The sequence below is a fragment of the Salvelinus sp. IW2-2015 genome, linkage group LG27 (assembly GCF_002910315.2).
Source record: "Salvelinus sp. IW2-2015 linkage group LG27, ASM291031v2, whole genome shotgun sequence".
Taxonomy (NCBI): Eukaryota; Metazoa; Chordata; class Actinopteri; order Salmoniformes; family Salmonidae; genus Salvelinus; species Salvelinus sp. IW2-2015.
This window is the reverse complement of record NC_036867.1, coordinates 27,206,165-27,278,253: the sequence shown is the minus strand read 5'-3', so window position 1 is coordinate 27,278,253 and position 72,089 is coordinate 27,206,165. Positions and strand designations below refer to the sequence as shown.

Sequence of the window (72,089 nt, the reverse complement as noted above, 5' to 3'; positions counted from 1 at the left end):
ATAGAACCGATTTAAGTTTCCCTACATTAAAGTCTCCGGCCACTAGGAGCGCCGCCTCTGGGTGAGTGGTTTCCTGTTTGCTTATACAGCTGACTGAGTGCGGTCTTAGTGCCAACATCTGTCTGTGGTGGTAAATAAACAGCCACGAAAAGTATAGCTGAAAGCTCTCTCGGCAAGTAGTGAGGCCTGCAATTTATCACAATATACTCTACTTCAGGCGAGCAAAATCTAGAGACTTCCTTAGATTTCGTGCACCAGCTGTTGTTTACAAATATGCACAGACCGGCCCCCCTCGTCTTACCAGAGTGTGCTGTTCTATCTTGCCGGTGCAGCGTATATCCCGCTAGCTGAATATCCATGTCGTAAAGCATAATCCATGTAAGTGTACATCACAGTCATGTTTATTATCTTTCAAACGAAATAAAACTGACTGAAGCAGAAAGAGACTTCCTTGGACATGTACAATAAGAAACTCTCCTGTTCGTTTTGCTACGGTGTGCCCTACTGAACACAACCTACGTGTCACAGGACTGTGGAGTCTTACCTGAGTGCAGGAAGTAGTTCCCTTACTGGCCACACTGGCGGTAGGCCTCACACTGGGCGATCTCATTCTCATGGTGAGGGAAGACCAGATCAACACCCCTAGAGTGAATATCCAGCTGACTTCCAAACACAGAGCTGGAGACCAGAGAGGTGAAAGTAAACCTTCAGAAACTGAACTCCCAACATAAAATGACATGGTGATAATAAGATGCATATTGTGACAGATTAACACAAGCCATGGTAGGTAGGCAAATATTTATTACTGTGACAGAGAATGAGTTGAAAACAAAAAGCAAAGACATGATGATGACCTAAAATAGCCTGGTTCCAGATCTGTTTGTGCCATCTTGCCAACTCCTGTGGTAATTTTCATTTGCAAGACAGCACAAACAGATCTGGGACTATGCTAGTCCTAAATTATGAATATTGGGTTATTCTTCAATAACAAAGGGTTAGTAAAATGAAGTTGGCACCTGGCAATGGTGGAGCATTCGATGTGGCAGCCGGGTCTTCTCTTGCCCCAGGGAGACTTCCAGGAGGGCTCCTGCGGTTTGGAAGCCTTCCACAGGGCAAAATCCCTGCTGTTTCGTTTCTCTGTGTCCCCTAGGAAACAGCATGTTAAAGCTTAGTTCCTACCCAAAACATGTATCGGTTAGTCAATCATTGCCTTGCTTATGGTCTTGAAAAAACATACTGTAGACTGTAGTCTTGCAAACACAAAGGAAGTAAGAGTCACTGTATGACAAAAACATGTCACAATGAAGTGATGTAAACACATACCAGGCTCACCAGCTGCATCGCCAGCCCCCATAAGCTTGCCGTAACGGTCCCCGATGGACCTGATATCGAAATACACGTCCCTTGCAGCAGAATGAACACACGGAATTCAGATTCTGCAACTATTTGCAAACTGATCTTGGCTTGAGAATGTATCGACTTTTACATATATACATACCTTGTTTTGTGACATAGGCGTGTTCATTTCTGATGATGCCCTCGATGAAAGCCACAATTTGCAGTATATTCTTAGTGACTCTCAAGTGCACAGCAGGAGGAACAACCTTGAAAAATATAAACAAACATGCATATCAAATATATGTGCAGTAAGTAATGTATGCAGGGTAAGTACTATATAGTTCACAGCTAACAAAAGCTAATTTCTTCCACCCAACAAACATTACATACTCACACACCTTCACGGCTAACATGTCATTTTTAAATTCCTCCTCGTACATTCTGGCCAGGACTGTTTTTCTGCAATGTCAAAAATATAATCAAATTATGAAAATTACACCAATATCATCAGCACAACAGCAATTATAGGTGCTGCATCAGAGGTATAATAAGCCTATCTCCAAAGCTCTTCTGATGATTTTATCATCGATGTCTGATGACCATGACATGGTTAACATTAATGCCAAAGACCCTGGATAGAGCCATCTGGATGATGTCAAATCTGACATAGGAGCTATGAGAGAAAAGCTCAGCGGTATCAGTATAGCAAAATCAACTTGACATTTCATTTTTGTATCATTGAAAAAATACTTTGAGAGTGGGTTCCCCAGGTGAGAATGGTCATAGACAGTGGGTCCACAGCTATACCGGCAATGACAGTACAAATAATTACTACCGTCAATACCAGTAAGGTCAGTAGTAGTAGCTATATGAAATCCCATGTTTTCCATACCAAGTAGCAATTCCTTCCTGAGCCAATACCAGTGGATCTTTCTGGTTGTGGGAGGCTGTTGTAGGTCTTCAACCCCGTGTAGTAAGTATTCTGTTGGTCGAGCCCATTTCTTCCCGCCCCTGTACATGATGCACTAGGTCTGAAGATCAGTTTGCTTGGTGACACTAACGTTGGCTGAGTGCCCTTGGAGAAAGCATACCCGCTTCTTAATTTCAATAGAAGCGGCCTAAATATTGTTATGCAGGGCCACATGGTAACTGAGTGCAAAATAATAGGATGTAGCTGGCGGTAGAGCCACTCGTCCACAGTCCCTTGTGTCCAATGTGACAGACAAGTAACTAGCTAGCTTGACAGCTCTCAATATAGCTAATGTTGATTAGCAGGCAACTCAACTGCCACCTCCAAATGTGTCGTTCAATCAGTCGTCCGTTGTGCCTGGACGATACCTCGACATGCTTCAATATTATGGAACGCCGATTGGGTCTTACAGCACGTGGTCAAAACGCAATCTTGTTAATGCTACGCGTGTAAAGTAAGCAGGCGCAGGCGCTAAATTAACCCCTAAACGCGTCAAATAAGCGCGTGCAAATGTGCTTGCAGGCGGTCCAATATGTGCTAAATAAACAAATGCAAGCGGTCGTGCACACATCAATTATGGAAGTATGTATTTGATTGTAGCGCAAGTGTGTCAATTGTAATTTGAAAGCTGCTGTACTTAAAATTACAAAGTCGCTTTCCGTTCACAACTAGCCTCGTACAATACATCCAGATCTCGTGAGCTCTTCTTCTATGATAAAATGGTGGTCCGCAAACCAACGTTAAAGGTGCATGCGCCACCTACTGTGTTGGGGTGTTTGGTCAATCACGGTTTATAACATTTCTAAATCCTCCTAACTCAGTACTTAGGAGAAAATAAAAAAGAGCTCTACTAACTTCTAATAGAATCTTACCCCATCCCCCAAATCCTTTCCCAACCCCGTCTAACATCAATGACCCTACACTTTCCCTCTCTTCAACATACTTACAACAGTATAACAACACGCTCCACCGTTTCACCGACCATACACCCCAGACACAAACCATTCACATGCTTGCCAACCACATGTTATCACAAGTTCAATGTACAATTTCTTAAGTGCAATGATGCAATGATTTGTTTTTTATTTAATCCATTTTATAATAAGGCTGTAAGGTAAGAAAAAGTGGAAAAAAGGAAGGGGTCTGAATACTTTCCAAATGCACCGTAAATACTTGTGCTCAGAGTCCCATCTCTTCTGCTACACATCTGTCAAAATGGCTCTGATCTTACATTTGGACTCACCTCTACCCAGTGGAACATTAACATCAATTATATCTTGTTTCAAAGCTCTTTTGGCTAGCTGCATAGGCGGAAATCCCAGGGGGGACGGGGGGGACACGACCCCCCCATCCTGGGAAAAATATGATTTGTCCCCCCCAATATATCACTGTAAACATAACTATGTAATTTCAATAATATTAATAATACGCAATGAAAGCACTTGTGCTGATTATAGACACTTAATAGCGCGTTTTTAAGTTTCACAAGATTGCGACCCCCCCGCCCTTTGCCCCACAATGATTTGATCCACTGCCAGTTCTTTAGCTTGCAAGGTAATAGAGGGTTCGTATCTACTGTCCGAAAGGCACTCAGTGTACGTAACTGACGTGAGGTAATCCAGTCAATCGCGCCATAGCAATGTATATATTTTTTTAATGTTGCAGGGTTCACACACTAGCTGAATTTGCAGAGCTAGCGCGCAAACTAAAGCAAACATTAACTATCAAGCTAGCTAGTACCTATTCCATTTATGTGGCGTCGTCAAAGATGGAATATTTGCTATCGTGAGTTTATTCCAAGATTAGCATGCAGCTGTAGTGCTTCAAAGTCCCGTGATAAGGTTAGCGATAAACTGAAGTCCAAACTGAACAGAACTACACTTCTCTATACCATTGTCTTAAATATATTAAATGGTCTCGTTGCAAAAGCAAAATTGTCGCTAGTGAATATATTTTTTTTTTCACCTTTAACCAGTAGCAAAGATTATAGCAAACACCACATAAGTAACGCGTAATTTTGCGAGTCGCTGCAATTCCGCATTGTAAAGCCTGCCTATGAAACAATAGAAAAATTCAGGCAATAATATGTGGATAGTGCCCCCTGTCAACGCCCCTATGGAAACAACAAATATCTTCGTGTGTGGGTGATCAAGGAATTTCAAAACAGTGGCATAGCAGCATGTTTGTGATGAAAGTGTGTGTGCAGCTAGACCGGTCAGCCAGCCAGCCAGCCAGCCAGGTAGAAAAATGTCAGAAAAAAGACGGACATCAGAGTATTTTTCAGGACACCAAAACGCAAAGTAAGAACTCTAGTAGCCTAATATCTCAAAGACCAGTTGATAAAATGTTCATAAGAAAGAAGTGAAATGCTAATGGAATGTTTCACAATGATGTCATTAGGCAGARCAGGCAACAGATGGCACACAGACAGCAGAGCTGTGGACAGATAGGCAGGGACAGACTGGCAGAGACAGGGAGTCTCAGGTAAGTTTGTTGAGTCTTTGTTTGGCAACATTATGAAAGGTTCTCCATTTTTTTTACTTGTAAAATTGGGACATAATTGGAAAATGCCATGGATACCCCAGCTCTCAACTTAAACTGGTGACTAAACTAAGATTTGTTTAAGGCAATGGTATTGCTGTTGTGATTGTGTAGTTTTGGGTACCGGTAGTTAGGAGTACAGCAAAMACCTTATTTCTTTTCTAGGAGACAGACTSWGTCAGTGAGGGTGGTGAAAGGGAAAGAGCCAAGGAGAGAGACTTCAGAGGACAGTGTCACAGCCACGGCAGGACCAGGTGTCACCCTTGTTGCCAGCAGCACCAGTATAGGGGACAGTGGCACAGCATCGTCCAGTTACCTCAGTGATGACACAGAACCATATCAGCCACACCCACAATTTATAGAACCGCAAACTCTTGCAAACAGAGTGTTGACGTTTCAAGAGAGAGGAACACTGCACTGATAAGGAACACTGCTATAACTATTATTATTAGTAGTATTATAATGATTTAAACAAGTTGGGACAACCCTTCAGTTAACTACTGTACCTAACAATTATCCAGTAGTAGTGATTATGGTCCCTCAATATACATTTAACATATTACAACATAGTCTATGTGTTACAGCACTACTTTTGGTGTCCCCCTCAGGAATTGCTCCTGAGAAAATGTCATGTAATTGTCCCCTCCAAGGTTGATATCAGATTTTCGCCCCTGGCTAGCTGGTCTACAATTTCATTCCTTTCCACACCCAAATGTGCTGGGACACAGCAGAATCTCACTACTACACCCATTCTCTCAATTCATCATAATAACATTAATACCTCCAATAGTAGGTCACTCCTATTAGATTTACCAGATGATTCAATACAGACAGAGAATCTGAGCATCCTATAATTCTAACAGGTTGTACGTCCTCCCCCCACTGGAAGGCAACTATTATTGCCAACAGTTCAACTGAGTATACTGACAGTTCATCTGTTAGTCTTCTACATATCTGCACATCAAATTCAGGAACGTAAATGCCTGCTCCTGTGCGCCTACTATCTGGGTCCTTGGATCCATCTGGGAAAAGAGGTCAAAAAGCATAGAAATTTCTACCAATGTAATTGTTAACCAGTTTCCTTATATCACTGACTTCTAACCATTCGTTCCTTTTCTCAACCAAGGTTAGATCAACAATAGGATCTGGGATTAACAACGGAGGAACATCCCCTATCACAAAGGGCTAACCTCCAACTCCCTCAATCCACTCTCATCAGCAAGCTTTCCAATTGTCCAACCAAAACCACTGCCTTGTCTACTAGTATACTTTAATGACAATTATTTACTCTGTCTGTCCAGCTTCTGAACCCAAGTCTTCGCCGCTGTTATCTCGTGAGCTCACAACAACACTAGTCACCACATCACTTCACTAATATCACAAACCTGGCTGACGGGGGAGGAACTTAGCTGAGACAACCCATAAAGCAAAGATAGTCCCAGACACACAGAGTTTTACCAAACATTAGGAACACCTTCCTAATATTGAGTTGCACTCAATATTTGTCCTCAGAACAGCCCCAATTCGTTAGGGCATGCTCTACAAGGTGTCGAAAGCATTCCACATACTCCAATACTTTACGCTTCCCACAGTTGTGTCAAAAATCCTTCTTTAACCTGTTTCCTCCCCTTCATCTCCACYGATTGAAGTGGATTTAACATCTGACATCAATAAGGAATCATAGCTTTCACCTGGATTCACCTGGTCAGTCTGTCATGGAAAGAGCAGGTGTTCTTAATATTTTATATGCTCAGTGTATAATTTGTATTTGTATTTATTAGGTATCCCCATGAGCTGCTGCAAAGGCAGCAGCTACTCTTCCTGGGATCCAAACACACCAAAGCACCCAGATTACATATAAAACAAAAGATATAACAGTGAACTGTTTGTACTGAATGAGCTAAAGATAAAACAGTACATAATATAACATCCCTACACCACCACATATCCACAACACACAATGTTCAATACCACCATACAACAATATCACAATGTGTGCGTATGCATGTGTCTGTACCTTTGTGTGTGTCTCTTCACAGTCCCCGTTGTTCCATAAGGTGTATTTTTACCTGCTATTTAAATCTGATTGTACTGCTTGCATCAGTTGCCTGATATGGAATARAGTTCCATGTAGTCATGGCTCTATGTAAACTCAGCACAAAAAGAAACGTCCCTTTCTCAGGACCCTGTCTTTCAAAGATAATTTGTTTAAACACTGTTTCCCATGCTTATTCAATAAACAATTATTGAACATGCACCCGTGGAACGGTTGTTAAGACACTAACAGCTTACAGACGGAAGGCAATTAAGGTCACAGTTATGAAAACTTAGGACACTAAAGAGGCCTTTCTACTGACTTTTTTAAAACACCAAAAGAAAGATACCAGGGTCCTTGCTCATCTGCGTGAACGTGCCTTAGGCATGCTGCAAGGAGGCATGAGGACTGCAGATGTGGCCAKGGCAAAACATTGCAATGTCCGTACTGTGAGACACCTAAGACAGCGCTACAGGGAGACAGGCCGGACAGCTGATTGTCCTCGCAGTGGCAGACCACGTGTAACAACACTTGCACAGGAACGGTACATCCGACCATCACACCTGCGGGACAGRTACAGGATGGCAACAACAACTGCCCGAGTTACACCAGGAACGCACAATCCCTCCATCAGTGCTCAGACTGTCCGCAATAGGCTGAGAGAGGCTGGGCTGAGGGCTTTAAGGCCTGTTGTAAGGCAGGTCCTCACCAGACATCACCGGCAACAACGTCGCCTATGGACACAAACCCACCGTCGCTGGACCAGACAGGACTGGCAAAAAGTGCTCTTCACTGACAAGTCACAGTTTTGTCTCACCAGGGGTGATGGTCGGATTCGCGTTTATCGTCGAAGGTATGAGCGTTACACCGGGGCCTGTCATCTGGAGCGGGATCGATTTGGAGTTGGAGGGTCCGTCATGGTCTGGGGCGGTGTGTCACAGCATCATCGGACTGAGCTTGTTGTCATTGCAGGCAATCTCAACGCTGTGCGTTACAGGGAAGACATCCTCCTCCCTCATGTGGTAGCCTTCCAGCAGGCTCATCCTGACATGAACCCCCAGCATGACAATGCCACCAGCCATACTGCTTGTTCTGTGCGTGATTTTCTGCGAGACAGGAATGTCAGTGTTCTGCCATGGCTAGCAAAGAGCCCGGATCTCAATCCCATTGAGTACATCTGGGACCTGTTGGATCGGAGGGTGAGGGCTAGGGCCATTCCCCCCAGAAATGTAAGGGAACTTGCAGGTGCCTTGGTGGAAGAGTGGGATAACATCTCACAGCAAAAAACAGGCAAATCTGGTGCAGTCCAAGAGGAGGAGATGCACTGCAGTACTTAATGCAGCTGGTGGCTACACCAGATACTGACTGTTACTTTTGATTTTGACCCCCCCTTTGTTCAGAGACACATTATTCAATTTATGTTAGTCACATGTCTGTGGAACTTGTTCAGTTTATGTCTCTGTTGATGAATCTTATGTTCATACAAATATTTACACATGTTAAGTTTGCTGAAAATAAACGCAGTTGACAGTGAGAGGACTTATTTTTTGTTGTTGCTGAGTTTAGTACTGTGCGCCTCCCATAGTCTGTTCTGGACTTGGGGACTGTGAAGGGACCTCTGGTGGCATGTTTTGTGGGGTATGCATGGATGTCCGAGCTGTGTGCTAGTATTTTAAACATACAGCTCGGTACATTCAGCTTGTCAACACCTCTTACAAAAACAAGTAATGATGAAGTCAATCTCTCTTCCACTTTGAGCCATGAGAGATTGACATGTATGTCATTAATGTTAGCTCTCCGTATACTTTTGCTGTTCTGAGCCAACTGCAATTTTCCCAAGTCCCTCTTTGTGGCACCTGACCACACTACAGAATGGTAGTCTTGGTGTCACAAAACCGGGGCCTGTAGTACCTGCCTTGTTGATAGTGTTGTTAAGAAGGCAGAGCAGTGCTTTATTATTCACAGACTTCTCCCCATCTTAGCTGCTGTTGTATCAATATGTTTTGACCATGACAGTTTGCAATCCAGGGTTACTCCAAGCAGTTTAGACGGGATTTAGTGAATGATTTGTCTCAAATACAATGGTTTTAGTTTTGGAAATATTTAGTCGTAACCCATTCCGAAACTACCTACAGCTTTGTTAAGTGTTGCAGTCATTTCAGTCGCTGTAGCAGCTAACGTGTATAGTGTTGAGTCATATATGAATAGTCATTTAAAATTCTATAATTACAGCAGGCTGTAAAAGATTGACCATAAACGTGTATATGACACCTTTACTAAYAAACAACCTGAAAAGGTTTCCTGTGTTGTTTCAACAGATTTTAATCCCCAAATAAGGTCACAATTGTGTTGCTGCACTGGTGCCCTCTTTTGTGTTTTATATTTAGCTATTTCTGATATTATTAGCATGTTATGTGGTTTTATGTAGCCATTTGTAATGTGCATAATGTGCAGCAAAGTTAATGTTGCTCTTTTCACCTGGTCTATTGTGGGTTACACAGTGGAGCTACACAATTAACATTCCATCGAATATTTATTTAAGATTAATGGCAAAATTAGATGGTTGTTAAAATATCACGTTGGCGTCGCTCAATATCTGCATTACATCCTGGTATTTTTTGTTTTGAATAAAGAAAACAAAATGCTTTTTAAATTTTTCATAAAGGTTAACCTTTTTATTACAAGTGCAGAAAAAATTACATTTTAAAAACCTGTCCTGATACTGTACATGAAGTCAGATGTGTTCTGGCTATATACATGTTAGAAACAGACCTACACTGCCAGAGGCATTCATGCATAAACACAGGGAGTATGGCATGGCGTGGCGGGTTGTGGATTGCATGTGGGTCAATCAAGTCTATGGGGTACATTCTGAATGGGGTCAGGACAGTAACAGCACATGTCCAGTTAATGCTACACTGAGGAAGAGCTGTATCTCCTCCTCCCCAAAGTATGCCCTTGCATATCACTGACAACGTTTAAATGCACACCAATATCCCATTATTATTCGGGATACTCAAGTATTCTGTTTTTGAGTTATATAAACATATCCTGTTTACAATAACCCGAAAAAGCTTGAATCCTAGTTATGAGAATCCTGGATAAGATGCCTGGGATCTGCTGATTTTAGACAGGATACTGTGGCATGTAAACATCTTACCCGTTTACTGTTGTTTTTCATGGTCTGCGTAGGCTTAGTTTCGGAAATCATGGGTGTTGTGTGATGTTTTCATCTGGTTGTCAAATCAAATCAAATCAAATCAAATTTTATTAGTCACATACACATGGTTAGCAGATGTTAATGCGAGTGTAGCGAAATGCTTGTGCTTCTAGTTCCGACAATGCAGTAATAACCAACAGTAATCTAACCTAACAATTCCACACTACTACCTTACACACACACACAAGTGTAAAGGGATAAAGAATATGTACATAAAGATATATGAATGAGTGGTGGTACAGAACGGCATGGCAGATGCAGTAGATGGTATAGAGTACGGTATATACGTATGAGATGAGTACTGTAGGGTGTGTAAACATAAAGTGGCATAGTTTAAAGTGGCTAGTGGTACATGTATTGCATGAAGATGGCAAGATGCAGTAGATGATATAGAGTACAGTATATACATATGAGATGGGTAATGTAGGGTATGTAAACATTGTATTAAGTGGCATTGCTTAAAGTGGCTAGTGGTACATTTTTACATAATTTCCATCAATTCCCATTTTTAAAGTGGCTGGAGTTGAGTCAGTATGTTGGGCAGCAGGCCGCTAATTAGTGGTGGCTGTTTAACAGTCTGATGGCCTTGAGATAGAAGCTGTTTTTCAGTCTTCTCGGTCCCTGCTTTGATGCACCTGTACTGACCTCGCCTTCTGGATGATAGCGGGGTGAACAGGCAGTGGCTTGGGTGGTTTTGTCCTTGATGATCTTTATGGCCTTCCTGTGACATCGGGTGGTGTAGGTGTCCTGGAGGGCAGGTAGTTTGCCCCTGGTGATGCGTTCTGCAGACCTCACTACCCTCTGGAGAGCCTTACGGTTGTGGGCGGAGCAGTTGCCGTACCAGGCGGTGATACAGCCCCGACAGGATGCTCTCGATTGTGCATCTGTAGAAGTTTGTGAGTGCTTTTGGTGACAAGCGAATTTCTTCAGCCTCCTGAGTTGAAAGCGCTGCTCGCCTTCTTCACAACGCTGTCCGTGTGGTGGACAATTCAGTTTGTCCGTGATGTGTACACCGAGGAACTTAAAACTTTCCACCTTCTCCACTACTGACCCGTCGATGTGGATAGGGGGGTGCTCCCTCTGCTGTTTCCTGAAGTCCACAATCATCTCCTTTGTTTTGTTGACGTTGAGTGTGAGGTTATTTTCCTGACACCACACTCCGAGGGCCCTCACCTCCTCCCTGTAGGCCGTCTCGTCGTTGTTGGTAATCAAGCCTACCACTGTAGTGTCATCGCAAACTTGATGATTGAGTTGGAGGCGTGCATGGCCACGCAGTCGTGGGTGAACAGGAGTACAGGAGAGGGCTCAAACGCACCCTGTGGGGCCCAGTGTTGAGGATCAGCGGGGTGGAGATGTTGTTACCTACCCTCACCACCTGGGGGCGGCCGTCAGGAAGTCCAGGACCCAGTTGCACAGGGCGGGGTCGAGACCCCGTGTCTCGAGCTTGATGACGAGTTTGGAGGGTACTATGGTGTTAAATGCTGAGCTGTAATCGATGAACAGCATTCTCACATGGGTATTCCTCTTGTCCAGATGGGTTAGGGCAGGTTTGGCAGTGTGGTTGTGATTGCGTCGTCTGTGACCTATTGGGTCCGGTAAGCAAATGGAGTGGGTCTAGGGTGTCCGGTAGGTGGAGTGATATGGTCCTTGACTAGTCTCTCAAAGCACTTCATGATGACGGAAGTGAGTGCTACGGGCGTAGTCGTTTAGCTCAGTACCTTAGCTTTCTTGGGAACAGGAACAATGGTGCCCTCTTGAAGCATGTGGAACAGCAGACTGGGTAAGGATTGATTGAAATGTCCGTAAACACACCAGCCAGCTGGCTCTGCGCATGCCTCTGAGGACGCGGCTGGAATGCCGTCTGGCCTGCAGCCTTGCGAGGGTTAACACGTTTAAATTTTTACTCACCTCGGCTGCAGTGCAAGGAGAGCCCGCAGGTTTTGGTAGGGGCGTGTCAGTGGCACTGTATTGTCCTCAAAGCGGCCAAAAAAGTGTTTAGCCTGTCTGGAGCAAGACATCCTGGTCCTCGACGGGCTGGTTTTCTTTTTGTAATCCGTGATGACTGTAGACCCTGCCACATACCTCTTGTGTCTGAGCTGTTGAATTGCGACTCGTTTTGTCTCTGTACTGAGACTTAGCCTGTTTGAATTGCTTGCGAGAAATAGCTACACTGTTTTATTCTTGTCATGCTTCCGGTCACCTTGCCCTGGTTAAAAGCAGTGGTTCGCGCTTTCAGTTTCACGCGAATGCTGCCGTCAATCCACGGTTTCTGGTTTGGGAATGTTTTTATCGTTGCTGTGGGTACGACATCGTCAATGCACTTCCTAATGAACTCGCTCACCGAATCAGCATATTCGTCAATATTGTTGTTGGACGCGATGCGGAACATATTCCAATCCGCGTGATCGAAGCAGTCTTGAAGTCAAACTAATCACTTCAGTAAGTTGGCTACCAGCACAGTTCTATCCACCATTATAATTGATTTTGCTGATACTCTGTACTGGACCTTGTAGCCTACTGGCTTAGGCTACTTTCACCCCTAATTGAGATACATTTCTGCTTATAATTTACGACATTTGGTTGGCCATTTATTTGTCTACTGTAGTTAGATACACGCTGGTTCTCTTCTGTCATAACTTGTTGCCCCAGAAGACTAAATAAAGTAGTGCTCACCAGAATCATGTCTTACATCGATAGAATGAATGTATTAGTATTCTAGTTAACACTCATGAAGTTGTCTTTCGTTTAGGAAMCAGACAAAATGCAATAACTCCAAAACAGTGGAAAAATTGTTCCTCTGCGAAATGTCCAAATGTCATCAGTTTGAGCAGTTTTAACGAAATGAGAAGCTGAGAAAACGATGAAACAGGTTTCTTATAATACTTCAGTTCAACTTGGGTGCATATTGTATGTGGTTTAAATACTGTCTGCTTGCATAACAGTGTCAAAGATACCATGTTGCATTCACATTTTCTCAAGAGATGCTGAAAGAAAGACATTTCTCCACTTCTGTTCCCGAGACAAAATGTACATTTGTTGTATCATTTTACTGCAAGAAATGCATAATTCTGCAGGAGTTAATATTATATTAGGCTACATTTGAGAGGTTATAGACCTACAGTCAGTGTCCAGATTTATGTTGCTATTCTATTTAACCCATATGAACTTAAATTATGAATGTTCTGTTTATTCATGAATACAGGGATACTCATGAGCAGGATATCAAAGGTGCATGTAAAAAGCTTTTCCCGAATAAGACCTTAAGCAGGACATGAGCTACTATCCGGAATACTGTGCACATGTGAATGTGGTCACTGTCATTGAGTCTCAACCCACATCTCGGACCAGTCCAACTTGATTGATAGGTTAGTGGAAGAGTAAACGGATGAAGTAAATGAGGGGTGACAGAAGAACCTGCAAGATACCCCCCTTGGTAGAGCAAACCATTAAAGTGCACATGATTTCTCAAAAACAAAGGAGAGAAAGGAGAGTAAGAAATGATTCACGAATCACTCAGCTACGCTAAATCAAACAACGTTCCAGAACGTTCTTTGGGAGGTCAGAGGTCGTCTCAAGAGGGGTCAGCTGTCCCTCCAGTTCTGCTCGACGATGGCCGAGACTCTCTTCTCGTACTCCCGTTTGTTTTCCTGGTACAGCTGTACTGTTGGGATTCGGTTTGTCCAGCAAAGACTGGAAAGACAAGGAAGAAGTTCCATGACGAAACAGCAACAATGAAACATGGAGGTAAGCTTAAATGTGGGTATGGATCATAGACGTTATGGATAGATTACACTAGTGTAGGGTTCTCCAACTCTAGTGGAGCTACTAGCTGTGCAGGCTTTTGTTCCAGCCCTGCAGTAACACMCCTGACCCAGCTACTTATGGTCGAGACTCCAGAGAGAAGACCACGATTAGTTGAATATTTCAAGCAGGTGAGTTACTGCAGGGCTTCACAACAAGTAGCTCTGTAGCACAAGATTGGAGAATCCTGCACTAGTGTCATTGTCCACAGTAGATGAGTTATGCATGCCACTTCCTTGAGCTATGCAAACACACTGAGTAGACATACTGTGTATATGTGGTCAGTTAACTTTGATAATGAGGTTGTCCATACAACATACCTGGATAGAGGTGAGAATTGATGATATATCATAGGTTGGACTCCAGCGATTCTGAAGAATATCGAGACATACAGTGGGGCAAAAAAGTATTTAATCAGCCACCAATTGTGCATGTTCTCCCACTTAAAAAGATGAGAGAGGCCTGTAATTTTCATCATAGGTACACTTCAACTATGACAGACAAAATGAGAAAAAAAATCCAGAAAATCACATTGTAGGATTTTTAATGAATTTATTTGCAAATTATGGTGGAAAATAAGTATATTGTGCCTACAAACAACAATTCCTGCTCTCACAACCTGACTTCTTCTTTAAGAGCTCCTCGTCCTCATCTACCTGTAAGTAATGGCACCGTGTTGAATCTGTTATCACGTATAAAAGACACCTTCCACACCTCTAAACATCACACTCCAACATCACAGGCCAAGACCAAAGAGCTGGTCCAATAGTACACCGCAACAAATTGTACCGACCCACCGCGGGATGAGCTGAATCTCAAATAGTAAGCAGCTTGGAAATCAAAAAGAAGGGGCAAGGCCACTCTCTCAATAATTAAATTAAATGCCTTAGTTAGATGGCATGTTCAAATAGAACAAAGATTGTTTTAAAGAACCGAACGCGTTCGGCTTGCATGGCCTCGTTCAGGAGTTAACAAAAAAAGGAGAATACAATGACCTGCTTTGAAAGCTTTGCCAATTATGCCTTCAATGAAAAAGGTACTGAGTCCAATTGACCACCTACTAAAGCAATATAAACAATAAAAGGAATGACTGTACATGTTATCATAAGCATACAACTCAAGCTAGAAGTATCAGGAAACACTTAAAGTATCTTAACCTTAAATGGATGGAGAAGGTGTCTAGATATAGGCACAATGAATTCCAAGTACACTAGACACAGCAAACAGGGAAGCAGTCTAACATATGCTGGGCAATTTGAGCCAATGTCCCACGAGCATGCCAGCAAATGGACCTATCACGACCTACAGGAAGGTGGAGACATCATACTTCATTTAAACCAGGGTCACGTTCTACCGTATTTCTAGCGTTGGTTTGGTTTGTGTTGCAATGTGTACAGCCAGGAGACAGACGTCAGCGATGTTATATGGGTATATCGACACAAACAGTCTATATTATTCCTCGTTTGCAATAACTGTAGGGTTCTCTCTGCGTGCCTTTGGCTCTCATGTAGGGCCAGCGTGTATTGATCGGTTCTTCACTCGTTACTTGACGTGGTACCAATGTTAAAGGACATCACTCAGGAAAGCTAATGTAAACTCGCTGTTTGTTGTATGTGGGATAGCAACCTTACTCCTCCTTCCTATATTGGTGGGTCATCATCCAGAAGGTCGTAAATAGTTAACGCCACCAGCTGCGGGCTGTCTCTAGTCGAGCATTCTCTGTTTTGCTTTCTCATATTCAGTTTGTTCCATATGTAGTGCCAGCAACTTCGTTCCTGATTCAACGCCACTAGCAGACAGATATACTATCCAAGCCGTAATCTGGCCTGACCTCCAAAACAGTTCGGACGTGCCCAGCGTCCACCTATGACCATCCAACACATTTAGCTACAATACATATACGAGAATATCTAATGTTTGTCTCTGTAAATTACTTCGAAGACTTACAGTACCTCTTCCTTCCTCATATATTTGGGCGATTACTCCTGGGCCCCTACTAATAAAATACTTATGCATTCACAACCGCTTTGCAGGTTTAGGGTCTGTCATCATACGTCTCCTCGTTCGTATCTGCATGGTACGGCAGGCCGGCAGCCGTTAGTAAGGCTCACCCATCCAAACCCACGATGATGGAGCAGGCAGTTACGGAAGCGCCCACGCCTCACGACGCAATTGGTCTTGTGTGGCCACTCTCCTCTTTGTTGTCATGGTTGTTTGAGATTGGAATCAATCGCATCAAAGGCACCATGCCGGCTAATTTGAGGCACTCGACGCCCCCTACATGGGGTAACCAGTGCAGCAGTTCGAACCTTCAACGCCCTCTAACTATAGGCCCAGTCAGGCAGAAGTCGCTCAGGACGAAAGGTAAGCTCGGAGCAGGAGTGCCTCCGTGACAGAGGGCACTCCTGAACTGTAGGGAGTCATGATGTAGTGCCTCATGAACTGTTAGGCACTCCATGGACTGTAAGGTGCGAGAAGCGGACTGGCATGACCGATGAGGGATACACCGGGCGATCTCGAGCGTGAACCTGCCGTGTGTACCACCGGAAGCGCAGCGACTTCGAGGCAGACCCGCTACATGACTGTGGCCTCGCCGCATTATGGAACATGTCTCCTCTGGGAGCTGGTGACATGAGGTATGGCGTCTTAGTGGCGGGCTAGCCTGAGCATGGCTCTGGGCGCGCATCTCAGGGGCACGTTAACCGTGACCTGGACTGCCGAGGCCTCTGGCGCTCTACGCGGGACATGACGGACCGTGTGGCTGACGCAGGTAGATCTGCGCAGGCCTTCCGACTCGGCTGAGCGCTCCTGCGATCGTACTTCTCCCTGTAACCGGTGGCTGTGGGCATAGCGGCCTCCTGGAGCAGCTCACTGAGTGTCTGGCCGCTCTGCGTCTTTCTCACTGCCTACCCTCGGGGGCGGCTCCTGGGCAGCTATGCCTAGGACTTGAAGCACTTGACGTCAACTGCCGTCATACGTGCCACGGGCCTCTCTACCTATGTACTCGACCACTTAGCTCTGCCGTTGGCGTCCTGGAGCTTCTACATGGCACCCTGCCGTTGGCATCTGTGTCCCCGTGTCGTCGTACATCGACCGCGTGCGGGTTCATTGAACTCCCTCCGCCGCTGAGCTGAGCGCCGTGAGGCGGAGCTCCCTCTGAAGCATGCAACCGAGTGACACGGCGTTTGTGCAATGGGGCTCTCGTGCTAGGAAGGCGGGACCTGTCTATCCGTACCACTGGTCGCAGTATTTCCGGCGCTTCTCCTCCGCCCAGCCAGGTACCCACGAGTCCCGCTGAAGCCGCGCACGAGTCTAGGTGACGTTTGCCCGCTAGGCCGTCGTTCGATCCTGTGCACTCGCGACTCCAGACTATGGGTCGGCTTGGTCGTTCCAGAGCGGACTGCGTGCATCCGCTTCCTCGGCAGGCGACTACCCTGGTTACTGCAACTTCCCTGGAACGGCACGCTTCTCGTCGTAGCCCCGCAGGCTCGGCTCTAGTGCGTGCACCCTGGCCCGCTGGTCTCGCTTCCACGAGGCGTTCACCACGCAGCAGCTCGGCGGCTATTGCCGGGCGTTTCAGGAGGACTTGTGGCGGCAGTTACCCTTTTCCTGCTCCCGCATAGCCTTGAAGTTGTCGCATTGCCATCGATCCGGGTAGGCCTGCCAATTTCCTGTGCGAGCCTCGCCGACCAGGCGGGCGCTGGGCACGCTACTGTGCGCATCAGCTGAGGCCGAGTTCGGCCTGTCAGTTGACGCCGCAACGCCTTCATTGCGACTAGGCCTCTTGCAGCGCGCGTGCGCAGTATGCGCTGAGATGGCATCACATGACGTGCGCTCGCTGAGCCATGCCACTCCGCCACGACATGGCATAGCGCCGTGCTGCTGGCAACAGGGCCTCAGCCGGATAAGCTGCGTTGGAAGCCCAACGAGCAGCCGTCTGAGCATCCGTCGGCCCCAGCGCCGTCTGAGCGCCATCCGTCTCGCGGGACCCAAGCGCTTCTGAAGCCCTCCGTCTCGACCCCGCCCCTTCTGAGACTGTCGGTATCTGCGCAGTGTCTTGAGCATCCGTCCTGCCCAGCGCCTTACGACACCACGGTCTGCGCAGCGCCTCTGAGCCCATCCGTCTGCCAGCGCCTTTGAGCCATACCGTTGCCCAGCGCACTTCTGAGCCATCGTCTCCAGCGCCTACTGCCATTCGTCTGCCAGCGCTTCTGAGCCATATCCGTTCTGTCCCAGCGCCTTCTGAGCCATCGTACTGCACGACCATTAGAGCGCCGTCTGTCCGACCATTAGAGCGTCCGTCAGTCGAGAAGCCGCTAGAGCCGATCGTCAGTCAGACTTTCCAGGCCGCCAGCTCATAGCTGCCAGGCCGCCACCGTCAGAGATCCGAGCCGCCATTCAGGAGCTGCCAGAGACCGCCAGTCCAGTCCAGGAGCTGCCAGACGCCGCCGTTCAGGAGCTGCCAGAGCGGCCCAGCCACAGGAGCTGCCAGAGCCAGCCAGCCAGTCCAGGCGCTGCCGAGCCGCCCAGCAGTCAGGAGTGCCAGAGCCGCCAGCACAGAGTCAGAGCTGCCAGAGCCGCCAGCCCAGTCAGGGAGCTTCCAGACCCCAGCCAGTCAGAGCTCGCCAGAGCCCAGCCCGTCAAGAGCTGCCAGAGCGCCAGCAGTAGTGCCCTACAGTCCTGACTGCCCTACAGTCTTGAGCTTGCCTACAGTCGATGAGCTTCCCTACCATCATGAGCTGCCTACAGTCAATGGCTGCCTCTGTTCCGGACCTACCTCTCTGTCCCTGAGTTACCTCTCTGTCCTGAGCTACCTCCTCCTGTCGACTGTCTCGCTCTCATGTCAGGAAGGCGCTTTACGGAAGGTTCCTGACCATCGGTCGGGCGGCGCAGGTCGCCATAAGACGCTACGGATGGGAACCAAACAATGGTGGAGTGGTGTCCGCGTCACCGCCGGCAAGCGCCACCCAGAGCCCACCCAGACCCTCCCCTTGAGTTTACGGTGCGCCGGAGTTCGCCACTGAGGGGGGGTTCTTTCACGTTCCTGACCTGTTTTCTGTTGTTTTGTATGTGTTGATGGTCAGGCGTGGAGTTTTGGGTGGCAGTCTATGTTTTCTGTTTCTATGTTGGTTTTGGTTGCCTGGTATGGCTCTCAATTAGAGGCCGGTTTGACGTTCCTCTGATTGAGATCATATTAAGGTAGGTTGTTCTCACTGTTTGTTTGTGGGTGATTGTCTTCTGTCAGTGTCTTATGTTACGCACACACGGACTGTTTTCGTTTTTTTTTCATTCGTTTTTATGTCTGTTGTTCCTGTTCATGCGTTCTTCACGTTGTATGTAGTTCGGGTCCAGGTCTGCTACATTCCGTTTATTTGTTTTGTATTATTCAAGTTCTTGTTCTTCATTTTGTTTATTAAATCATTATGTATTCACAACCCGCTGCAGTTTTCGAATCACTACTCCTCTTCGTATGAAGAGGAGGAGGAAGCCCGTTACAACCAGGTATTTAGTGGCCTGTGTTGTAAATCCAAAACTTTCCCTTTGGTTAACTGTTTTAAGACGGTCCCCTTTTCTATAGAGCCGGAATATGATCAATACCCATAGCTTGTAGGGAGCAGGGTTGCCATGGTGTAAGATGTAGTGCCTTGCCATGGTTGTCTTCATTGCTACCCGTTATGGCGTACTTGTGTTCCCAAGCGATCTTGAAGGCGTCTCTTTGTCCGTCCAATGTTAGAACACCTTCCTAGTGTACTATGGAATATGTTGCTTTCTTATTCTAGACACTTCTCCCAGTCATATTTAAGGTTAGAACTACCTTCTTAGTGTTCTATACTTCTAGCTTGGATTGTATGCTTATTGATAACCATAGCTACAGTATTTCACCTTTTATGTGTATATTATTGCTTACTAGGTAGTGACCAATTTGTAACCACTCCCTCTTCTCAATTAGGGCTAATTGAAAGAGCTTCAAAGAGACATTTTTATTCCTTTTTTTGTACTCCCTGACGAAGCCATGCAGCCAAAACTGTCGGTTTTAAACAACCTTTGTTTCTATTGAACATGCCATACTAATAAAGCGCATTTTAATTCATTATATGAAGAGTGCCTTGTCTCCTTTCTTTTGATGACCAATTTACCCCTTTTCCAAAGAGCACCATCTATCTACCAAATACTATAGTGTACCTTAGCTCAGCGCTTCCCTTCCTCCTCTCTTCTAAAGGTAGCAGGCTATGTTTGAAGATCAACTGTGGGAGCAATTTTTAGGAAAGAAAGACATACAAGACCACTGATTATCTCTCCCGTCATGGGCTCCACGCAAGATCTCACCCTGTGGGTCCAAATGATCACAAGAACGGTGAGCAAAAATCCCAGAACCACACGGGGGACCTAGGTGAATGACCTGCAGAGAGCTGGACTAAAGTAACAAAGCCCTACCTCAGCAAGGGCATTGAAGATGAAACGTGGCTGGTCTTTCAGCATGACAATGATCCCAAACACACCGCCCGGGCAACGGGTGGCTTCGAAAGAAGCATTTCAAGGTCCTGGAGTGGCCTAGCCAGTCTCCAGATCTCAACCCCATAGAAAATCTTTGGAGGGAGTTGAAAGTCCGTGTTGCCCAGCAACAGCCCCAAAACATCACTGCTCTAGAGGATCTGCATAGGAATGGCCAAAATACCAGCAACAGTGTGTGAAAACTTGTGAAGACTTACAGAAAACGTTTGACCTCTGTCATTGCCAACAAAGTATTACAAAGTTGAGAAACTTTTGTTATTGACCAAATACTATTTTCCACCATAATTTGCAAATAAATTCATAAAAAATCCTACAATGTGATTTTCTGGATTTATTTTCTCATTTTGTCTGTCATAGTTGAAGTGTACCTATGATGAAATACAGCCTCTCTCATCTTTTTGAGTGGCGAGAACTTGCACAATTGGTGGCTGTAAATACTTTTTGCCCCACTATATATGACATCAGCATACACTGGGGATTAGAGGAAACACGACGAAACAGGATCAAAGCACAATGTAACATTACATTCCAAAAGGAAAAGAAGAAATGCCAGACTATCTGATGAAACATCTTGAGATGATCGGACTGTGTGTGGTTTGATACTCTTCCTGAACTCAAAATCAAATCACATTTTTTTGGTCACCATACACATGTGTAGCAATTTTTAATGCGGTGTAGCGAAATTCTTGTGCATCTAGTTCCGACCGTCAGTCATATCTAACACACATCTAACCAATTTCACAACAACTACCTTACACACAATGTAGGGAATGAATAGTATATCTACATATTGGATGGCCGAACGGCATAGGCAAGATGCAGTAGATGGTATAGAGTACAGTATATACATATGAGATGAGTAATGTAGGGTATGTAAACATTATACAAAGTGGCATTGTTTAAAGTGACTAGTGATACATTTATTACATACATTTTTTATTATTAAAGTGGCTAGAGATTTGAGTCAGTATGAGTGAGTCATTTTTGGTGACCGCCTCTGAAGTGTGCCTCAGTATTAGCAATAATAGTTCAGAGCCCTCTACTGTTCTCTCTACCCATCCCTCAATCCCCATCCCATGGTGCTTTTCCCTCTTATGGCTTTTCCTACACCTTTTCTGTTTTTAAGAATGTAGGAACAGTAGTAATAATAATAACAAAACATAAAAAAATGGTTCTCTGGGCGAAAAAGTCAAAATATATAAGTCAACATGAGTGCATATCCATAATCACAGTAAACTATTATAATAGAACAAAAAAAAGTATAATAGAACAAAAAAAAGTATAATAATATAATAAAACTGACTGAATGTACCTCCATGAAGAATCCCCTCCCCAATAGGCCCTTCGCCCTCAATAGGACACCCTCAGCACCTCCACCATCCCCATCAACCTCCCCCACCCCTCAACCACAAAACACAAATGATAATAATAGAAATTAAAATGTAAAAAAATATATATACCAAGATTATATAGATATATATATTTACACACACACACAAACATTCACAGGACACTCAACTTATCTCTTTTCCTACATCAGATAGGCAGGTGACATTTCCACCTGGATGACAGCACCTAAATCAGCAAGACAGAGATGCTCTTCATCCGAGGGAATGCCTGCCCAGTCTCAGATGTTAGATAATCCGAGATGATCATGTCATTTACATTCCAGCCCTTGTCAACTCCATATTTGACTTAACTCACACCCTGCTGGAATCCCTGCATTCTCAGATTCCCCTCTGTTATTAATCTCTATACTGTAATCAATAAAGTGTTTCAAAATGCTGTACTTTTATGAACATATATGTTCAGATCATTCCTGAGAGAGAAAGGGTGTAATATCTCCAGATGGGCATGTGGTACCCTTCCTCACCCATGCCAATAAGATGTTACTTCTTGTGGGGTCTTTACTTATACTCTCATACTTACTTTCAAGGCAATGTAAAATCAACCTACTGAAAATATACTGACTAAAGGGCAAAACAGAACTGTCAAATTATATTATAGCTGTGTCGTTGTATACTTGCGAACTATAATCTCAAGTGTAAAATCATTTTGTTGGGGAAAACTGAAATGGCCATCAAATATTTTTCCCAGTTTGCTGAATATGTTCTGAAGAAGTCGTCGATTGTCTTTTCAAATACGGACAAAGATGTTAACATCATGAGAAGAAATAGCAGTCACTCTCCTCTAAAACACTGGTATGTTCAATTTCTAATTTAATATAATTGTAGATAAAAAAAAAAATAAAAAAAACATTTATATGGATCTTTCAAGGTTATCTTTGATCCAACTTCTGACTAGATGGCCACTAAAACATTTAAATAATTATGTTACAAGAAACCTATACTATTCCCTTGTTCCCTGTTTGCTCATAAAAATACAGTTGAAGTCGGAAGTTTACATACACTTAGGTTGGAGTCATTAAAACTTGTTTTTCAACCTCTCCACAAATTTCTTGTGAACGAACTATAGTTTTGGCACGTCGGTTAGGACATCTACTTTGTGCATGACAAAAGTCATTTTTCCAACAATTGTTTACAGACAGATTATTTCACTTATAATTCATCTCTATCACAATTCCAGTGGGTCAGAAGTTTACATACACTAAGTTGACTGTGCCTTTAAACAGCTTGGAAAATTCCAGAAAATTATGTCATGGCTTTAGAAGCTTCTGATAGGCTAATATACATCATTTGAGTCAATTGGAGGTGTACCTGTGGATGTATTTCAAGGCCTACCTTCAAACTCAGTACCTCTTTGCTTGACATCATGGGGAAATCAAAAGAAATCAGCCAAGACCTGAGAAGAAAAATTGTAGACCGCAAGTTTGGTTCATCCTTGGGAGAAATGTCCGATTGCCTGAAGGTACCACATTCATCTGTACAAACAAAAGTATGCAAGTATAAACACCATGGGACCATGCAGCCATCACACCACTCAGGAAGGGGACGTGTTCTATCTCCTAGAGATGAACGTACTTTTGTGCGAAAAGTGCAACTCAATCCCAGAACAACAGCAAAGGACCTTGAAGATGCTGGAGGAAACAGGTACAAAAGTGTCTATATCCACAGCAAAACGAGTCCTATATCGACATAACCTGAAAGGCCTCTCAGCAAGCAAGAAGCCACTGCTCCAAAACCACTATAATAAAGCCAGACTACCGTTTCCAACTGCACATGGGGACAAATATTGTACTTTTTGGAGAAATATCCTCTGGTCTGATGAAACAAAAATATAACTGTTTGGCCATAATGACCATGGTTATGGGTGGAGGAAAAAGGGGGAGGCATGCAAGCCAAAGAACACCCTCCCAACAGTGAAGCACGGGGGTGGCAGCATCATGTTGTGGGGGTGCTTTGATGCAGGAGGGGCTGGTGCACTTCACAAAATAGATAGCATCATGAGGCAGGAAAATTATGTGGATATATTGAAGCAACATTTCAAGACATCAGTGAGGAAGTTAAAGCTTGGTCGCAAATGGGTCTTCCAAATGTACCCCAAGCATACTTCCAAAGTTGTGGCAAAATGGCTTAAGGCCAACGTAGTTAAGGTATTGGAGTGGCCATCACAAAGCCCTGACCTCTATCCTATAGAAAATTTGTGGGCAGAACTGAAAAACTTGTGCGAGCAAGGAGGCCTACAAACCTGGCTCAGTTACACCAGCTCTGTCAGGAGGAATGGGTCAAAATTCACCCAACTTATTGTTGGAAGCTTGTGGAAGGCTACCCGAAACATTTGACCCAAGTTAAACAATTTAAAGGCAATGCTACAAAAATACTAATTGAGTGTGTAAACATCTGCCCAACGGGGAATGTGATGAAAGAAATAAAAGCTGAAATAAATCCTTCTCTCTATTATTCTGACATTTCACATTATTAAAATAAAGTGGTGATCCTAACTGACCTAAGACAGGGAATTTTTACTAGGATTAAAKGTCAGGAATTATGAAATACTGAGTTTAAATGTATTTGGCTAAGGTATATGTAAACTTCCGACTTCAACTGTACATGTAAAGATGTATAGACTACTTGAAATTATGTTTTGCTACATGACCTGAGCCAACTGTGCCACTTCTGTGGGGAGGTGGACAGTAATGAGGAAGACACTAACTGGATATTTGCTTGTTCCCTTCTAAAGGCACATTTTTAGGAGTATAAATTTGTATAAGCAGTAATATTTCTAGAGGTAGTATCATCCGCTTTGTCTGATAATTAAATAATTGTAATTCAAGAAAATGTATTTAATGTTTTAAATATATTAACATTTTTCTTCATAGTTTTAAATATATTAACATTTTTCTTCATAAATTACAGATTGGTTGTGACCGCCAGTCCTGTATGAAAACCATCCCATCATTGGAGTATTATGTCTGCGCTGCCTGTCAGGACTAGGTTAGGCTTGAGTTCCAGGCGACGGTATCACCTGGAAAACTTTCCATAAAAAGTGGACTAAATGTTCAGTCGAGCTGTTGCAGCTTTCCAATATTTGTTTATGTTATTTGTCTTTTTATATTTGATTTGTCATTTTATCTTATTATGCAAAGATCAAAATGTGTATTTCTTATTTAATTTGTTTGTTAATTAACTTTGTGTTGTTTTTGTGTTATTGTGTATTATCATTATTTTCTTAAACATTTATTTTAGAAACATTTTGTAATGTTTGTTTCTTTATACTCTAATTTTGCTTTCTGTGGCACACACTACTGGTCAACATGAGCTACCAAAATTATTCTTAACATGGAACCAAACCGGCTGCGCGCGTGCGCCATCGTGCATACATTTATTTTTCTGTGGCACACAGAGTCAAATACAGAGTCAAATACTTTCTATATAACAAACTTCACGTCAGGATAGGCAACCGAAAATAATAATTAATGTATGTGTTATATTAAACATAGAGGAGGGAGTAAAATGTAGGCAAGCAATAAACATTTCAGAACTACTAGTCGAATAAGACATGGGAAAAATGACGAATTTCGGCAAAGAGATTTATTTATAGACTAACACACTTGAAACAAATAGGCAAACCGAAAACTGCAGACATTACTAGTGCCTCCCCCGCGATCAAACCGCCATAAAAAATAAAATGAAATGCAGCCTAACGTGATCATTGACAGCTGCCTTGAAGGACACATAAAACATGCTTTCTGCTTCTAAGATCAGTGAAATGTAGGCTAAACTGACAACGGAGTGAAGAGCAGAAATCTAAACTAGCAAGCAAGTCGCAGCAATGAAGAATTGAGTGCGTGCGCGTTCACGGGAAGGGGGGCGGAGAATTCTGGCACGGGGAGCTTTTCGGCAGAACACCGGTCAATGTTGACTTTTTCCAGGTATTACCAACCATAATTAATCCTACCTTTGAACCACCCAATCCTGCGGTGGTTGTACTTGGCTGGCAAAATTTAAAAAGCGGTCTCATGTTTTCAAGGTTTGACATGACTTATTCGTTTGTTGGTGATGATGATTGACAATGTTTTTCATAAAGCTGGCTTCACATGCGTCTTATTTGTGATTGGCCAATATTTGCATAACGTTATTTGACACGTCAAATAATGCATATTATCTTTTTTGACACTTAAAGACCCAAACAGGGTTCCATATATGATTTCGAGATTGATTTCAAGGTATGGCATGCACTTTTAGGACTACAATTAGTATGCATGGGCAGAACAATTTAAAATAGATTTTACAAATTATATTGCCATTGAGATTGTGGTCTTTGACCTACCTTAAAATTAGTCAAGTCACACCTTGTCCATCCAGGACCTCTACATCAGGTGGTGTCAGAGGAAGGTCTGAAAAATTGCCAAAGACTCCAGCTACCCAAGCCATATACTGTTCACTGGCCAACGGTGCCGGACCATCGGCTCTTGGACCAACAGGCTCCGAGACCACTAGTACCCCCAAGCCATAAGACTGCCAAATAGCCAGACCGTTAAATAGTCAATTAATGGTACCCAAACAATCTGCACTGACTCTACACACACCCACTACACTGTCACTCCCACACAAATTCATCACACATTAAAAAGACTACACACACACACTTTTACACTCATTTTCTGCTGCTGCTACTGTGTTCTTTATATTACTCTTATCTATCCGGATGCCTAGTCACTTTACTCGTACATCTGCACATTGATSTGGTAGCTCCATTCTTGTGTATGTTATTTTATTTCTCATGTGTTAGTTACCATTTTATTTTTAAAACTCTGGATCATTGGGGTAAGCAAGCATTTCACTTCACTGTAAAGTGTACACCAGTTGTATTCGACGCTTGTGATAAAATTTGATTAGATTACAGTAGTATTTCATGAAAGCACATGATTGTACATATGTATTATTAAGTCCAACACAGCCCTATAATCCCCATTTCAAATAAATGCTAACTGCACAAGCAAGATAAGAAGAAACAATCATTCAAAATAGTCATACATTTTAGCAATGCCATAGAAGCAAAAGGGAAGACTTTGTCAGGCATGCAATTTGATCAAATTTTTATTTCAGAAGACCCCAAAAAATGAATGTAAAAAGGACTGCGATAAGTCAGTTTATAGATTGTCTTCATGAGAAATACTGTTTGTAGTGCTCCAAGTATAGACAAGGAACAACAAGGTAAAAACAAACTCAGTAAAAACATTTTGGGGGGGGTTTGTTTGTGCCATAATAGATTTAACATAATTGTTGGCACAGAACCTACATGCCAAACACAAGTCATTTACGCTTTCTGTCTAACACAAAAATCTGGCATCGCCGTCTTATCATAACTCATAATTCTAATAACACGCACCTTTGAGAAACAAACTAATGCATTGTATGCAATACCATCACCAGACAAACTATGATCAGCTTACCACAATCACATCTGTTGTGCTACAACACAGACAATAATAGACTAAGGATTTCAAATATCAAATACAAAAACAACAATGCTATTTGTTCCCTTTGGTAGATGGGCCAAAGTGACTCTTCTCTCCATCCCCAGTGCAACAACGATGTTATGGTAACCATTGAGTTTTAAGGCAGGCTAGCGGCTGTAGGCAAAGTTGTGCCACTGCCGGGGCAGGTAGATAGACGGACTACTTACTTGGGAAGGGCCAGCCTCCCCCTATTTAGGATCCGTGGTAGAGGTGCATGGTACTGAGCACGGCCTGGTCGTAAAGCTGCTCGACGTGCACCGAGCTGCTGTGCTCCTCAGCCAGGTCCTCTGCCGTGTCCCCGAAGCCATGGTAGTGTCCGTAGTGCAGGGTGTCCCTCAGGTCGYTGGCCATGGCCTCCCAGGAGGACCGGTGGGACACGCAGCTGCTGGGGCTTCCCGTCAGGTGTAGTGAACCGCACATCTAATGGGCTGAACGCCGCCGGGTCTCCTCCGCCTCCTGAAAAGCTGGCCATGATGACAGCCCGTTTTCAGTGGAGGTAGCCAAGGCCAGCAGTCCCCATGGCGAGGAGAAGCTGGTCGACAGCACGGCAGCGTTGGCCCCCTTGAGGTGTGTTGGCATGTGGCCATTGGTGGAGATGGCACCATTCTGTRGCCAACCGTTGCCATTCGTCTGACCCATGGTGGCTTTGGGTTCATCTGCCGTAGAAAAAAAGTCAGATTCAATGTTGGATGGCACATAGCACACTTGGCAGGTTCATGAACACATAAATAAGTGGTAAGCATATTGATTTTATTTTGCAAACACGTCCTTACCTCATTCTCATGATACGTTTACCATTGTGGCTCTGCTCTGCTTGCAAAAGTRCTCACACCATCACACTTTTCCCTCCAACAGCTGAATTTGTTGTATCTGAGTTTATAGAATCATTTAGGCAATATTGATTCTAGCGCAGAATAGATTAAGTTTGAAAATGTGTATAAAATAGAGGCAGTGATCATGTCAGTCTTTCCTATGACCACTAGAGGGGGATCACACAACAAAAGTAAACCTTTGAATTTGACCCAGACAATTACTTTACCCCAGAGGACTTCAATGTAATTAAATGCCTATGAAATTTCATAACATCAAGGTCATCAAATAGGTTAATTATAATTATTAATTAATTATAGTACTTTGAGTATACATTCTCTCTCGATGTGCCTTTCAAACACACATGACAATGTACCATAAATACATACCCGTGGCCAAACTAGATTTGTACTTACAAGGATGAATAATTTAAATGGATACACTGTAACAAAACATTAATAGAAAAAAAATCTAGGCATACTATAAACATATGTAATTATTTATATAATGTACATTTGAAAGATACTGTGTCAAATTAATCACTACCATCCATATCACATTGAGAATGTATTATTTGCTAAGGGTTGTCAAATACAGTGATACAGGACAAATCCTTATTTAGCCTATTATACAATGCAGTCCATATTGTTGTATGTTTCATTAAACTGATTAAACTTAATTAAAATCTCAACTGGCCAACTTTATAGTACAAACAAGTTAATTTCTCATCGCTTCCCTTTGGAATTTAGAATCAGCCATGGGAGTAAGAAGTCTGCCCTTTGGCTCTTAAACACAGGATTTACAATGAGTTAAACCAAAGCCCCAGCTTGTATCTCGTTTTTTTTTATAGATCAAACAGGGTATGGGACAAGGTTATTATAGTTGTGATTTTGTATTAGTTTATATTTCTATTCGTTTTTCTATTTTTATTTGAAATTCAGTTTAGTTTCAGTTAATTTTACAAATTTTTATTTAGTTTTATAAAATCACATCTATTTTTTTGTTGTTGTATTATTTAATTTTACAGACAGAAAGTAGCCCATGTGTGGGAAGCTAGGAGCCATTTATGTCTCGTAGGCCTATAGTTGTTTTTTGAGGATGACACATCTTGCCACTGGGGGCAGTAACACAAGATGAAGGGTCAGGTCATAGGTTTGGCTATGTTTTAAAGGATTTTAATGTGACTTGGATTTAAAAAGGATAATCGTCGGTGTCTGACTCAGATTCAGATATTTATGCCACGCCATTTATAATCATGGCCAGCTCTGGTTGTTGTTGTTCACAGGTATTCTCTTGCCTGTTTGGAAAGCTTGATAACGATGTTTGCCCTGTTGTCAGTTACGAGTAGGCTCTTCTACTCTGGTATGTCCTATGCGTCCAATGTGTAGTCAATTAACACTCCGGTGTGTGGATCTAAAATCCAATGGAGGCAATAGACTAGACAGGGCCCTACCATCTGTTCTGGCCTTCTTGATGTGATTGACCTTCACACTGTCCAGAAGCCTCTTTCTATTGGCCAGGCCATTGAGGAGACCCCATATTGGTCAGAAATTCCATATTTGAATATTTTATAATAGCATAATTTCTCAAAAACGCTATCTCTGGTAGCGCAAGACAGTCTTGAAGAGCAGTCCAGGATGTTTGGGTGAAGGTACAGGAGAAGATTACATGGTCCGTAGTTTTGACCAAGGTTGAAACGAAGCCTTAGAAATTATTGAGAACGTTAAAGTGCACTTTAGCTTACAAGGTAAATCGTTTTTACTCGTCTTCTGTCTTGTATTAACTGCCAGTTACAGGCCTACCTTCCCACTGCCCTCATCTCGCCAGTTTGTAGTCCTAAAACACGGAAATAAATTACCTCTGGTTTGTTTAGCCATCTATATAGGAACATTTTATGGGGAAATAATAGGGTTTTGGAATAAATGCGGAGAATAAGGTCTGAGGTTAAGACAGGTTTAGGAGATCTTATACTTTTTGTTGTATGAGATAATATTAGTCAGTTAACATGACCTTCGTGAATAAGCCTTTGTACTTTTGTTTATTACATAAATTCTTCAAAATTCACAAAAAGTGTAGTTAGTTGATGACAATTAACGCATAGAACAAAACGTATAAGATCTAAACCTGTGTTTACCACTGACCTTATTTTCGGAGTTTATGAAAAAAAACTCTACAAAAATATGCCATTATTATTTCTCTCTGTCCCATGTAGGAGAATTATGGATTGTACAGTTGTGCTTATAAAGAAAGCATCTAAAACGAGAGCTTGTATTTTGAAGGCTGAAACGGACGTGACGTACTTTTTGTTTACAAATGTAGTTAGCTAGCTAGCTAGCAAAGATCAACTGGCAATCGGCTATTCAACGCTAGTTCAATTACAACAAGATAACAACATGAACGGAATTCACACTGTGTTGTTGGCCGACCCATAGTCATTCACATGGCATTATCTACTGTGAAGTTAACATACATCTTTAGTTTTCGCTAGCTAGCTCCATGAAGTTGGCAAGCTAAATGGCTTGCGAGTTTTGGTACGTTATCAGTATTAGCTAGCGACGAGATTTTTGGAGACGTGGGTCGTGTGGTATTTCTGCAAGCACATTATGGAAGGAGTTCTCTATAAGTGGACAAATTATATGACAGGTAAAGTTATGCATTTAATGTGTTTGGTCCATAGTCTAGCTAGCTAAACTATCTCGTTAGCATAGCTGTCATATTGACATTCAATTTAGCTAAGCCAACGTTCGCATAGAAAACACAGCCCTTTCTGTGTAATTTGATATGTCTAAGGTAGCTAACTTTTATAAGATGCTAACTACACTTATGTAAGCTAGCTAACTGCACTAACCGACTAAACTCAACGATTGACGATGGAGTTGGGCTGTGACTAGTGTTGTGCTTGTGGGCGGATTGGAGCGCCACTGTCACATACAATTCCCAATGTCGTGTATAATTACGGGCTATTCTTTGGGTGCTGAAATCAGTTGTTAAAAAAATACAAATAACTTAATTTTATGTGACGGAGTTCCAGTTTGCCCACACTAGTCAATAGTGTGTGATTGCATCTGCATCTGCAGATTTCTCCTAATTGTCAATGTGATTAAAATGTGGTCAAATGGGAAATAAAAGTTTTTATCTGAGTTTTTCGGGGGTGAAGAACACTGTACCAGTGTCTTAGATATCTACCGGGGTCGACCCGCCTCCTGTGTATCGGAGTCTTCCTAGCTGGGTCATTCCTACATTGCGGTACATTTTGGAACTCATAACTTTAGAATAAAAAAATATATATTTGTTTTGTATTCTATCAGAAAAACTCAGGCACTTAGATCTATTTTAGGTGCATAATAATAACAACCGGGTGGAACCTAGCCTGAATACATAGAAATTAGCGTTTGGATCATGAAAGTTTCCTTTCATGACCTCTACAAGCCAGAATGCTGAATAAAATCATATTTTACCGGTTGGCTCTTTTGCAGATAGGAATGTGAGACAAAATATCCACCGAGGAGTGTTATCAACCCAAGCTTAAGTAGGCCGATGCTGATCTTTTTATCGTCTGTATTTCTGGTTTTTATTTTCAATACTGATGCAATTCGCATGTGACAAACACTTACACAATATGGCCGAGCTTAACAGAACGCAAACACTTCCAGCTGATTGCGAGGAAATGTGCTTCGGTCATGCTCGGCTATTGTTTACATATTTTAACGACCCTGGGTTTATAAGCGCGGAAATCAACTCTGCCGCACGAGCATGCTTTTGTGGCACAGTCGATAGCGCGCCGGACCTCGGGCTAGAAGGTCGAGGGTTCGAGACCTGCTCCCTGCTGTTTCATTACAATATTGATCATCACGTGCAATGCGTTAACAGATTGAAAATACAAGTGACAGAACCCACCCGTGCCACAAAAAGTGGAGTAAACAATGCTTCCTTGTGGATACCCTATCTTCACCCCCTACTGCCAAAAGGACCAACAGCATGTACAACCGGTAAAGTAAGTGTAAATATAATTTTATTCAACATTCTACCATGTAGAGACTATTGCGTCTTTTTTTACAGCTACTTCTTTCAGACTGATATTCATGGAGTAACCATGGTTACAGTCTGACGTTTAGGCAAGGTGGAACCTAACAGGGTGGACATTTGTAGCCTAAAGCTCTGTGTTGAGATTAAACTAGCATAATGGTAAACATTTGAACAGGTTTTGAACCTCTATATGTAATGTATTTTAACAGTTAGAAAATGTGTTAAATTCTCTATAATTTAGCCTAATAGTGTGGAAATGTATGAGTGAGACAGACTAACGTCATGAAACATGGGAAAATAGATCAAACTGAGTGTTTATATTTATTTAGCTTTGTTTTCCAACCAAACCACAACCTGAACATATAAATATGACATTGTCATTGAAAGCAAGTCTAAAGATACTCTATGCAGAAATCACTCTGGCATTTCCTGGTTGCTAAAAATTCTAATAGTTTGTTTAACCCCGGCCTACTAACTGTTAGCGTGTTAGCATCGGCCTGCTAACTGTCTGAATCGCCTTGTCCCCAGTCAGCCCAACCACTCACTGGACCCATATGTTCACTTGGCTACGCATGCCTCTCTCTAATATCAATATTCCTCGTCCATTACTGTCCTGGTTAGTGATTACTGTCTTATTTCACTGTAGAGCCTCTAGCCCTGCTCAATATGCCTTAACCAACCATGTTGTTCCACCTCCTACATATGCGATGACATCACCTGGTTTAAACGTCTCTAGAGACTATATCTCTCTCATCATTACTCAATGCCTAGGTTTACCTCCAATGTACTCGCATCCTACCTTACCTTTGTCTGTATGCCTTGAATCTATGCTATCCTGCCCAGAAACCTGCTCCTCTTACTCTCTGTTCCGAACGTGCTAGACGGTCAGTTCGTATAGCATTTAGTCGTGCCCTTATCCTACTTCTCCTCTGTTCTTCTGGTGATGTAGAGGTTAATCCAGGTCCTGCAGTGTATAGCTCCACTCCCACTCCCCAGGTGCTCTCGTGTTGACTTCTGTAACCGTAAAAAGCCTTGGTTTCATGCATGTTAACATCAGAAGCCTACTCCCTAAGCACACTCTGCCAACCCGGATGTCTTAGCCGTGTCTGAATCCTGGCTTAGGAAAACCACCAAAAACCCAGAAATCTCCATTGCTAACTGTGACATTTTTTGCCAAGATAGAACTGCCAAAGGGGGCGGTGTTGCAATTCTACTGCAAAGATAGCCTGCAGAGTTCTGTATTACTATCCAAGTCTGTACCCAAACAATTCGAGCTTCTACTTCTAAAAATCCACCTTTCCAGAAACAAGTCTCTCACTGTTGCCGCTTGCTATTGTTCTCCCTCTGCCCCCAGCTGTGCCCTCGATACCATATATGAATTGATTGCCCCCCATCTATCTTCTGAGCTCGTGCTACTAGGTGACCTAAACTGGGACATGCTTAACACCCCGGCCGTCCTACAATCCAAGATTGATGCCCTCAATCTCACACAAATTATCAATGAACCTACCAGGTACAACTCCAAATCCGTAAACACGGGCACACTCATAGATATTATCCTAACTAACTCGCCCTCCAAATACACCTCTGCTGTTTTGAATCAAGATCTCAGCGATCACTGCCTCAATGCCTGCATCCGTAATGGGTCTGCGACCAAACCACCACCCCTCATCACTGTCAAACGCTCCCTAAAATAATTCTGCGAGCAGGCCTTTCTAATCGACCTGGCCGGGATATCCTGGAATGACATTGACCTCATCCCGTCAGTAGATGATGCCTGGCTATTCTTTAAAAGTGCCTTCCTCACCATCTTAAATAAGCATGCCCCATTCAAAAAATGTAGAACTAGGAATATATATAGTCCTTGGTTCACTCCAGACCTGTCTGCCCTTGACAAGCACAAAAACATCCTGTGGCGTTCTGCATTAGCATCGAATAGCCCCAGTGATATGCAACTTTTCAGGGAAGTTAGGAGCAAATATACACCTGCAGTTAGGATAGCTAAGGCTAGCTTTTTCAAACAGAAATTTGCATCCTGTAGTACTAACTCAAAAAAGTTCTGGGACACTGTAAAGTCCATGGAGAATAAGAGCACCTCCTCCCAGCTGCCCACTGTTCTAAGGTTAGGAAACACTGTCACCACCGATAAACCCACTATAATTTAGAATTTCAATAAGCATTTCTCTACGGCTGGCCATGCTTTCCACTTGGCTACCCCTACCCCGGTCAACTGCACGGCACCCTCTCTTTCGTAACGTCTGAGATTCCCAAAGATTGGAAAGCTGCCGCGGTCATCCCCCTCTTCAAAGAGGGTGACACTCTAGACCCAAACTGCTACAGACCTATATCTATCCTACCCTGTCTTTCTAAGGTCTTCGAAAGCTATGTTAACAAACAGGTTACCGACCATTTCGAATCCCACCGTACCTTCTCCGCTATGCAATCTGGTTTCAGAGCTGATCATGGGTGCACCTCAGCCACGCTCAAGGTTCTAAACGACATCATTACCGCCATCGATAAGAGACATTACTGTGCAGCCGTATTCATTGACCTGGCCAAGGCTTTCGACTCTGTCAATCACCACATTCTTATTGGCAGACTCGACAGCCTTGGTTTCTCAAATGATTGCATCGCTTGTTTTACCACCTACTTCTCAGACAGAGTTCAGTGTGTCAAATAGGAGGGCCTGTTGTCCAGACCTCTGGCAGTCTCTATGGGGTTGCCACAGGGTTCAATCCTCGGGCCGACTCTCTTCTTTGTATACATCAATGATATTGCTCTTGCTGCTGGTGATTCTCTGATACACCTCTACGCAGACGATACCATTCTGTATACTTCTGGCCCCTCTTTGGACACTGTTAACTAACCTCCAGACGAGCTTCAATGCCATACAACTCTCCTTCTGTGGCCTCCAACTGCTCTTAAATGCAAGTTAAACGAAATGCATGCTATTCAACCGATCACTGCCCGCACCTGCTCGCCCGTCCAGCATCTACTCTGGACGGCTCTGACTTAGAATACGTGGACAACTACAAATACSTAGGTGTCTGGTTAGACTGTAACCTCTCCTTCCAGACTCACATTAAGCATCTCCAATCCAAAGTTAAATCTAGAATCGGCTTCCTATATCGCAACAAAGCATCCTTCACTCATGCTCCCAAACATACCCTCGTAAAACTGACCATCCTACCGATCYTCGACTTCGGTGATGTCATCTATAAAATAGCCTCCAACACTCTACTCAACAAACTGGATGCAGTCTATCACAGTGCCATCCGTTTTGTCACCAAAGCCCCATACACTACCCACCATTGCGACCTGTACGCTCTCGTTGGTTGGCCCTCGCTTCATACTCGTCGCCAAACCCACTGGCTACAGGTTATCTACAAGTCTCTGCTAGGTAAAGCCCCGCATTATCTCAGCTCACTGATCACCATAGCAGCACCCACTCGTAKCACGCGCTCCAGCAGGTATATCTCACTGGTCACCCCAAAGCCAATTCCTCCTTTGGTCGTTTTTCCTTCCAGTTCTCTGTTGCCAATGACTGGAACGAACTGCAAAAATCTCTGAAGCTGGAGACTCATATCTCCCTCACTAGCTTTAAGCGCCACCTGTCAGAGCAGCTCACAGATCACTGCACCTGTACATAGCCCATCTGTAAACAGCCCATCTATCTACCTACCTCATCCCCATACTGTATTTATTTATTTATTTATCTTGCTCCTTTGCACCCCAGTATCTCTACTTGCACATTCATCTTCTGCACATCTACCATTCCAGTGTTTAATTGCTATATTGTAATTACTTCGTCACCATGGCCTATTTATTGCCTTACCTAAAATGCCCATTCAATATCCAAATGTTGGTGTTTTTAAGGTAAAGGACACCTGACCTTATATTTAAAGCTTTTTGGAATCACATTTAAACTAAATAAGAACTGATATTTCCTGCCGACAGAACAGGCACCGCAAAGTAGGAATGACCCAGTTAACTAGCTACCACACAGTGTCCTTTGCTCCCTCTTGCCAAACACCTGGCCTCGTCATCGTTAACCGAACTGCGGCAAAGCAGTGCCTGACAGTTAGGGGCGAGGGATACTGTCTACCGGTGTGCTAGCTACCGATCCCACTAGCTAGTTAGCACATTGTGTTCTTTGCTCCCGCTTGCCGAACACCTGTCCTCACCGTCATTACCAGAACTGCGTGAAAACACTACCCGACAGGTAAGGGTGAAGGACACTGTTTACCGGTGTGCTAGCTAGCTACCTATCCCGCTTCCTGCTTGCTGTGTACCGGAATCCTAGCTTGCTAACAAGCCAGCACCTATTGTCCTAAACGCCTGCCGAACAGCTGCCTTCATTAACAGAACTGCAGGAAAACATTACCCGACAGGCGGGGGCGAAGGACACTGTTTACCATAGCTAGCTACTGTTGTCGCCCCCACCTCTTCTTCTGTGGGGTCTATCATCAGTTGGCATCCATCGTTATGCTACATTATCACCACCTACTGTACTGGAGCACTTCCGCCTGTATACCAGAGTCCTAACTTTAAAATGGACAAATAGAAGTTTGAGGGATTCCTGCATATGCAAGAATGCAGAAATGCACCAAATTGCAGGTCACAATTGCCCCCTTCTCAAACTAGTTGCCGCTCAACTCCATCGTAAATCGTGGAGTTAAGTTTAGGCTACCTGGAAGAGATTGATTGACTAGGTGTTCTTGGTAATACTGGTTAGTTGTGTTGATATCTAACTGGGCTGATTCGTCAGTTGTCTGCACAGGAAGAACTAACCTGTAAAAACAAAGTTGTCAGCTCAAGAAGAACTAACCTAGCGTATCTGAAATGATTGCAGGGTGGCAGCCGCGCTGGTTTGTTTTAGATGATGGGATAATTTCCTACTATGATTCTCAAGATGATGTCTGCAAAGGGAGCAAAGGAAGTATTAAGATGTCCGTCTGTGAAATCAAAGGTATGATTTGTTTCTGAAAGGCCTATATTGTGCCACTCACCCTATGAATTTGGTAGTGGTTACATTTCTCAACTCCCATCCCTCAGATGTTTACCCAAACGTTGGCAGGGTTTCTGCTTTGTTGTCGTTTAAATCCCATGTTGCCCTGTTAAACCCCTCTAATCTCAGTACAGGTAGTATTTGCTGTTGAATCTCGACTTATGGTTGATTCTTGTACTTCTAGTGCTGAAGGGTTGTGTTGACATCTTTTTCATTAGTTCACCCCACTGACAATACCAGACTGGAACTGATCATACCAGGAGAGCAGCATTTTTACGTCAAAGCTGTCAATGTTGCCGAACGACAGAAGTGGCTTGTGGCACTTGGAAGTTCCAAAGCCGGAAAAAGGAAAGGAAAAGGTACTGACTCAGCAATGTTTTCTTTGTTCGTCATTAATCTCCCCAGTCCTCTTTTAAAGTGAACTTTAGGGTAAAAAAAAGCTAAATTACTCAGTTATCTTTGTATTCACACTGCCCTTGCCTTTGAATGAGGACTCATCACTTCACCTATTTTGTGGTCCGAGTCCTCTTTGCATTCACATTCCTATGTTAAGAAAGGAACCAGGATATTTTTCAAACATTCACTCAATGCATTTTGGGTTTTTACAAAGTGCAGGACAAGCAATTCCATCAGATTGTGTTACTGGACCGCTAAATATACGTACTTACAGGTACGAGGGACGCAAAAAGACAATACCGACTCAAACATGAATTCAGCTGCTTTCGCTCGCCGAGGCTGACGTGAAGGAAACAAAAAAAATAGAGAATACTCACAAAGCCGTCGGCGCAGATGGCATCTCTGGTCCTGTCCTCTGAGTGTGTTCCCTACCTGCAGGCGGGCGTCTTGTCTGACATCTGCAACCTGTCCCAGACTGTAGTCCCCACCTGCTTTAAGAAGCCCACCATGGTCCCAGTGCCCCAAAAAAACAAGGTGACGTGCCCAAATGACTATCGCCACGCTCACCTGTCATCATGAAGTTCTTCAAGAGGCTGTTCATGGCCCACATTAAGGCCATCATGCCGGGCACACTGGACCCACTCCAATTTTCCGACCACTCCAACAGATCCGCGGAAGATGCCATTTCCATCGCTATTCACACGGCTCGACAAGAGAAACCTATGTGAGAATGCTGTTCATTGACTACAGTTCAGCATTCAACAATATTGTTCCCTCCAAGCTCGACACCAACCTCAGAGCCCTGGGTCTGAACACCACCCTCCGCAACTGGATCCAGCAACAACACCACCTCTACACTGACTCTTAAAACAGGGGCCCCCAGTGGTGTGTCTTCAGTCCTCTGCTGTACTTCACATTCACCCACGACTGGGTGGCTTTGCACGACACCAACTGCATCAAGTTTGTTGACGACACCAAGGTTGTAGGCCTTTTAACCAACAACGACGAGTCAACCTATAGGAAGGAGGTAAGTGAACTGGCATTGTGGTGTCGTGACAACCTCTCTGTCTACGTCAGCAAAACAAATTAGTTGATTGTTGACTTCAGGACGCAGAGGGAGCAGGAGAGTCACAAGTTGTAAGTTCTTCGGCGTCCACAACACCGAGGACTTGTAATGGACCAACAACACCACCACTCTTGTCGAGAGGGCGGCTGAAGAAATTCGGTATGCTGTCCTGGGACCTCTCCAAATATTACCGCTGCACCTTCGAGAGGGTCCTGACCGGTTGCATCAAGGCCTGGTGCGGGAATTGCTCCGTCCACAACTGCAATGCCCTCCAGCAGGTTGTGAAGATGGCCCAGTACATCACTGGAACCGTGCTCCCACCCATCCAGGACATCTACTCTCAACAGTGCCTGGGGAAGGCATGCAGCATCATGAAGGACCCCGCACACCCCAGCCACAAGCTGTAACCTCCATTACCGTCGGCAGATGTTATCGGAGCATGAAGTCGGATGCCAACAGGCTCAGAGACGGTTTCTATCTACAAGCCATCAAACTGCTGAACACTTGAACTGGACTGACCACCTGCTCTGATTTCTCTGCACCTTTGCACACACACTCACACCACACACACACACATATATTCATGCTACACACACATCACAACTGCTGCTACCAGACTCTTATTATACTGCTCAGATTATACACTGCCCCCCCATTCCCCTTCCCCAATACATGTGTAAATATTAGACTATGAATTGTCCCTTCTTGTATTATACTTATGCTAAACTGTTTATTCGATTCTACTGAGCCATTTACTTTGTTCAGGTTTTTAGATTTTATTGTTGTTGCATTGTCGAGAAGGAACCTGCATGTAAGCATTTTGTTGGACGATGTATAACATGAGTATCCCGGAAACACAACTAATAAAACTTACATTTTGGAAGGTAATAGATTGCACTTAGTTAAAAGATGAGACGTAATTACAGTGGGGAGAAGAAGTATTTGATACACTGACGATTTTGCAGGTTTTCCTACTTACAAAGCATGTAGAGGTCTGTACTTTTTATCATAGGTACACTTCAACTGTGAGAGACGGAATCTAAAACAAAAATACAGAAAATCACATTGTATGATTTTTAAGTAATTAATTTGCATTTTATTGCATGACATAAGTATTTGATCACCTACCAACCAGTAAGAATTTCGGCTCTCACAGACCTGTTAGTTTTTCTTTAAGAAGCCCTCCTGTTCTCCACTCATTACCTGTATTAACTGCACCTGTTTGAACTCGTTACCCTGTATAAAAGACAACTGTCCACACACTCAATCAAACAGACTCCAACCTCTCCACAATGGCCAAGACCAGAGAGCTGTGTAAGGACATCAGGGATAACATTGTAGACCTGCACAAGGCTGGGATGGGCTACAGGACAATAGGCAAGAGCTTGGTGAGAAGGCAACAACTGTGTGGCGCAATTATTAGAAAATGGAAGAAGTTCAAGATGACGGTCAATCACCCTCGGTCTTGGGCTCCATGCAAGATCTCACCTCGTGGGGCATCAATGATCATGAGGAAGGTGAGGGATCACCCAGAACTACACGGCAGGACCTGGTCAATGACCTGAAGAGAGCTGGGACCACAGTCTCAAAGAAAACCATTAGTAACACACTACGCCGTCATGGATTAAAATCCAGCAGCGCACGCAAGGTCCCCCTGCTCAAGCCAGCGCATGTCCAGGCCCGTCTGAAGTTTGCCAATGACCATCTGGATGATCCAGAGGAGGAATGGGAGAAGGTCATGTGGTCTGATGAGACAAAAATAGAGCTTTTTGGTGTAAACTCCACTCGCCGTGTTTGGAGGAAGAAGAAGGATGAGTACAACCCCAAGAACACCATCCCAACCGTGAAGCATGGAGGTGGAAACATCATTCTTTGGGTATGCTTTTCTGCAAAGGGTACAGGACGACTGCACCGTATTGAGGGGAGGATGGATGGGGCCATGTATCGCGAGATCTTGGCCATCAACCTCCTTCCCTCAGTAAGAGCATTGAAGATGGGTTGTGGCTGGGTCTTCCAGCATGACAACGACCCGAAACACACAGCCAGGGCAACTAAGGAGTGGCTCCGTAAGAAGCATCTCAAGGTCCTGGAGTGGCCTAGCCAGTCTCCAGACCTGAACCCAATAGAAAATCTTTGGAGGGAGCTGAAAGTCCATATTCCCAGCGACAGCCCGAGACCTGAAGGATCTGGAGAAGGTCTGTAGGAGGAGTGGGCCAAAATCCCTGCTGCAGTGTGTGCAAACCTGGTCAAGAACTACAGGAAACGTTATGATCTCTGTAATTGCAAACAAAGGTTTCTGTACCAAATATTAAGTTCTGCTTTTCTGATGTATCAAATACTTATGTCATGCAATAAAATGCAAATTAATTACTTAAAAATCATACAAATGAGATTTTCTGGATTTTTGTTTTAGATTCCGTCTCTCACAGTTGTGTAAACCTATGATAAAAATGACAGACCTCTACATGCTTTGTAAGTAGGAAAACCTGCAAAATCGGCAGTGTATCAAATACTTGTTCTCCCCACTGTATAATCAGATCATAATATTAGCATGTAAATATTATTGGTAACAGAATAAATAGCAGAAGAGTACTGCAGATGATGAAATGCTGTAATGGCGAAGGTGCATAAAGATGGAAGAATTCAGATATGACGTCTTCGTTTGGGCACTATCCACAGACTTTTTAAACTACATGGTTCATTCAGTGTGCCTATAAATCAGCACAATCTACTTTTTCATTTTTTATAATTGCCGCCGTCTTGGAACTAGACTTGGGAACATGTACAGTGCCTTCAGCAAGTTTTCACACCCCTTGACTTTTTACATGTGTTTTTGTGTTACAGCCTGAATTTGTAGTCTATAAAGTAGAGCCGCACACTCAATCTCCCAGTAATTGGGTAAACCTCAATTTAAAATGGATTGAGTTTAGATACCCCCATAATGTCAAAGTGGAATTATGTTTTTATACATTTTTACAAATGAATTAAAATGAAAAGCTGAAATGTCTTGAGTCAATAAGTATTCAACCCCTTTGGTATGGCAAGCCTAAACAAATTGAGTAAAACAATTGCTTAAATTAATTTACCTTTCAGCAGGAAAATAACATCAAACACATGGCCTAATCTACATTGGAGTATTTTACCTTTATTTAACTATGCAAGTCAGTTAAGAACAAATTCTTATTTTCAATGACGGCCTAGGAACAACAGATTTTTACCTTGTCAGCTCGGGGATTCGATCTTGCAACCTTTCGGTTACTAGTCCAACGCTCTAACCACTAGGCTACCTGCCGCCCAAGTAGATCACATATTGCAAACAAATAATCTGAATATCGTGTCAGTACAAATTTCCACACATATTTGGGAATTTCTCCCCATCCAATCAATATCCAAAAACAGCACATGTTTTTCCAACAAACCTTCACAACCTCATCTCTCTTTTGTGGCACCAATGTGAGGGGCATGGCAGGGGAAACAGTGTTACAGTAGTCTAGTGTGTGGTGCGGGAATAATGACAAGCAAACCTGGGGAGCTTTGTCTTCACATTGCCCTGAAAAAGGGAACCGAACTAAAAACACCCTTAGATAAGTGATAAGTGCCAACTCTGACACTGCTGCTGGAAAAAATCCTAGGGGAAACACTGAAGAGCACCAACAGATCTAGACCACTGACCAGGCTAGAGTTACAGTACCTTGCCTTAAAGGGTCTCTCACTAAAATAACTKTTWTTTTTTTTTTTATTGGAAGAAATAACAGAGAAGACAGAATCTCTTAAAACAAAGATGTCCGAGCTGCGTCTCTACTGTGACTTGCTAATGCAGCAGGTCCACACGATACAGGAGTCTGAGGACCAGGAAGGAGACCACTCCAATTCCAGCTCGGAGGTAACTATACCTGCATGGTTTCAGCTAGGCTGTGTCCCAAATGGCACACTATTCCCTACATACTGCACTTATTTTGACCAGAAACCTATGGGCCCTGGTCAAAAGTAGTGCGCTGTATGGAATAGGGTGCCATTGGGACGCCGCCCTAGTGTTGGCTGTCAGAAATCACCAGCGTGGGTGTGTTTGCTGTTTTAGTCTTCATCTACCCCAAATTAAATGGTTGTAGTGCCACTGTACACGAGATCAGAGCGACAGGCCAAGATTTGGAGTGTTGCCGGTGCAAATCCCTGGGCTGGTGAGGAAATATCTGGTGCAAGCTGGTACTGCAGTTGTGCCCTTGAGAAAGGCACTTATCGTGTGTGTTTGGTGTGGTGTGTCTGGGAGCCCAGGGTTGGGAAATAAAAACAGACAACAGAAATCTATATTTGTTTTGATGGATACAGAAATTAAGTTGATTATGTTAAACCAGAGCTCCAGACTAACGTTTCCCACTGGTGGCACTGGAGCCAGTAACTTTTTCAGTTGGTGGCACCAGCCCACAATTTGGTCGCACTCCCACATTTTTGCGGGGTCACGCAATAGAAAAGTAATCATCTTAGAAAGTAATTTAAATTTACAGTGATTTATTAAGAAGTGCAATAGACTGATATAGTTTTCAATAAATAAGTTGTTACATATAACATGTCTAAGCAGGAATGCATAATTCAAGATATTTTTGATTAGTAATAGTCATGAATTCTGGGTTGATAATTAGTTTATTATTTATGTTTTACTGTCAAAATAGGACTCCWGAATAAAAATGTTTTGCGTTCATGTTTATGTTCACTAATATGACATCGGCCTAATTCAATTAGTACTAATTCACCAGCTAAGGGAGTGAACTTCAAACACATTAGCTGGATTGCTGACTCAAAATATAACACCTACTGCTAGTGTTGCCATGTATTAATCTAACAGTAAATTAAATGTCCCCAATGAGGACTAGTGTACTCGTGACTGCCGATTTCACGCACTCCGTATTTCAAAGCCATATCAGATATCTTGATTGTAGAACAGTGTGCCTTGAGCTAAATGTTGAGAAATAAAAAGTATACTTAAAGAAAGCTGAGATCCTACTCTCTTTTTCATGAACAGCAGCTTGCTTCCAAACTTGTGTTTTACCCCCGCAATTGCATTTTTAAATGTTATACAATCATAATGCATTTTTCGGGGTGCACGAGGGGGGAGAAGAGGGTGTGAGAGACCCACTCATCGCATCAGCCGGCCCTGTCGAAACGGGCTCAGTGGCACTTTACTGTTTAACAAAGCATGGTTTTATCCATGCAAAACATTTTAAGTTTTGATTGAGGTGATCATGTAAAATGTACAACTCTCACCGGTATGTCCAATTTAAAAAATGTAACCTACAAAGTCAAAGGGTCGCCAAATGTAACTAAATGGTTGCAGTTTGGAGCCCTGTAAACTCTTCAAGCACTTTTTTAGTAACACATTGTGTTGCCAATTTAAACGGAGTAGTTTCTTCACATCACCTAGGAAGGTCTGAGGCATGTCTGTGTAGGATATCAAACCAATATATTAGGCTTAATATTGTGCATGTTTAGGTCTTTATTTTTGTCTGTGCCTAATCTCCAATTGTTGTTGACTGATTCACCTCTCCTTGTCTTTTCTTTGTTGCTCCAGACTCTGAATGAGGCCTCCTCTTTACTGAGTGCCACGTGTTACACCTTCATCAAAACACTGGAAGAATGTATGAAGATGGCCAACTCCAAGTTCAAGACAGACATGGTGCTGTTGAACCCTCCAGATGACATGATGATGTCCCCTGTTTCTCCGTCCCCAATACAGATGGCCTGGGTAGGATGGTTTTCAACGTACTGTCTAGCTCCGGGGTGAAGTTTCCCCTAGGTACAAATCTAGGAGATTCCCCTCCCCAATCCTATTAGTGGGGAAAATGCTAAACTGACCAATGATTAATGTATAGGGGCAACTTCATCATATTGATAACCAGTTGTTCAGAGACACAAAGACTAATCCATGGCTATCTTTAAAAAAAAATAAGTTGTTATAGACGAGGAAAATAATGAAACACAATTCTAGCCCGGTTGTGGTTTGTAATACAACAAAAATATATAGCTTTTCTATATATCTTCAAATATAACTAATTGGAACACAAATTCAACATGGTGAAGATAAAAACTCAGTAAACAGAAGGCACAGTATGTGTGGATGGTGTGGTGTGTTTTTTTGTTTTTTTTATGTTTGAGAAAGTGTGGCGTTGACTGATGGAAGGAAATGGTTGCATATCCCAGAACCAATGTATTGCTGTGAGCGGGTGTGAGAGAGCTTTCAATGTTGTTCAGATGATTGATATACTTTTTATAATGAACTATACAACTACACTTATTTATTGTCCTATCATGGTGGAACAGCGTTTTAAAATAAATTATACACTTCATTTATTGTCCTATCATGTGGAACTACATTTTAAAAATAAATTATACATCTAATTTTGATATTGATGGAACGGTCCACAACCCTATACCCTAGACACCCACCTGAATGGCCCAGATACTAAGGAGAAGTCCCTAACTGTTTTATGGGCCTGCTGTAAGCGGTCTGTATGCCGCCAAAATGCGGTCAGAGACCTAGAGCAGCACTGCCCCCTCAAGATTCTGAGCCTGCTTGGCAGGGTTGGTCCTGCAAAGCCAAAGCCCCCAAAAGAGAGAGCACACAAGGAATTTCTCTGCTAATGAGAACCTTGATGACCTTGTACCTAGCTGGTGGGGTGCCGCCACCCAGGCAATGGCAGTGCTTGCAACACTAGCTGCAGTAACCCTTGGGGAGGGGGTCACACTCGGACATTCAGAGAGGGGGTATATTATTGTGGCACAAAATCAAAAGTCTGACTGCATGGAGATGCTTGGGAATATGGTCAATACGGGGGACCGTGTTGTGGGTGTTTCAGGGAAAAGGGGTACATTTGACCTCTTTTTTTGCACAGTCTTGCAGGCTTTCTCATAAGGCTGCAACTGTATATGCATTCGTAATTCAAGACCTTTCTTGAGTTGGGCTCTGGGATGGTACAACTGTTGAGAATTTGAGCCTATGGTTGTGTGGGGGAGAAGGGTTGAGTGTGTATGAGTGTGTGGGTGTATGTGCGTATCCCACAACTGTTGTGAAGAAGTAAAATATGTTAGGGACAATATAGGATGATTCACAATAATTGTTTTCTAATATAATAAATGCTTGCAATAATGTAACTTTGGTACTGGTGAGAGGTAAAATCCTTTGCATAAATTGTCTACATTACTACAAATATTAATAGCTAATTATGGAAAATAAGAAACAGGATTTTAAAAATATATTTATGCAGTGGGGAGAACAAGTATTTGATACACTGCCGATTTTGCAGGTTTTCCTACATACAAAGCATGTAGAGGTCTGTAATTTTTATCATAGGTACACTTCAACTGTGAGAGACTGAATCTAAAACAAAAATCCAGAACATTACATTGTATGATTTTTAAGTAATTAATTTGCATTTTATTGCATGACATAAGTATTTGATCACCTACCAACCAGTAAGAATTCCGGCTCTCACAGACCTGTTAGTTTTTCTTTAAGAAGCCCTCCTGTTTTCCACTCATTACCTGTATTAACTGCACCTGTTTGAACTCGTTACCTGTATAAAAGACACCTGTCCACACACTCAATCAAACAGACTCCAACCTCTCCACAATGGCCAAGACCAGAGAGCTGTGTAAGGACATCAGGGATAAAATTGTAGACCTGCACAAGGCTGGGATGGGCTACAGACAATAGGCAAGCAGCTTGGTGGGAAGGCAACAACTGTTGGCGCAATTATTAGCAATGGAAGAAGTTCAAGATGACGGTCAATCACCCTCGGTCTGGGGCTCCATGCAAGATCTCACCTCATCAATGATCATAGAGATGGTGAGGGATCAGCCCAGAACTACACGGCAGGACCTGGTCAATGACCTGAAGAGAACTGGGACCACAGTCTCAAAGAAAACCATTAGTAACACACACGCCGTCATGGATTAAAATCCTGCAGCGCACGCAAGTTCCCCTGCTCAAGCCAGCGCATGTCCAGGCCGTCTGAAGTTTGCCAATGACCATCTGGAATATCCAGAGGAGGAATGGAGAAGGTCATGTGGTCTGATGAGACAAAAATAGAGCTTTTTGGTGTACCTCCACTCGCGCGTTTGGAGGAAGAAGAAGGATGAGTACAACCCAAAGAACACCATCCCAACCGTGAAGCATGGAGGTGGAAACATCATTCTTTGGGATGCTTTTCTGCAAAGGGGACGAGGACGACTGCACGTATTGAGGGGAGGAATGGATGGGGCCATGTATCGCGAGATTTGCCAACAACCTCTTCCCTCAGTAAGAGAGCATGAAGATGGGTCGGGGTCTTCCAGCATGACAAACGACCCGAACAACACAGCCAGGGCACCTAAGGAGTGGCTCCGTTAAGAAGCATCTCAAGGTCCTGGAGTGGCTAGCCAGTCTCCAGACCTGAACCCAATAGAAAATCTTTGGAGGAGTTGAAAGTCCGTATTGCCAGCGACCGCCCCGAAACCTGAAGGATCTGCAGAAGGTCTGTATGGAGGAGTGGGCCAAAATCCCTGCTGCAGTGCGTGCAAACCTGTCAAGAACTACAGTAAACGATGATCTCTGTAATCTGCAACAAAGATTTCTGTACAAATATTAAGTTCTGCTTTTCTGATGTATCAATATCTTGTCATACATGTCATGCAATAAAATGCAAATTAATTACTTAAAAATCATACAATGTGATTTTCTGGATTTTGTGTTTTAGATCCGTCTCTCACAGTTACGTGTACCTATGATAAAAATGACAGACCTCTACATGCTTTGTAAGTAGGAAAACCTGCAAAATCGGCAGTGTATCAAATACTTGTTCTCCCTACTGTACATGGCGGAGGCTTAATCAAGCTAGTCGTCTTGATTACTTTCTTATGCCATTCTCTCTGGCAGCAAACGTTTAAAAAGTGTTGATAGGGCACAGAATGCGGTCGGATCATCACATAATTGGCATATATATATTACTCTTACAGAAGTCCCACGTGGGCGAGGATATTGGAAATTTTATCAAAGCCTACTAGATGATAAATTGTTTAGAACTAGGACAGAAGAATTTATAACTGACTTTTTCAGACATAACATAGCAGATCCCCTTATTGTATGGGACACTTTTAAATGTGCCTTTTAGAGGCCATGCAATTCAGTACTCATCTCTAAAACAAAAGCAATTTAGTTCAAAAGAGTCCATATTAACAAAAGAAATTGAAGGACTAACAGTACCGTTAGATAGCAATAAAAACTGTACCATAGAGGCACAGAATAAGTTAGAGGAAAAACAAAAAGAAATGGAGGAACTTATTCAAAGATACAGTGTAATATATTATAAAAATAAAGCGAACTGGATGTAATATGGGGAAAAATGCACTAAATTATTTTTCAATCTTCAATATAGAAATGTTACAACTACAACAAGTTACAAACTTGTTACAAATGATGGAGTCACGCATGATTCACCGAATTATATTTTGAAAGAGGAAGTAAAGTACTTTAAGAATATGTTTTCGTTTCAGTCTCCTCCATCTCCACTAACCGAAGCTAATTGTATGGATTTTTCCCCTAATAATAATGTAAAATTAACATCTGTACAGAAAGACTCATTTGAAGGCCAAATTACAGAGGAGGAACTTCTTGAYGCAATTAAAGCCTTTAAGGCTGGGAAAACTCCCGGGCTGGATGGCATACCAGTGGAAGTATACAAAACGTTTTTTTGATATAGTCAAAGGATCATTATTATTATGTTTTAACCACTCCTATATAAATTGTAGATTATCGGACACGCAACAAGAAGGTCTGATATCACCCAAGTGGTGTGTATATATAAAGATCCAGTCCATTTAAAAAATTGGAGGCCTCTTACACTTCAGTATTGTGATGCAAAAATCCTAGCAAAATGCTTGGCGCATAGATTTTAAAAAGTATTGTCAGATATTATTCATCCTAATCAGACAGGCTGTTTACATGGACGATACATTGGAGATAATATAAGACAAGTCCTGGAAATAATAGAATATTATGAAATATCGGGGACACCAGGCCTGGTTTTCATAGCTGATTTTGAAAAGGCTTTTGATCAAGTACGACTGGAGTTTATATGTAAATGACTAGAATATTTCAATTTTGGTGAATCTCTTATTATATGGGTTAAAGTTATGTATAGTAACCCTAGGTGTAAAATGGTAAATAATGGCTACATCTCAAAAAGTTTTAAACTATCTAGAGGAGTAAAACAAGGTTGTCCACTATCGGCATATCTATTTATTATTGCCATCGAAATGTTAGCTGTTAAAATTAGATCCAATTAATATTAAGGGATTAGAAATCCGTGGCTTAAACTAAGGTGTCATTGTACGCTGATGATTCATGTTTTTTTTTTTAACCACAATTAGAATCTATCCACAATTAGAATCTCATAGAGGATCTATATACTTTTGCTATCCTTTCTGGATTAAAACCAAATTATGATATGATACTATATTACGTATTGGATCACTAAAAAAAGTCAAATTTTACATTACCGTGTAGTTGAGTAATTAAATGGTCTGACGGAGATGTGGACATACTCGGTATACAAATCCCAAAAGAAAGAAATTATCTCACTCCAATACAATTTTATAGAAAGTTAGCAAAAATAGTTAAGATCTTGTTACCATGGAAAGGAAAATACCTGTATTTGTGGAAAAATCACCCTGATTAACTCTTTAGTCATATCACAGTTTACCTATTTGCTTATGGTTTTGCCTACACCTAGTGACCTGCTTTTTAAATTATATGAACAAAAAAKATTCAATTTTATTTGGAATGGCAAGCCAGACAATTTAAAAGGGCCTATTTATATAACGAATATGATTTCGGAGGGCAGAAATGATTACATATTAAAGCATTARASSYMTCACTAAAGGCATCAGTCATACAAAAGTTATACTTAAATCCAAACTGGTTCTCTAGTAAATTGGTAGGAATGTGTCATCCTATGTTCAAGAATGGCCCTTTTCCCTTTATTCAGATTACAACTGCTCACTTTCGGTTATTTGAAAATGAAAGCATCTCCAAAATATCGTAAATWTTTAAAACAAGCCTTAGAAAGTTGGTTGCAATTTCAGTTTAATCCACCTGAAAAGACAGAACAAATAATACAACAAAAATTGTGGTTAAACTGAAATATACTAATGATCGATTTTTTTTTTTTACAGATTTTTTCGAAGAAATGTTTAAAAAAKGTATAATTTTTGTGAATGATATCATAAATAGGACTGGTGGAGTTATGTCACACATGCAGCTAACGCAGACATATGAAATGTCTGCTCTACCCAAAATTATAACCAACTAATTGCAGCATTACCACAAAAGTAAGGAACTTGTATGTCGGCCCTGTATTAAAGAACATAAATGGTTAAAGAAAAGTGTGATGAATAAAAACATATACCATTTTCATTTAAGAACCAAAAAACTGACAGCTGTGCCATATAAATTGCAAAATAGTGCCATTCCATGGCACATGGTTTATTAATTGATATGCAAGACAATGCCGTATTCAAAACTTCACATTTTTCCATTTAAATTAGTATACAAAATTCTTGAAACCAATAGAGTGTTGTATATATGGGGGATACAATCTTCCCAGCTCTGCATATTTTGCTGTGAGGAGGCAGAGGCATTAGATCAATTATTTTGGTATTGTCCATATTTAGCTTGTTTTTGGTCACAGGTCCAGGAATGACTGAAGAATTGCAGCATTTGCCTAGAACTAACACTGCAGATAGCATTACTGAGTGATTTGAAAAGCCATAGTCAATCAATATAATAATTATTTTACCGCAAATGTTTATTTTTAATTTACAATCTGTAGAAGCTATGAGAATAGAAAGGTTCAGTACTTTTGTGATGCATCACAGCACAGTTGAAAAATATATGGCAAATAGAAATCCAAAATGGATGGTGTTAAGGGATAGATGGGAGGGGTTGAATGGAGCTGACGGGTGGGACTAATAACAAGATAACCAATAAAACATACGGGGTCTGTAAAATGTGTATATAGGTTCAGAAATTTTGTGAAATAGCACAGTTACAAATATAATCAAATTGGACAGACATCAGAAATAGAGGAAGGACCAAAAACAAACAAAATATAACTATTGTAAAATAGATTGTGTCTGTAAAATGTGTGTAAGATGTAGAAGCCTAACAGGCTGACTACACCGCTCGCGTCGAAATCTATGTTATTCAATTATTGCACCCACACTGCTCGCGCGCGCCAACAAGAGTCTGCGTTGCCAAAGGCTAAAATAGAAATCASTTATATTTCTGACGCTGATCGCGCTGCAAGTCCTGCCTCTCCCATCTCCTCATTGGTTTATAGAAGCAGGTACCCACGTGCCATCTCCTCATTGGTTATACCCACGTGGGTGACTGAAAGACGAACGAGGTCAGTGGCGGTAATGCACCTAATTTATGAAAGTTGCCAATCGCAATATAAAGTCAAGAGAAGAAAAGGCCTGGAAGGAAGAGTGATGACTAGAAACGATCCGGTTGACTGTTTTATGTGTGGATTAATTGACGGAGTAGAGGACCTTGTGCATTTCAGGTAAAATAACAACTCAATGTTTATATCCCAGGACAAATTAGCTCCCAACAGTAAGCTAGCTAAATAGAACAAATTAGCTAGCAACAGTAAGCTAACTAGCTAAATTGCCATAAACGTTTAATGCTTTTCGACCTGTCCCCAAATTAATATAATTGGTTCAGAGTTTTTGATAWTTTAACCTGCGTGTCGTGATCGYGTTTGGTGTGGGGGGGACAAAATAAATGTATGCACGATGGCGCACACGCGCAGCCGGTTTGGGTTCCGTGTAAGTGTTATTGTTTATTAGTTTGCTCCAATTGGGGGAAGGGTGGTATGGTTTGCAGGGAATAATAAAGTTATATTCTAAAAAAAAGTATATCTATATAGGTATGTACGTGTATGTATAATGGATATATATATTTACCAAAAACATATGGGGGATTGGAAATTATGCAGACAATTACATTGATGGAAGCAACAATCTTTCCGCAATATTAAGCTGATCTACCCCTACATTAAAATAATCACCGTACAGCTTCATTACAGGGGKGTGTTCATTAGGGCATGCAAAAGACAACGTTTTGCAAAATGAACATTTCGTATTGGAAAATTCCAGGTTGTCACTCCGTTTCAATCTGTTTTCTCCCATTTGGTGCCTAATGAACTCCTCTCTTTTTCAATGTGCTGCATCCTTGCTTTACTTGATCCAAAGCATTCCCCTATGTATGCTAAACAAAAATATAAACGCAACATGAAACAGTTGAAATGATTTGACTGAGTTACAGTTCATATCCCTTTACCCGCGAATAACTTTACCCGCTCTGAGAAACAAGCCCTTAAGTCTCCAGAATGACACCTCTATAGTCATCCACCCAGTGGACAATGGAGGTGCTTTTACTGTACAAGAATATGCTGTCTATAAAACTGAAGTACTTAGGCAACTGAATTATCAGATGTTCTATGAGAGACACACTACAAACCCGACAAAACAACTTTTGTCTGTAATCGAACAAGGGTCACCAAGGGCATGCGCAACTGTGATATCACCAAAAGAGAACATGGATTATTGTGTAAAAACAGCTCTACGCTGGTAATCTACACTCCCTAAAATATTGTTTAATTACAGTGCCTTCAGAAAGTATTTACACCCCTTGACTTTTTCCACAAAGTGGGATTAAAATGGAAACGATCTACACAAAATACTAATATCTTGATTAGATAAGTATTCAACCCGCTGAGTCAATACATGTTAGAATCCCCTTTGGGGAGCAATTACAGATGTGAGGTTTTCTGGGTAAGTCTCTAAGAGCTTTTGACACATGGATTGTGCAATATTTGCTCATTATTCTTTTCAAAATTCTTCAAACGCCGTCAAATTTGTTGTTGATCATTGCTAGACAACATTTTGAGGTCTTGCCATAGATTTTCAAGCAGATTTAAGTCAAAACTGTAACTCGACCACTCATGAACATAAACTGTCTTCTTGATAAACAACTCCAGTGTAGATTTGGCCTTGTTTTAGGTTATTGTCCTGCTGAAATTTGAATTAATCTCCCAGTGTCTGGTGGAAAGCAGACGAAACCAGGTTTTACTCTAGGATTTTGCCTGTGCTTAGCTCCATTCTGTCCTTAATGATTACAAGCATACCCATAACATGATGTAGCCACCACTATGCTTGCAAATATGGAGAGTGGTACTCAGTAATGTATTGGATTGGATTTTCCCCAAACACTTTGTTATCAGGAAAAAAGTGAATTGCTGTGCCACATTTTTTTGCATTATTACTTTAGTGCCTTGTTGCAAACAGGATGCATGTTTTGGAATATTTWTTTTCCTACGCTCAATGCACATGTGAAGCTTGTTGGTGCTTGTTGCTGTGCGCAAATCATTTGACCGCGGCAGTTTGAGATTATTACCTTTTTATTTATGAAAAGAAGCTCATAGTGGCCTTTATTATTTACTATTTATTTCTGATATTTTAGATTCATTAAATTAATTTATATTATGGTGTTTCTATTCCAAGAAAAACATTTTACAGTAGCCTATGTATTGCCTACCTAAAACATCTGTGAATAAATTTGAAGTCCTTCAAAATTGAAACTACATTTCCTATAGTTGTAAAGTAGAATATAAACTAGATATAGGCTGTGGGTGGAGTAGGCTAAATAATTTCAACCGAAAAGGCCTAATTAAAAGAATAGTGATAAAGGAAACAAAACTATTCTAGACAGAGCATGCCCAGAGCTTGTGGCTGAGCAGTACCAGAGTGACATGGGAGCAGGAGAGAATGCCGACATTTTTTTTTTCATCTGCTCAAATTACGCTCTGCGGTCTACTTACATGCTCTGGCAATCAAAAGCAGCCCTGCTTTAGGCTATCAAAGAACTGTCAATTAATAATCTTATCAATGGATGGAATTGCTGCGGCAACCATTACACGGTCTGACAAGCTGCATAACAAATGAGGTCTAATTAGACAATAACAATTGTCTTTCAAACGAGATAAGTGGTTGAAACTACTTGGTATCTATTTTAAACAAATTATTATATAGTTTGAACGACAAACGAGATACAAATTGTTCGAACAAGATACTAAGTTGTTTAAGGCGAGATACTAAGTCATTCAAACGATAGAATCCCAATTTTTGCCTCGGGCTTCAGGGGTTCTGTAGACTTGAACAGAGACGGTGTTTTAGTTTCCTATGTTACTTACTTTTTAGACGTATGTTTTGTAATATACCACAATTGCAGATGTTAGCTTTTATGCTGCTGTGAATAGGCTCAATGTAGGAATCATATTTTGTCATTTGATATTCAGTGATGGGCACAGGTACTAACGGTGTCCATTTCCTTTTTTTCATTTGCAGACGAAGCGGTCCATAAGTTACCCGGGCACGTACAATTTTGACAGGTATTCCTGCGTACAGAAAACATTCCACTCTTTCTACTACAAACAAAGGTCCTTGTCATTACCAGTGTGCTTCTAGGTGTAGGGTGATTTTGCCCTTATACAACTGTCCCAAGATCAGCATCTATTTCCCCCACTAATGGTTAGGGTTGGGGAAGCTGATCCTAGATCTGTATCTWGATCTGTTTCTAAGTGAAACCTTTGTCATTTCCAGGTCTGGCCTCCCGCCAAAGGAGGGTGTGTTATCAGGTCAAAGGTCAACCCAGAGGAGGACACGGACTTGTTCGGACACAGAGGCTCACAGTGACAGCTGTGTTTATGAGATGGATCGTAAGAGATATGAACGAACACATACACACACACTGCTCCCCTCAACCATTACAGTAATTACCAAATTATATCACTTCTCAGACTCTGTTTGKGAATTCAAATACCAGACACCTTCCATGTGTTTTCATTTATTTAATCATAAACCGGAGTGTTTTTTTTCTTTGCATTTTGTTATTTATGTTCAGTATTTTTCTTGCACACACAAATTCCCTTTTTTATAAGTTGTTAGTCGTGGCTGGTGCCTAGTAGGGCAGGGCACAACGTACCAAAACACTTTGGGTTCTAATTGGACAAGTTCATGTATGATGAGGCACCTYCGTTTCAAAATGTTTTGTCCTGCTGAAAATGAGCCTGGTCTCCATTTTGTGTCATCTATACAGGCGCTGCTGTGCTGTGTCTCAATGCCAGTGTGAACAGGGAGTCCTGCAGTGTCCCTGAGGAGTGTGGTGCCATCAGTCCTACCAGTCCCAGAGCCATGTCAGACACTCCAGAGACTGACCTGTCCATCTGACCTGTCCTGTCACTCACCAAATACATTGCAGTGGCTTCAGATAGAGACTGGGCTTCATAAAAATATATTTTACGAGGTTCATAAGAAAATCATGAATTCCTAAGAATATTTTTGAGGAATTGCACTTACAAACAATCTTCTGGACTTTTCTTAAGAAGCTTATGTTTTTTCTTTAGAAGTTTTTTGTAAATCCAGGTCCTGGAGTTGAGATTGGTAGTCCACTGTCAAGTAACTGGTCTGTCTGTTCAGTAGGCCTGTGCAAACTTGTAGGCACAGTACTGTCTATATTTTATGAAGGGTGAATAATGACTTGGCTAAAGTGTGAATAGTTGTGAATTCTGCAGAGCTGAATGTAATCAGATACTTCAGTTACTCCACTGAAGTTAGACTGATATGAGGCTACTGTAATGTGAGGTGTTACCAGGGTCGAGTTCATTAGGGCACGCAATGGAAAAAAGTTTTAAAACTGAAAAAGAAAATGAGTGTTTSTTATTGAATGACTGTAGTTGTCCTTCCCTGTTGTTTTCTTCCCTTCAGTGCCTAATGAACACACTCCAGCTTTTATTGCTCACATAATGCAATGCAGTCACTGCTTGGTATTGCGTTAATGGTATTTTCAAAAAGTATTGTATTATTTCCTGTGGAAGCATTGCTTTGCACTTTAAGAATGATGGATCAAAAAAAGTCGTTTTTGAATGTTTGTACTATTCCAGGAGGTTGTATGTTATTATTGCAGAATAAAATGTTTGATATGCAACATTGCTGTTCATTCACTATGGAGTGAACAATTGCACTTGAAACACAGAGGTGGAATACATTAGCCTTTAACCAAAACCCTTAAATGTCAGGGTTTTGCTAACTGTGCCGAGGACCAATTAGAATGTTTGTATTGTGGTGACATTTTCATCAAATGGGCTGATTCGCTTGCATCTCCTGGTTCCCCGGGTGGGCAGAGTGTTTTGTTCTATTTTAGAACCATATCCATTGGTCGCTAGAGTGAAATTCTCCACCCACCCAAGGTTTCAACCGGGGAGGATGAAAAACAACTCGCCCAATTGTTTTAAACTTGGCTGCCACAGTGTATCACTATATTGCTATGTGAAAGACAATTTTTTACTATATATATATATATTTTTTTTTTACCCCTTTTTTCTCCCAATCTTCGTGGGATCCAATCGCTAGTAATTACTATCTTGTTCATCGCTACAACCTCCGTACGGGCTCGGGAGAGACAAGGTCGAAAGCCATGCGTCCTCCGAAGCAAAACCCAAACCAAGCCGCACCAATGTGTCGGAGGAAACACTGTGTACCTGGCCATTGGTTAGCGCGCATGCGCCCGGCCGCCACAGGAGTCGCTGGGCGCGTGAGACAAGGATATCCCTACGGCCAAACCCCTCCTAACCCGGACGACGCTATGCAATTGTGCGTCGCCCCACGGACCTCCCGGTCGCGGCCGGCTGCGACAGAGCCTGGGGCGAACCCAGAGACTCTGGTGGCGCAGCTCACTGCGATCAGGTGCCCTAGACTCGCGGAGGCCCGCACTTTGTATTGTTTTAAAAAAAAAAGTTTTATTATGTTTGCCACCAAAAAAGAGTAATACCTTAAAAAAAGAATTTTGCATGGAAGGAGTTCTGTGACTGTATGATATGATTTTGTGTTCGAAATTTAAAGATGCATCTTAAAAATGAAGTGAAATCACTTGTTTGTATATGATTTCCACAAATTGATTATCATAATAATGTTTATCTGACAGAAGACAATGGGGGCTGTTTTTTTTTTTGTGCAAATAATTGTGCAAAGTGCTAAATACTGCAAACCTCATCTTGGCAGGTGTACATTTTTTTAATGGAACAATAGTCACCTCTATAACACACATTGTTGAAGAAAAGTTCTAATTGAACTATGCTGCCAGATTATATAATGAGGTTATGGCAATTTTTGCACTTTCCACAATTCTTTTAGCACTACGGAAATGTCCTTAGGAAATATGTTGCAAATGAGAAGCAGGGCTTATCTTCATAGAGTCAGTGTAGAAGTGCTGTCTAGGATCAGTTGCTTTAGATCTAATGAATACAGTTATAATGGAACGAGGTTGCTGATTCCTAGATCAAGTACTACTAGTCTAAAATGTTTTTGAATATCTGATAACTGTCATGTTGGACAGTTTCCCTCTTTTTTTTTTTTTTTTTTCTACCTTTATTTAACCAGGTAGGCTAGTTGAGAACCAAGTTTCATTGCAACTGCGACCTGGCCAAGATAAGCATAGCAGTGTGAACAGACACACAGAGTTACACATGGAGTAAACAATAAACAAGTCAATAACATGGTAGAAAAAAAAGAGAATCTATATACAATGTGTGCAAAAGGCATGAGGTAGGCAATAATCGAATAATACATATTTAAGCAGATTAACACTGGAGTGATAAATCAATCAGAATGATCATGTTGCAAGAGAGATACTGGTGTGCAAAAAGAGCAGAAAAAGTAATAAATAAAAGCAGTATGGGGGTTGAGGTAGTAAATTGGGTGGGTAGTTTACAGATGGACTATGTACAGCTGCAGCGATCGGTTAGCTGCTCGGATAGCAGATTTTTAAAGTTGTTGAGGGAGATAAAAGTCTCCAACTTCAGAGATTTTTGCAATTCGTTCCAGTCGCAGGCGCAGAGAACTGGAAGGAAAGGCGTCCAAATGAGGTTTTGGCTTTAGGGATGATCAGTGAGATACACCTGCTGGAGCGCGTGTTGCGGGTGGTGTGTAGCCATCGTGACCAGTGAACTGAGATAAGGCGCACTTTACCTAGCATAGCCTTGTAGATGACCTGGAGCCAGTGGGTCTGACGACGAACATGTAGCGAGGGCCAGCCGACTAGGCATAACAGGTCGCAGTGGTGGTCGTATAAGGTGCTTTAGTAACAAAACGAATGGCACTGATAAACTGCATCCAGTTTGCTGAGTAGAGTATTGGAAGCTATTTTGTAGATGACATCGCCGAAGTCGAGGATCGGTAGGATAGTCAGTTTTACTAGGGTAAGTTTGGCCGGCGTGAGTGAAGGAGGCTTTGTTGCGGAATAGAAAGCCGATTCTTGCTTTGATTTTGGATTGGAGATGTTTGATATGAGTCTGGAAGGAGAGTTTGCAGTCTAGCCAGACACCTAGGTACTTATAGATGTCCACATATTCTAGGTCGGAACCGTCCAGGGTGGTGATGCTAGTCGGCGTGGCGGGTGCAGGCAGCGAACGGTTGAAAAGCATGCATTTGGTTTTACTAGCGTTTAAGAGCAGTTGAGGCCACGGAGGAGTGTTATGGCATTGAAGCTCGTTGGAGGTTGATAGCACAGTGTCCAAGGAAGGGCCGGAAGTATATAGAATGGTGTCGTCTGCGTAGAGGTGGATCAGGGAGTCGCCCGCCAGCAGAAGCAACATCATTGATGTATACAGAGAAAAGAGTCGGCCCGAGAATTGAACCCTGTGGTACCCATAGAGACTGCCAGAGGACCGGACCAACATGCCCTCCGATTTGACACACTGAACTCTGTCTGCAAAGTAGTTGGTGAACCAGGCAAGGCAGTCATTAGAAAAACCGAGGCTACTGAGTCTGCCGATAAGAATATGGTGATTGACAGAGTCGAAAGCCTTGGCCAGGTCGATGAAGACGGCTGCACAGTAATGTCTTTTATCGATGGCGGTTATGATATCGTTTAGTACCTTGAGCGTGGCTGAGGTGCACCCATGACCGGCTCGGAAACCGGATTGCACAGCGGAGAAGGTACGGTGGGATTCGAGATGGTCAGTGATCTGTTTGTTGACTTGGCTTTCGAAGACCTTAGATAGGCAGGGCAGGATGGATTAAGGTTCGTAACAGTTTGGGTCCAGGGTGTCTCCCCTTTGAAGAGGGGATGACCGCGGCAGCTTTCCAATCTTGGGGATCTCAGATGATACGAAGGAGAGGTTGAACAGGCTGGTGATAGGGGGTGCGACAATGGCGGCGGACAGTTTCAGAAATAGGGGTCCAGATTGTCAAGCCCAGCTGATTTGTATGGGTCCAGGTTTTCCAGCTCTTTCAGAACATCTGCTATCTGGATTTGGGTAAAGGAGAAGCTGGGGAGGCTTGGGCGAGTAGCAGCGGGGGGGGGGCGGGGCTGTTGGCCAAGGTTGGAGTCGCCAGGAGGAAGCGCATGGCCAGCCATTGAGAAATGCTTGTTGAAGTCTTCGATTATCACGGATTTATCGGTGGTGACCGTGTTACCTAGCCTCAGTGCAGTGGGCAGCTGGGAGGAGTGCTCTTGTTCTCCATGGACTTTACAGTATCCCAGAACTTTTTGGAGTTAGAGCTACAGGATGCAAATTTCTGCTTGAAAAAGCTGGCCTTTGCTTTCCTGACTGATTGCGTGTATTGTTCCTGATTCCCTGAACAGTTGCAATATCGCGGGGGCTCTTCGATGCTATTGCAGTTCGCCACAGGATGTTTTTGTGCTGGTCGAGGGCAGTCAGGTCTGGAGTGAACCAAGGGCTATATCTGTTCTTGGTTCTGCATTTTTTGAACGGAGCATGCTTGTCTAATATGGTGAGGAAGTAACATTTAAAGAATGACCAGGCATCCTCAACTGACGGGATGAGGTCAATATCCTTCCAGGGTACCCGGGCCAGGTCGATTAGAAAGGCCTGCTCGCAGAAGTGTTTTAGAGAGCGTTTGACAGTGATGAGGGGTGGTCGTTTGACTGCGGACCCGTGGCGGATACAGGCAATGAGGCAGTGATCGCTGAGATCTTGATTGAAGACAGCAGAGGTGTATTTGGAGGGCAGGTTGGTCAGGATAATGTCTATTAGGGGTGCCCATGTTTAGGATTTACGGTTGTCCTGGTGGGTTCCTTGATGATTTGTGTGAGATTGAGGGCATCAAGCTTGGATTGTAGGACTGCCGGGGTGTTAAGCATATCCCAGTTTAGGTCACCTAACAGAACAAACTCTGAAGCTAGATGGGGAGCGATCAATTCACAGATGGTGTCCAGGGCACAGCTGGGAGCTGAGGGGGGTCGGTAGCAGGCGGCAACAGTGAGAGACTTATTTCTGGAGAGATTAATTTTTAAAATTATTCTATTCTGAAAGGCTATCACAAATAGCCTAACCCCTTTTCATCTTAAGAAATACGATGAATTATACAATGCATTCATTATCTGTGAAAGAATTTCAGATGCCAGCAGTTTCAGACTGAAAGCTTCTCAGAATGAACTGACAATGAAGTGACACAGCCACATATCTATGCCAGCAGGGGGTACTGCTGACATATTGATGACCCATTTCAAGCACCTGACTCCTAGGGTTGCAAGCACTGGCCATCGTGAAGGATACCAATTTACTAAATGTCACTATATGAGAATCTCAATTTAATTTCCTTGATTCCTTGTGTCCTTTTGCCTCCTTGTGTCCTTTTGCCTCCCATTGGGGGGGGGTTGAAAGATCAGAAGGGAGGTCCCTCCATTCTGATCTTCTCATCCAATGCGTTTTGAGACGGAGGCAAGGAGAGAGGATGCAAGGAATCAAGGAAATGCAATTGAGATTCTCCCTATGTCAGTGTAGCGTCTGTGAGGGTCCCATACGGAGGATGACCTCTGTGGCCCATTATTCCAAACATATATTTTTTTGTAAAGTGATCCTTTTAAGAGTCAAAGCAATCAGGTCAAAGCATCACTGACATGGAACTAGGCCTACTTTTAATGTAATGAATGATAGCTTAGGAATTGTACAGTAGGTTGTTCAAACTACAACAAAATGTGGTGTGAATACTTTCTGGCACTGTTGAGTGACTGTCAGTGACTGACAAAACAAGAGAAAAACTGCTGATGCACAACCAAATTTCTAACTTACTGCTTAGGTATCCCCCTTTCTCCTTTTCCTTACCCCTTTCTGTCACTTATGCCTGGAGCCGGCTCTGAAAGCCGTAAAAAAATAGTTCAYAGCCTTTCAAGTCAAAATGTCAGTTTATTTAGAAGTAGTGTAAATTCAACTAGGCCTAGTTTGTATTCTCCAAATACTCTGCCCATTCATCAGGAATCCATAGGAATAGTCTCTTGTGACAGAAAATACATGTTGTTGGATCTGGGTTCTGAGGTTACCACAGGATGCAACTCAGATGAGAACGCCCATCTCTAGTAACAGTAGACTACTGCTCAAGTCTCCAATGGTAACAACACAGCTAGAGCTCCATCTCTTGGTTACAAAGTCAGTCACTCACCGTGCTGGAACTACTGACCGGTGCAAGGCTAAATTCCTCTGGGAGTCCATCCTGTGTGTTGACCCCAGAAACCCCTCTGATGATCGTGAGGGAGGTTGATCATCCAGGCTCATCTCAGAAGGTTGTGTCGGATACTGAGCTGAACCGTAGGCCTTGCAGTGTCCCGGCCTGGCCCAGAGTGCTGTACATCATATGCAGGCCAGAGCCAATGCCAGTAAGGTTTCTGGGTTCCTGACAGGGGAGTGGTTGAGGATAGTCCTCCTGTCAATCAGGATGTGAGCCAGCTCAAGAGGCCTGAAATGTAGGATTGCAGCATCATAGCAAGCAGTCAGCCATGTGTTTTTATTCACCTTTATATTTGAGTTACACCTATGTTAACATCTTTCATGAGAGACTTGTCTTTATCAAATCAAATCCAATTTTATTTGTCACATACACATGGTTAGCAGATGTTAATGMGAGTGTAGCGAAATGCTTGTGCTTCTAGTTCCGACCATGCAGTAATATCTAACAAGTAATCTAACCTAACAATTTCACAACAACTACCTTATACACACAAGTGTAAAGGAATGAATAAGAATATGTACATAAAAATATATGAATGAGTGATGGATGAACGGCATAGGCAAGATACAGTAGATGGTATAGAGTACAGTATATACATATGAGATGAGTAATGTAGGGAATGTAAACATTATATAAAGTGGCATTGTTTAAAGTGGCTAGTGATACATTTATTACATCAATTTTTCCATTATTAAAGTGGCTAGAGTTGAGTTAGTATGTTGGCAGCAGCCACTCAATGTTAGTGATGGCTGTTTAACAGTCTGATGGCCAGTAGCTGTTTTTCAGTCTCTCGGTTCCCTCTTTGATGCACCTGTACTGACCTCGCCTTCTGGATGATAGCGGGGTGAACAGGCAGCGGCTCGGGTGGTTGTTGTCCTTGATGATATTTTTGGCCTTCCTGTGACATCGGGTGGTGTAGGTGTCCTGGAGGGCAGGTAGTTTGCCCCCTGTGATGCGTTGTACAGACCTCACTACCCTCTGGAGAGCCTTACGGTTGTGGGCGGAGCAGTTGCCATACCAGGCAGTGATACAGCCCGACAGGATGCTCTCGATTGTGCATCTGTAAAAGTTTGTGAGTGTTTTTGGTGACAAGCTGAATTTCTTCTGCGCCTTCTTCACCACGCTGTCTGTGTGGGTGGACCATTTCAGTTTGTCCGTGATGTGTATGCCGAGGAACTTAAAACTTTCCACCCTCTCCACTACTGTCCCATCGATGTGGATAGGGAGCTGCTCCCTCTGCTGTTTCCTGAAGTCCACGATCATCTCCTTTGTTTTGTTGACATTGAGTGTGAGGTTATTTTCCTGACACCACAGTCCGAGGGCCCTCACCTCCTTCCTGTAGGCCGTCTCGTTGTTGTTGGTAATCAGTGAGTTGGAGGTGTGCATGGCCACGCAGTCATGGGTGAACAGGGAGTACAGGAGAGGGCTGAGAACGCACCCTTGTGGGGCCCCAGTGTTAGGATCAGCGGGGTGGCGATGTTGTTACCTACCTGGGGGCGGCCCGTCAGGAAGACCAGGACCCAGTTGCACAGGGCGGGGTCGAGACCCAGGGTCTTGAGCTTAATGACAAGTTTGGAGGGTACTATGGTGTTAAATGCTGAGCTGTAGTTGATGAACAGTATTCTTGTCCAGATGGGTTAGAGCAGTGTGCAGTGTGATTGCGATTGCGTCGTCAGTGGACCTATTGGGGCGGTAAGCAAATTGGAGTGGGTCTAGTGTGTCAGGTAAGGTGGAGGTGATATGGTCCTTGACTAGTCTCTTAAAGCACTTCATGATGACGGGGGTGAGTGCTATGGGGCGGTAGTCATTTTGCTCAGTTACCTTAGATTTCTTGGGAACTGGAACAATGGTGGCCCTCTTGAAGCATGTGGGAACAGCAGACTGGGATTAGGATTGATTGAATATGTCCGTAAACACACCAGCCAACTGGTCTATGCATGGGGATGCCGTCTGGGCTTGCAGCCTTGCGAGGGTTAACACGTTTAAATGTTTTACTCACGTAGGAGAGCCCGCAGGTTTTGGTAGCGGGCCGTGTCAGTGGCACTGTATTGTCCTCAAAGCGAGCAAAGAAGTTGTTTAGTTTGTCTGGGAGCAAGACATCGTGGTCCGTGACGGGGCTGGTTTTTCTTTTGTAGTCCGTGATTAACTGTAGACCCTGCCACATACCYCTCGTGTCTGAGCCATTGAATTGCGACTCTACTTTGTCTCTATACTGACGCTTAGCTTGTTTGATTGCCTTGCGGAGGGAATAGCTACACTGTTTGTATTCGGTCATGTTTCTGGTCACCTTGCCCTGATTAAAAGCAGTGGTTTGCGCTTTCAGTTTTGCGCGAATGCTGCCATCAATCCACGGTTTCTGGTTGGGGAATGTTTTAATAGACGCTGTGGGTACAACATCACTGATGCACTTGCTAATAAACTCGCTCGACGAATCAGCGTATTCATCAATGTTGTTGTTCGCCGCTATGCGGAACATATCCCAGTCCACGTGATCGAAGCAATCTTGAAGCGTGGAATCCGATTGGTCGGACCAGCGTTGAACAGACCTGAGGACGGGTGCTTCCTGTTTTAGTTTAGATAGATGACAACTGTTGATTTTAATTCCAAGAAATCTGAGTCAAACACCCACAAAGGCCAATTAAGTGAACTGAACATTCTGTTACTCTCAAGATGTAGTGCAGAGGGGAAAAAAAGTTATTGCTGTCTATTCGATTAATTTCCTTATTGATTTTCCATTTTCTTTTATTACCAACAGATCAACAGTCACTTACTGGAACATCTTTCCTTCAAAGAAAGGCTGGTCATTTTTTGTGGTGATAAATGCTCTACTTGCATTCTAAATCAGATCTTCCTCCTGTAGTTTGTACAGAAATATGGTCAAATTAAAAGTCTAATCAAACTTTAAWGTGCATTTAAAATAAAAAATTGCAGCACACTTTACAGTAAAACAGTCAAATTAAAATATTAAAAGCAAAGAAGAAGCATTAAATGGGAATAATAAAAGAACGTAAAACACAAAGGGATGTCCAAAACAATCACATTTTTGTCCAAAGCGCTTTTGTTGTCACATATAATAGTAGAGGACGCCATACTATCATGAAAACAAGTACAAGGCTCAGTTACAAAATCGTTCTCGTTCGCAGTTGAGATGTGCTGTAATTCTGGTGTGACAAGATCATTTGAACTGTAGAAAGACTTGTCATTATGCTATCATACACCTCACCTCACCTCACTGCATACTGTCACTGTGGAGCAATTGAGTGTAGAGAATGTGAAATGGAAATGGTTTGACTGGAGTATGTTCATGAGAAATTAACCTGCAAAGCTTTTTTAATAAAATAAAAATGTAACTAGGCAAGTCAGTTAAGAACAAATTCTTATTTACAATGACGGCCTACACCAGCCAAACCCAGGCGAAGCTAGGCCAATTGTGCGCCGCCCTATGGGACTCCCAATCACGGCCGGTTGTGATACAGCCTGGATTCGAACCAAGGTGTCTGTAGCGACGCCTCTAGCACTGAGACGCAGTGCCTTAGACCGCTGCACCACTCGGGAGCTGATTGGCTGTATTTGCTCTAAATCAGGAGCCATCATTGAACAAATGTGGAACACAGAGTAATGTCATTAAATTAAATTACACCAGAAAATGATCATCCACACATTCATCTGAGAGCTGTAATAAACTGTCATAGATCTTTCAACTTGAAGTGATTTACCAGCTAGTTTACACTAGCAACAAGTCATATGCCTCTCTTTAGGCTTTTAGAATAAACAACTCCTTGCCTGCCACACTGGTGTGAAGCTAGCCACAATAAGGATTAGCCACAATGGTGTAATTTGAGGTTCGCCTTCAAAATAAAGGTCCCCCATTGAAAATGATTAAAACTAATTGAAATAGTGGAATTATATTTGGACTAGATAATGCTAAACAAGGTCGGAATGTTGTTATATAAATTCAACAAAAGACAATAGTTAATAAAAAATTWAAAGAAATAAAAATCACACTGATTTAGAATTACATTGGGGGCATACTCATATGCACGGTACAACCTAAGCTATGGATTGTGCACCCATGAAGTGGGTATCAGCCTACTCAGTGACACTCACAGCACCATTGTACAGCAATTAGGCAAGGCACAGTGACAGAATTGTTTTAATTTTTGCCTTGTTTCAGATACTGGTCTAACGCTCTAACCTTGAGGCTACCTGTATCTATTGAACTATACAACTGTACAGCTAGAGACTGTGCAACCATGAAATGGGGTATGAGCCTGCTCAGTGACACTCACAGAACACAACTCTGTAGAGGTGACACAAATATTGGCTTCTTAGTGATTATTGCAGGACTTTGACTGTAGGAAATCTCCTTTCACTCAGTATATTGTGTGYATTGGACATTCATATTGCACTGTACAGCCTAACCTATTGATTATACACTCATGAAATTGGGTATCAGCCTGCTCAGTGATATTCACAGAACACAACTGTGTAGGGTTTAAACAAATAGTGTTTCAGCTCTGTCGTAGCTGAATCAGAATTAGTTAGGTAACATAGATAAATAAGATGTTTTATTTACTTTCATAATATGCTTATGTGAGATACTTGTCATTAGAATGTCTATTTTTGGACTATACTGTCGGCAGTTGCATTTTTCCTTTCTTCTCTAGGGAAAAGTCACTTGGGGCCCAGAGAGGGGAGAGGTCAGGCTTGTCTTTTACATGTCTGGTAATATGCAGAATATCAGAATGGAACATTGTCTTCATATGTGAACAGGTTTGAACATTGTCTTCATATGTGAATGTATCTGTTAAACCATGTGAAGGGCTCCACAATGTCTGTACGCCAGGCACCCTCCTTTTCCCATTGGGGGGAGGAGTATGGCAGTGTCTGGAACCATTGTATTACCCCTCTGATGTTGCACTAATCTTGAGATAGTATATGACCTAGAAGTCAATCCCCTCAGTGAGCTTGTCCAGGAGGGGAGAGAAGAGGGGATATATTTGAGATGGGGGTATCTAGAATTTACATATGCCATTGGATGAGGTAATGTTTTGGTACTATGAAATACCAAGAACGAGATTAGAACCTCGTTTTAGAGACCAAACTGAACAATAATTTATAGCTAATGCTATCTGGCTATTGGATACTCCTCTCTCAAGTAAAAGGCCCTTTGTGAAGTTTCTGAGATCTCTGGTTCGTCATGTGAGTTGAGAGTATCTTGGCTATAAAAGATACTAGAATTATTTTGTAAGGACTCTCAGAATTCATTTATAGACACTGAATTGATCTGAGAGTCAAAGGGCTATGGTGAAGCTCATATAATTAAAGATGAAGTTTAAAATATAACTCTGACTTGTGTGTGGTTTGTAAACTCTCCTCATTTAGTAATACAGGAAATTACCACGACAGCTCTTATTGCAGGAGTTTTTTCATGGGTGCACAATCCATAGGGTAGGGTGTCTTTTCTTGAATTTATATAACAACATCCCAACCTTGTTTATCATTATATAATCCAAATATGTCTTGATTCCAATATTTGTAACCATTTGCATCACTTTCAATGAGTGAGTTTTATTTTGAAGGCTAATCGCAAATTCCACTATTGTGACCAATCCTTATTGTAGCTAGCTTCACATTGGTGCCAGCCGATACCCCCTAGGCACTTGTGGAGATGTKAGAGAATTACACAGGTGTTTATTCCACCTAGCCTACCAGAGGACAAGGTAGAGCTATTAGAATATACTCTCAGAACTTCAAGTGTCTAGGGTGGAGGAGGGTTAGGGGTTGTTTCTGAGCGCCAATGGATATTGGTAGTAGCTTCAATGATGTTAAGCACCCTTCCTCACTACTGAACTGAATGGGCTTCCCTGCAGAGAGGATGCCAGGGCCAACTCAATAAGACTAACACAGAGCTTCCTATATATCAGGAGGAAGTGAGCAGCCAGCCCAGATTAACTGTCTGTAGTGATGCTCGTCTCAATGTTTATGTCCATATGCAAACGAGGTCCATTCTCCCTTTCCTACCTGAACGGTATCATACTCTGGTATGTTCAGTCATGTCAGTGTGATATTAGCTCTGAGAGAAACAGAGAGATTCCATGGAGTCATGTTTTCATAACAGAAGGCTAGAGTCAAACTGTTGCTCCCAGTCTCCCAAGAATTAACAGACTAATGGTTGTGCATACAAAGCACTCCAGGCAGATTGCAAACAAAGTGGCTGCATCCCAAATGGCACCCTATTCTCTATATGTGCTCTACTTTTCACCAGGGTCGAGAGGGCTCTGGTTATTATACTATATATGTCACGTTCCTGACCGGTTTTCTGTTATTTTGTATGTGTTTGACGGTCAGGGCGTGAGTTTGGGTGGGTAGTCTATGTTATGTGTTTCTATGTTTGTAATAAAGGGTGACCTGAATGGGTTCTCAATTAGAGGCAGGTGTTTTCATTTCCTCTGATTGAGAGGCAATATAAGGTAGGAGTTGTTTTCACACATTGATTGTGGGTGGGTGGATGTCTCCTGTGTCTGTGTATGTTCTGCACCAGATAGGACTGTTCGGCTTCACGTTATTATTTTGTTATTGTTAATGTTCATCGTTTATTGTTTAATTAAACATGTTGAACACTACATGCGCTGCATTTTGGTCCTCTCCTTATCCAGGAAGAAAGCGTTACAGAACCACCCACCAAACCCGGACCAAGCAGCGGGACTACGAGCAGCGACCAAGTAATCAGGACTCGTGGACTTGGGAGGAGTAAAGGAGGGAAAAGGACACTGGGCTCATATTGGGGAATATCGCCGCGCTCGTGAGGAGAGGAAAGCAGCGAGAGCCCAGGAAGCGGTGGTATGAGGAGGCAGCAAGGAGACGTGGCTGGAAGCCCGCGAAGAAACCCCAAAAATTTTTGGGGGGGCTTAAGAGGTAGTGGGCCAAGGGCAGGTAGAGACCTGCGCCCACTTCCCAGGCTAACCGTGGAGAGCGGGAGTACGGGCAGACACCGTGTTACGCAGTAGAGCGCACGGTGGTCTCCTGTACGTGTTCATAGCCCGGTGCGGGTTATTCCACCTCCCCGCACTGGTGAGGGCTAGATTGGGCATTGAGCCAGGTGTCATGAAGCCGGCTCAACGCGTCTGGTCTCCAGTGCGTCTCCTCGGGCCGGCATACATGGCACCAGCTCTACGCATGGTGTCCCGGTTCGCCTCACAAACCCGGTGCGGGTTATTCCAACCTCCCGCACATGGTCGGCAAGCAGGGGAGCAATTCAACCAGGTAAGGTTGGGCAGGCCCTCAATGCTCAGGGGAGCCAGTACGCTGCAACGGTCCGGTATTTCCGGCGCCACACTCTCCCGCCCCAGCCCAGTACCAGACCAGTCGCCTACGTACCACGCACGCAGGCGCTTCCCAGATGACGTTTCATCCAGGAGCCCTGTTCCTCCTCCACGCACTCTCCCTATGGTGCGTGTCTCCAGCCCAGTGCCTCCAGTTCCGGCACCACGCACTAAGCCACCTGTGCGTCTCCAGAGCCCTGTACACACGGTTCCTTCTCCCCGTACTCGTCCTGATGTGCGTGCCCTCAGCCCGGTGCCACCAGTGCCGGTACCACGCACCAGGTCCATAGTGCGTTTTGAGAGTCCAGTGTGCCCTGTCCCTGCTCATGGCTAGCCGTCAGCTAGCCATGAGCGTCCAGAGCCGTCAGCTAGCCATGAGCGTCCAGAGCCGTCAGCCAGTCAGGAGCTGCCCCTCAGCCCAGAGCTGCCATTTATCCAGAACTGCCCCTCAGTCCAGAGCTGTCTCTCTGTCCGGAGCTGCCCTTCAGTCCGGAGTTGCCCCTCTATCCTGAGCTACCTCTCTATCCTGACCTACCTCTCTGTCCTGAGCTATCTCTCTGTCCTGAGCTACCTTATCCCGGTGCTGCCCCTTGTCCCGGTCCTGCCCCTTATCTTAAGGTTACCATTTAAATTAAGTGGGTGTAAAATGAGGGTGGTCATTCTAAGGGGGAGACGTAAGCTGGGATTGACTATGGTGGGGTGGGGACCTCGCCCAGAGCCTGAGCCACCACCGTGGTCAGACGCCCACCCAGACCCTCCCCTAGACTTTTGGTGGTGCGTTCGGAGTACGCACCTTGAGGGGGGGGTTATGTCACGTTCCTGACCGGTTTTCTGTTATTTTGTATGTGTTTGACGGTCAGGGCGTGAGTTTGGGTGGGTAGTCTATGTTATGTGTTTCTATGTTTGTTAAAGGGTGACCTGATATGGTTCTCAATTAGAGGCAGGTGGTTTTCATTTCCTCTGATTGAGAGCCATATTAAGGTAGGTGTTTTCACATTGATTGTGGTGGGTGGTTGTTTCCTGTCTCTGTGATTGTCTGCACCAGATAGGTCTGTCTCGGTTTTTGCACATTTGTTATTTTGTATTGTTGTTTGTAGTGTTTCACTTGTTCTTTATTAAACATGTTTAACACTAGCCGCGCTGCACTTTGGTCCTCTCCTTCACCCCTGGAAGAAAACCGTTACAATATAGGGAAAATGTTGCCATTTGGAGGCCTTTTCATAGGAGGGAGAAATGGTGTTTCAGGGAATAGCATTAATAGTCAGTAGCCTACATACTGTACATGTTTCTATGATTTGCTATTGGATTATTTGCAAGGTCATTTTCATGTAGGGCCAACCATAAAATTATATAATGAGAACTGCCCAGTGTTATTGCTATTTATTATTTGCTATTCATTCTCACTCTACAGTAGCACAAACCAGCTAACCATGCCTATCAGATCAAATTAGCCAGTTAAATGGAGAGGACTATGCTTTCTAAATCTGGCATTAACTGCAATCAAGGGAGATTTGTGACACTTGTGTTCCTCTTTCAGTGCTCTCGACTGTAATGACTTGCTTTCAACATTATGCATGGGGCCTGGGTGTGTAAGTGGGATCACCCGCATCAAGGGCGAGCGAAAAGAGTACATAGATAAGCTGACATAAGGCCTTCATAATACAACCACGGTTTAACCCCGGCATTCACTTCAAAGGAAGGGGGGGGGGGGGGAGACTTGAGGACTTGAGTCTTTCACACTGCTAAAATAGTTTCCAAAGATTTTCTTAAAAGCTTTTCTAGTGTTAGATTGTGTTCTTTGACGCATGTGGTAAGATTTTCCTGTCATAACAGCCACATGAAAGGCTCAAAACTATAATGCAGTACTAAATTATCAACATGGCCAATGTTGTTGAAATATGAAATGTAATCTCTCCGGTGAATCTGCGGATATGACTGAGAACATAACTGGGGATTTTAGCCTCTGCATATTTTTGTTCTTGCATGCTTTTCTCATGCAGTGTAGCCTGTACTAAGTGATTTTATGTCAACATGTTTTGAGTATAAGCTAGATGTGGTGTCAGTGGAGTGATGCTGAGCTTCTTACACAGCACTCGGCAGGAGGATCAAAAGACACACGTTCTTTACATAACCTGCTTGCATGACGCAATCCTGCTGCGGCATGAGTCACAGTAATACTTACTCATATTTGTGGATAAGCCCATATGACATACAGTATGACGTTTTTACACATATAGGGCCAATATTGGAAAAAAAACTGTTTGCACCCGGTGCAAACCTGTATATTCAAAACGGAATTAAACATTGAGGACAGAGCAAAAATACTAAAATAATGGTTAGGAGAAAGAATAACACAAAAGTAAATTGTAAATTATGCAGTTTCATGTTTTAGCATTGTTTTTGGTGTTTTATCACTTGCTGAAAAGTTGCAATTTTGCACCTGATGCAAACACTTAGTAAATCTTAATACATCTTGCCTTGACACAAGGTCAAATATATACTGGAGTTGCTTACCAAGTCGACATTGAATGTTCCTAAGTGGCCTAGTTACAGTTATGACTTAAAAATACTTGAAAATGGCTGTCTAGCAATGATCAACAACCAACTTGACAGAGCTTGAAAGAAAATGTAAATAATAAATGTGCAAGAATGTTACATTCCAGGTGTGCAAAGCTCTTAGAGACTTACCCAGAAAGACTCACAGCAGTAATTGCTGCCAAAGGTGATTCTAACATGTATTGACTCAGGGGGTTGAATACTTATCTAATCAAGATAGTCTTTTATTTTTCATGAATTGTTTTTATAAATGTTCGGGAAAAAATACACTTTCACATTACAGTTTGTGTAGATCGTTGTCAAAAATGACAATTAAATACATTTTAAGCCTACTTTCTAACACAACATGTGGAAATAGTCAAGGGGTGTGAATACTTTCTGAAGGCATAACTTCAAAGAATTTCTATGGATAAAAATCTAGCCATGGTGTCCATATTAAGACAGCCTAAGTCCTGCTAAGATTGAAACAAGTCCTACTGGGACTGAGGGTGTCGTAATATTAACACCATACACGTTAAATCTTGCTGTTGTTGCTGCGGTTAAAACCGTACACAATATCGCTTAAAATGTGGAGACAATAGTTAATCAACTTCTTGCATAGCAAAGGACATCACCTTATCATCCAGAGATGGCAGTTTTTAGATTTTCTTGATTTAAAACTGTGTACATTATTGCATTAAGGGGTCACAATAGTGCCCTGACAAAAACATTGACATCACATAGAAATCAAAGACCCATGACATCCCTGCCAGACAACAGGCAGGTCAACATTAATGTGCAATTCTCCATTTTGTCTATGGAAAAAACAAACAGTTGTTTAACTTATAATAACACTGAAATCGAAGGACCGAAGCAAAACATCCCAGATTTTGCAGGGATGTTTATTGTGGCTTTGAAAGAATTAATAGCCTACCAGAGCTAGAATAAAAGTTGAGGTCAATCATG

General features: G+C 42.8%; 1 protein-coding gene across 2 annotated transcripts; it reads left to right on the top strand.

Annotated features, from left to right (window-relative positions):
* Positions 1-30,440: 30,440 nt before the first annotated feature.
* Positions 30,441-55,723, top strand: LOC111953743 (pleckstrin homology domain-containing family A member 3). Of its 2 annotated transcripts, XM_023973206.2 has the most exons (8): positions 30,441-30,793; positions 37,029-37,145; positions 37,403-37,543; positions 42,393-42,529; positions 44,210-44,383; positions 54,085-54,128; positions 54,340-54,455; positions 54,836-55,723. In XM_023973206.2, the coding sequence occupies exons 1-8, from the start codon at positions 30,754-30,756 to the stop codon at positions 54,964-54,966; spliced, it is 900 nt and encodes a 299-aa protein (XP_023828974.1). In that variant the 5' UTR covers positions 30,441-30,753; the 3' UTR covers positions 54,967-55,723. The 2 variants fall into 2 exon arrangements, with proteins under 2 accessions (XP_023828974.1, XP_070291564.1); XM_070435463.1 differs by lacking the exon at positions 37,029-37,145.
* The last annotated feature ends 16,366 nt before the right edge of the window (positions 55,724-72,089 follow it).

Excerpts from the sequence above, each read along its gene's own strand:
- LOC111953743 (XM_023973206.2), top strand. The coding sequence starts at position 30,754 with ATGGAAGGAGTTCTCTATAAGTGGACAAATTATATGACAG. Across the intron at positions 37,146-37,402 it reads GTCCGTCTGTGAAATCAAAG|TTCACCCCACTGACAATACC; the intron begins GTATGATTTGTT and ends CTTTTTCATTAG. Across the intron at positions 54,129-54,339 it reads GGCACGTACAATTTTGACAG|GTCTGGCCTCCCGCCAAAGG; the intron begins GTATTCCTGCGT and ends TGTCATTTCCAG.